The following is a 72,089-nucleotide window of genomic DNA, read 5'->3' as shown; positions in this document are numbered from 1 at the left end:
TTAAAAAAATGGTTTTAAAAATATATATAATATATTTTTTTGAAATGGTTTTGAAGCGTATAATATATGATTTTTAAAGAAAATGTATCGAAAACATATAACATAATATAGTTGTTATTATTATATATTATTATTTATTTATCCCGTTTTTAATTTATTTATAATTATTTTTATTTATTTTCAATCAAGGTCCAGGTTCAATAGTCCAATCGGTCCAACAGTCCAAGGGGCCCAGTAAGGAACCTAATTGAGTGGGCAAGCCTGACCTAGCAAGTCGACCCGACGAGCCTAACAGAGCTAGGGTTTTATAATAAAATAAGGCGTCGTGAGATCAAGCTAGGATCAATGGCTTAGATCGAGGATGGTTATGGTCATAAAACCTTAAAATAAATATATACCAAGGCATAGTCGCACGAGAGTCGTTAGAGCTGTCCATGTGATCTAACGGTCTAGATTACACCAGGAGAGCGGTGGTCACCATTCAACAGTGCGTGAAGGTCACACGCCTGTAAAATCATCTACTGGCCGAGATTCTCGACACCCGAAGCCAGAAATATCGTAAAATCGAGCTAAAATGTTATATAAACATCGAAGTAAAAATCAGAGAACACATATTCACATATTCCATAAATCGAAAGTCGTGCCACGAACGCCGAACGGGATTGACCCATCCCGGGATGTTCAACAATGACTACTGGCAGAACGGGTATAAATACCCCCACCAAGATGTCAAAGGGAACATAAGAAAAAATCGAGCAAAGTACGAGCAATAGTAAGAAAAACTGAAACAATCCAAACATTACACAAGCAAAAAACAAAGCATATTTGAACATTCATCGCAAAATCAAGGCACAAGGAGAGAAGATATTCGACTGCACGAAAGAAAGCACCTCTGCGAGGAACAAGGATGCCAGAATACAAAAGGCCACTAGGTAAAATCATATCTTTAATCCTATATCTATGTTATTTGGGGGTGTTTTAGGAGGTTTGGGGTTTAATTTTAGCTTCGGGGTGACGAGGGGAGCTTTCAGGTAGGTTTTAGAGCTCCGATCATCGTGGGACGGTGGCCGGCAGGGCGGAGCAGCAGCGGTTATGGCCATCGAAAGGTGGCCGACTAGGGGAAGTTGAGAGAGTTTCGTAGAAGGGGGAGAGTGTTTTAAGGAATGAGTGAAAATGTGAGAAAATTTTGGGTTTTAGGGGTTATATATACATAGGACTAAAGTGAAAATATTAAAATTTTAAATTATATTCGCAGTCCCTGTAAGTTGAAGTGTAATTCACTTTGGTCACCCGTGTTGAATTTACCCTGGAATTTTGAATTGTTTCGATTTAATCCCTGTTCATATTTTTATGCAATTAAGCTATCTAATTTCTCATTCTTACATTGCAGCCCCAATTAACTTTAATTTGACCTCCAATTCCTTGTATTTTTCGATTTAGCCTTTTGATTATTTTAACTTTATTTTATTTAGACCCTAATTTTAATTTTTTTTAAAGTTCATTTTTTATTTACTTTAATATACTTCTTATTATTTTATTTAATTTTATTATTTAATATTTATTTGGCTTTGTTTTTTAGGACAATTTTAAAATCGATCAACGGTAAGAATTCGAATTGAATCTTTAATTTTCAAATTAACTTTCGATTCTCGTAATTAAGATAACCGAAAAATTAAAATTGGTACCGAAAGGGCAGTGCAAGAGTGTTAATCCTTCCTTGATTGTAATCGACTCCCGAACCTGACATATTTCTGGTAAAACGTATATAAGATAAAATGATCGATTAAGGTGTCCGGTCAACCTAATTTTAAAAAATAAATGATCGATGACGGCTCTAACATGTTCAATTTAAGTTGAAGTCCAATTTCGGGTCCACCTGAAGGATGTTTACGACACAAAGCACAAAAAGTCAAAATCCCCCAACCCCAAATTAAAGAAATGGAATTGGATAGCGAAAATGATGAAAACCTAGGGAGAGTTTTAACTTATGAAATTTTAAAATGTAATGGACTCTAAATGGGCTTTTAGAAAATTTTTGTAAATGGGTATTTATTATTTATTGGAATGTATCTAACATATGTAATAAAATGGGCTCCTATATTTATAATATTGGGTTTATTATCTGTAAAATAAAAATAGGCTAACATGGTAAACTTTATTATATTAATTTATTATATTCTAACATGCAAATTCTATTGTAATTAATATGAATATTACTTTATTATATTAATCTATTACATTCTAACATGCAAATTATATTGTAATTAATATAAATACTACACACATATCAAATTAATACAAAAACATATTAATTAATATGTAACACCCTTAACCCATATACGTACTAATATATGATTCAAAGATGTCACATCAGTCATACGAAACATTTACTATTTAAATGTAAAAATTAAAACCGATTTAGATAGCATTTAGACAGTTCTATACTGTAACGTATCGTAAATCAAAATTGTCAGAAAACTGCTTGATTTGAAAATCGTTTCTATAAAAAATAATTATGATTTAAATAACTAATATTCTTAAACAAAAATATCTCAAACATACTCGAATCAGAGCAGCTAGAAACTTCTTTAATATACATGCTACTACCAAATAAATTAACAGAAAAGATGTCCTTACTGATTCTGGTGGCATAAATGGTTCCTCAAAAATGATATGACGCACTCTCTATTTTCTCCTCCTAGATCGCACCTACGTGTGAAACACTCACACGCTAAGTTTTTACTTAATGAGGCATTAGGCAAATTTTAATAAAACCAAATAGTAACTAAATTGTCTTATAAAATCACAGTATATAAAATTATTAAAAATAACAATTTTATAAAATTTTAAAAATTTTATAACATAAAATTAACTTACGCATTTGGTAGATCATTTGTTATTTTTCAATTCATATAACTTGTATTTTCCACACTCTAGTCATATAAATTTGTACCTCTCTTGTATTTACTTCATAGCCCAATGTATTTTGACTGATAATATCAGGTACATGAGTCTCGTCGAGTGTGAGCGCTATATACACTTAAAAGTGCCTCGTAGATATATTTCCACTCGAAAGTGCCTTGTATAATTGCACTCAAAAGTGCCTCATAGAATTGCACTCGAAAGTGCCTCGAAGATTTGCACCATAGGTGCAATATAAACATGTATCATATAATCACTCTACCTCATGACATGCCATTTGTACCTCAGACTGTCAATCCATACACATTAGGCTTATATCAAAATAATATTTTGTTTTCCATATATAACATTCATATGATTGAATATAAATAAAATCTCATAAAACCAATATTGGGTAGTTCATACCCAAAAATAATCATTCACCATGAAATAAATAAATAAAATTATAATAAAACATTTATTCAAAATATGATTTGAAAATATTTCCATTTCAAATCAGTAGAGGTTGACTCATCGTAAGTCTTTCTCATATTATTTTAATAAAAAGTTAGTTGCACTCACATGTTACCTCACTGCACTTTAATTACTATCTTCCTTGCACCCTCAACTTAATCATTTTCTTTTGGTTCGATTTGTTTTTATTTTTTATCACGATCTTGATATCATCAATTTCCCAATATAAACAATTTCGAATACGAATTAGTACTTTAACTAATAATATAATATTCATTTATATTCAAACAACTTTCTAAAAAAATAATCAACACATATTCGAAACTAATATCTCTCCCTTAATCTTGTGAAACTTTCCACCTTAATCCAAATTCAATATTCCCATATTTTAACTAAAATTTCCAGCATCACATCCAAATTTTCCAAAGCTTGCATCTAAATCCTTAAGTTTCCTAAACTTTGTAAAATGTCCCTACCAACTTCACTAACTCACAATCAAATTTCCTTCAACTTACAATTAAGTTCCTAACTTGTAAACTCCCTCAAATCAGTTCAATTTGATATTCTAACACTAAATTTCAGCATAGGACCTCAATTTTTCCACAATTTCGCATTAACCCTTTAAATTATCAAAGCTTGCGAAAATGTTCTCAAAGCCTAGCAAAGTTCCAAATTTGGTCCCAAACATCATTTCAAGCACCTAAAATTATTCTTAAATTCAATCTAAACCATTAGGAATTTTTCCAAAATTTTCCCTTTATTTCTTCCCTTAGGCTGAAACTTTGCAATATTTCTCCTAATGGTCTCCATTTTAATTCAATCGCAATTTAGTCATTCATACACAATTTCCAATCAATTCCAATCAAATTCAACCAAGTTCCTAACATATCTATCAATGTCCAAATCACCAAACCAATCCCTTCAAAAATTTGTATTCGACTTTCATGCTTAATTATAACTCTACAACACTCCTAATATCAAAATCAAACTTAATTTCATCAAATTCTCAACTTCCCTTCATCCACCAAAATCACAACTTTCACCATTCAAGCATGAAACCAATAAATAATTACACCAAATTGTAGAGAATTTAATGGGGATTATTTTTATATTTCATACTTTAGTCCAAAATCTAATTAAAATGGATCAAATTGAAGAAAAGGAAAAATTACCCTTTGGCTATGAAGTCACGGTAGTAGCTAAAGAAGAGAAGAGGAGTTCACGAAAATTCTAAAAAAATCTCATACTTTGGCCTTTAAAAATCAATTAAAAACTATTTTTTATTCATTTTGGGTCAAAAGACTAAATTGCCTTTAATGAATTCCCAAAATTACACCCATGTCACTCCATTATTTCCATTTTATTATTATTAAATAACCATAAAAATCTCATCTCCCAAATTTTCTTTTTATACTCCAATTCTTCAAATTTAAATTTAGTCACTAAATTGCACTATTCCACTTTATAGTGCAATTCTCATCAAATTCCATCAATCCAACTTAAATTATACTAATTAAAAATATCAATATAATATTTCTATCACCACACTACCTTCCTTCAAATTTTTGCAAACTTCCAATTTGATACGATTATCCAAATATTTTACCGATCTTTTACGGAAGCTGCTCTCAACCTGGTGTTGGGGGTAGCCTACTATCTTACCTCCCCCTTACCCCATATATATGGCAAAAAGGGACAGCCATTTTTATCCCTTAATAAACTTTTATACAAACTTCAATTCAAAATTCTAAAACCCACTAAAATTTTATTCTTGGGCCGAACTACTCAATTATAGTCCCAAAATATAACTTTTGAAAATTTACATTTTTAGTCCTTAAACTTTTACAAATTTACACTTTGATCCCTATACTTTCGAAATTTACTTTTTAGTCACCAGTCCAAAATTTTGGATATTACAATTCTCCCCCTATTTAAAATTCATCCTCAAAATTTCAGTACGTGTTGGTTTCAAATAGGTGAGGAAACTGCTTTTTCATATTTTCATATCTTTCCTAAGTAGTTTCATCGACCTTATGATTGCGCCAAATAACCTTAACTAGTGGAATTGTCTAGTTTCTTATTTCTTTGACTCCATATGCCAAAATCATTACTGGTTCTTCCTCATATGACATATCTGGATGATTTTTTTTCTCTCCAGTGTACTGACATGAGAAGGGTCTGATAGATATTTTCGCAGCATCGACACATGAAAAACATTATGAATCTTGTCATTTTTTGGAGGCAATGCTACCTGATAAGATATTGGTACAACTCTTTTTAAGATCTCATAGGGTTCAATGAATCGTGGACTTAATTTTCCTTTGCGTCCAAAACAAAGAATCTTCTTCCAAGGCAATACTTAGAGAAATACTCTATCACCCACTTGGTACTCAATTTCCTTTATCTTCAAGTCTGAGTAAGAATTTTGTTGATTGGCGGCTATCTTAAGATTATCTTGAATAATCTTCACTTTCTCTTCGAGTTCTTTGATCAGATCTAGCCCTACCATGTCTCAATTTTTCAATTTAAACCAATTTAATGTTGCCCGACACTTTCTTCCATATAAAGCTTCATATGGAACTATCTTGATACTTGCTTGATAACTATTATTATAAGCAAATTATGCTAAAGGCAAATATATCTCCCATGATCCTTTAAACTCAATCACACACGCCCTTAGCATATATTCCAAAACCTGAATAATCACTCGGATTAACCATCTATCTGAGGATGAAAAGCAGTGCTAAAGTTAAGTCAAGTTCCTAAGGCCTTATTCAAAGAATTCTAAAACCTTGAAGTAAACCTCAGATATCTATCAGATACGATTGAGACATGTACTCCATGTAGTCAAACAATCTCTTTTATATACAACTCAGCGTACTTATCCATAGAATAGTCACCTCAAACTTTATGAATATTTTGAATAATCATCGAATTTCAAAAGATTTCGAATTCAGAATAACTTTTCAAAATTCTACTCAATCACGGCTCCTACATATACTATACTTTATACCGTTCCACCTTTATCTCCTTTCGAAAAGTTTAAACCATTAATCAAGATTCTACTCGTGTCATCCCTTATCTCAATTAAATCGAAATATCATTAGAAAAATACAATTATTGTTGACTTTTGCGTACGATTGGGAATTCGATTCCCTAACACATAAATATTAACGAAACCTAGTTCAACTTTAAAAATATTTCGTCAAACTAGCATTAATCGCATCGAATTATAATATTCGATCAAAAATGAAAAAGAAATGCTTCTATACTTTTAACTACGAAGCTCGTTTATCCTTATTAAGCGATCTTTATCAATACAAACCATTTTTGCATTCTAATCGTGGAAGTTAATCGTTCGCGATTGTTTCCTATAAAATCTTTCCTTTTTCTCAACTCTCTTTTTCAATCATCATAATCTTGTAATCCTTTTGAGCCTCTCTAAATCGTTAACTTTGAACAACCATCTATTAGGGCTTAACAACGGAAATATCTAATCTATAACCGAAATTATTATAAATCCTCGATAGTGACTTATATGCTATTTATCCTTGCCTTTGTGTCCCTAAAACATTTAACCATCACTCTATATTCTGAAATCAATTCTAATCCAACATTCATCTATATTGATATGCTTGTTTTCCAATTGAATGAACTATAGTCTCGTTTCAATTTACTCTTTACCCATTGGAAGAACATTCCTTTTGCAACATGAAGAAAATTTCGTACGACACTAACCTTTCTCAAATGGTAAACTAGAGTTTCCTCTAGTTTATTCAAATTCAAAACAATCCTGATCTTCCTTTCTAAGTTATCAAATAATATCACTGACACTGACATTTATCACTATATCATTACATTGTCAAATTTACTCGTATACTATCCTACATTAATAAAAAAAATCAGCATGATTCATCTAACCTCTTAATCACACCAGATCAATAATTTGGACATCTAATGGCATGTATACGTTTTTGACACTTTTTCTCTTCGATTTAGGTAGGGAATCGACTAAACATGTAGCTCTGATACAAAAAATTGTAATACCCTTAACCCATATTACGTAGACGTATACGATTCAAAGATGTCACATTAATCATACGAAACATTTACTATTTAAATGTAAAAATTAAAACCGATTTAGATAGCATTTTGGCAGTTCTATACTGTAACGTATCGTAAATCAAAACTGTCAGAAAACTGCTTGATTTGAAAATCGTTTCTATAAAAAATAATTATGATTTAAATAACTAATATTCTTAACTTAAACAAAAATATCTCAAACAGACTCGAATCAGAGCATCTAGAAACTCTTTAATATACATGCCACTACCAAATAAATTAACAGACAATATGTCCTTACTTACTAATTCTGGTGGCATAAATGATTCCTCAAAAATGATACTGGTGGACTCTCTATTTTCTCCTCCTAGATTGCACCTACATGTCAAACACTCACACGCTAAGTTTTCACTTAGTGAGTCTCGTCGAGTGTGCGCGCTATATGCACTTAAAAGTGCCTCATAGATATATTTTTGCTCGAAAGTGCCGTGGAATTGCACTCTAAAGTGCCTCGTAGATTTGCACCAGAAAGTGCCTCGTAGATTAGCACCATAGGTGCAATATAAGCATGCATCATATGATCACTCCAACTCATGGCATGCCATTTGTACCTCAGACTCTCAATCCATACACATCGAGCTTATATCAAAATAATATTTTGTTTTCCATATAAAACATTCATATGATTGAATATAAATAAAATCTCATAAAACCAGTATTGGGCAGTTCATACCCAAATATAACCATTCACCATGAAATAAATAAATAAAATTATAATAAAACATTTATTCAAAATATGATTTGAAAATATTTTCATTTCAAATCAGTAGAGGTTGACTCATCGCAAGTCTTCCTCATATTATTTTAATAAAAGGTTAGTTGCACTCACATGTTGCCTCACTGCACTTTAATTACTATCTTCCTTGCACCCTCAACTTAATCCTTTTCTTTTGGTTCGATTTGTTATTGTTTTCGATCACGATCTTGATATCATCAATTTCCCAACATAAACAATTTCAAATATGAATTAGTACTTTAACTAATAATATAATATTCATTTAAATTAATTCAATCACAATTTAATAAACTTTTATAAAAACTTTTATAATACTTAATGTGAGAATGATTAGAATGAATGGAAATGAGTTGTAGGTGAAGAAATCAACCTGGAAATGAAGTTGGAGACCATTAAGGATTTTCTTTAAAATTTTCGGCCTTAAGGAAGAAAAATACGAAAAATTATACAAAAATTTATTTAAGGCTTAGAATGGATGTAGGAATGATTTCATGTGATTGGAATTAAGTTTTGGATCAAGGTGGAGCAATGTTAAGTTTATGAACTATTTTGCAAAGTTTGGGAAATGAAAGGATTAAGATGTGAGTTTTTTAAAATTTAAGTGTTGTGCTAGAAATTCTGTTAGAATGTTGAATTGGGGTTAAATTAGAAAATGGTATAAGATTAAGGATCAATTTGAAGGCTTGGGAAAAGACTAGTGATGAAATGATAAAAATATAAAGTTGAAGTATTAAGTTGGAAGTTGTGAAGAATGGTGAATATGGTGATTAATTTCGGATTGAAAGTGTTTTTTTATAGAATTATTATTGAATATATTATTGTTGTTTTTTTAGTAAATGCATATTTACATGTCAGTTAGATACTAACATATATCTTGAAATTTTATTTGTCAGATAAATTAATTCTCGGATAGACTGTGATCGTATATCAAGTCAAATCGAGCAAAAAGAAAGAGATAAAGGACCAGAGTGAAAGCAAAACCGACACTAAGATTTACTAGTGAGACAAAGGTGAGTGCGTCTAATTTTTTTAATATATTTATATGACGAGGAAGACTTTTGATGAGTCGACCTGGATTATTTAAAAGAAACATTTTTTATGTACTTAGAAATTATATTTTTATAATTTCATCATACCTAGTTTGGATGCTTTTAAATATGAATTTCATGAGACATGTTCTTATGATATTTTATTTTAGTTATATGTTCAAATGAATTTACTTGTGAATGTTACAATTTTAATAAAAGTGTGTATATTTGAGAGTGTGAGGTACAAATGACATGTCATGAGGTGGAGTGACTACATGATATACAAGTTTATATGGCACCTATGGTGCAATCCTACGAGGCATTTTCGAGTGCAATACTACGAGGCACTTTCGAGTGCACTACGAGATCTACGAGGCATTTTTAAGTGCATATAACGCACACACTCGACGAAACTCACATACTTAATATTCTCGGTTATAAAACATTGGGCTATAATTATAAGTATAAATTAATACGAGTTTATATGATTTAAATATGGAAAGTATGAGTTACTCGAGTACTTGTTATTCATACATGTTTTACGTGAATTATTTTGAATAGTTTAGTTTTATGCATTTTGATTGTTATTTTATTTATTTCTAAATACGTGGTTTTCATGTAATATTTAATATATTCTTTAGTTTTATTTTAATTTTATTGACGTCTTACTAAGTAAATACTTAGCGTGTGATTGGTTCACACGTAGGGAAAGGAAAGGAAAAGACTGCGGAGTAGGGGACAATTCAACATTACCCAGGAAAAATCAAGTTACCATCTAAATCAATAAGGACATCTATTATAATATTTTGTATATGTAGTGGCATGTAAAATATAAATATTTTAACTGATCTAATATATGTTTTAAATAGAGTTTTGTAATATAAAAGTTGATACTTATTTAATATGGTGATATTAAATATGATAAATAGTATAAAAAATTATTATTATCGATTTTGAACAGTATATGTTTTATATGATTAATGTGACATCTCTAGCTTGTATACTGGAACGTATACGAGATAAATTTTATTCTTGGGCTGAGCTACTCAATTATATTCCCAAAATATAACTTTTAAAAATTTATATTTTTAGTCCCTACAGTTTTACAAATTTACACTTTGATTCCCAAACTTTCAAAATTTACTTTTCAATCACCAATCCAAAATTTGGGATATTACATAATATGTACATCAATGCTATATAATATGAAAACCTTATATCATATAATATTTATTTAATATGTAATACTAATGAAACAACTATAAATTTAACACAAAAACTATATAACACTATTATATTTACAAAAACTACATACTAATACTATATTTAAAAACTCAAACAATATTTATTCCACAAAAATTATATTAATATTATTTTAAACAAAAAAACTATATTTAAAAATTATATATAATATATATATTTTAACCATAAAACTCATTAAAATATGTGATAACCAACCGGATAAAATGAGTGATGACAACAAGCTTAGCCCAAACTAATTTCCATAATATATCCTCTTCTGCCCCTTCACCAACCGTACTATCACATGAACTTTTAGGCGTATACGTTCCGACACGAGAACCCTTCCAAACTAAATGGTCAACTTTTGAATTTGCATTTGCTACTCTATTAATTGTTTATAAGAATTCCTGACAGATCCTTAATTCCCATTCAAAAATGATCTTTCTAATCGCTATTTGCCAACACCAAACTCCATTTCTCCTCTGATTGAATTCATATACCTTGCCCGCCTTCTTCATGGCAACAACAAAGATACGAGGGAACGCCACTCTCAATGATGGAAATAGGGTTTTAAACAGCGGTCTGCGCCGTAACATCGTCCGCGAAATAACGGTAGCGCTGTCTTCCGATATACCCGCTATACTCGTAATAGCACCCGCTATAGCCGTAATTACAGTAAACTCGACCGCGATTTGAATCCCTGAATGGAACATCAGTCCAATAGTCTTCCTAGAAATCAACAGATCAGAAGGGGAGAGTTATACTTCTTCAAACCTACGACGTTTTTACCCGCTGACCAGAGCTTGGCAAAAGGGATGATAAATCATATTCGTATTTTGCATCAGCAACCTTACTCTACAAACGATCGAGTTCGATGTTGTATCTCCAAATCCACTTGTTTAATAAAGAGCGATTTCTTAGCCTCATATCGAAGAAACCCAGTCCGCCTAGTGACCTTAACTTACAAACGTTCTCCCACTTAACCCAATGGATTACTCTCCCAAAATCAGAACCCCACAGAAATTTAGGGATTGGTTTATTTAGCCTGGAGGCCACTGATGAAAGCATCTGAAACAATGATAAAAAGTACACTGGTAGATCAGATAACACAATCAACGTAACACGCCCACCAAAAGAGAGTAACTTCCCTTTCCAAAGCATTCATAGGCTGTAAATCCTCACTCCTCGAATTAGTTTTATTTCTTCTATCTCTACCCTCTGCTTTCGCCTTCTACTAATAAATGCACCCTGACTCTGGTATGAGTTATAACAGTTGGGCGATGAAAAGTTTCCACTACTTCGGCCAATATGGGTTCCAGATGCAATACAGTCAACACTTTCTCCTGGAATTAGCTTATCAATATTTTCCACCACTTCTCTAGACACCATTTGGATTCTGGATCCAACAGACGCATTAGGCCCCAGCGTACACTGCCTGATATCCGAAGTATTAGCCGAAGCTCCACATTGAACCCAATCCACATCATTAGACATCCCATTACCAGACCGAATAGGGACCTCGTGTAGCCCGACACCTCTTGACGATTCTTCATGCACGTGGTCTTGAATTTATTCTAATAAATGATTTGTTGGTTTCCTGCACAAATTTACAATTGGAGGTGTACATAATCATGGGAAGGAATCTTCCATATTTCCATATTTTCTCTTATTTTAAAATTGGAGCTTCACTACTGTAAACACTTAAATTGTTTTAGAAAATTAAGTTTTCTAAGGATATGTTTGTTCCGTTAAATTGGTTTTTTTTAAAAATATGTTTTCCTCATTTTTCAGTGTTTTGTTGACGAGAAACAAATAATCAATGTAATTCATTTTCATGATCAACTGAATCTTCTTTTCATTTTCTGAAAAATGACATACGATCTGATTTTTCATAAGTCATTTTACGAGTCTTTCACTTCAAAGCATAAACACTCACAATATTGTTATTTTATATATTTAATATCAATATATTAGTTTAGTATCATTTTAATAAAAATATTAATTATTAAATTATATTTATTTATAATTTTAATAATATAATATAATAATTTTATTATTTATAATTATAATATATAATATTATAATTTTATTTTAATAATATATATTAAATTATTAATAAAATTAATATTATTTATTAATTCATAAAAATAATATTATTGAATTGTTGAATATTGAAAAAAATACTCCAAATTTATTGTTATTTGTTCGGTATTGAATGTGGGTGCACTTCCTTAAATGGCACATTGACTAGCTCCGAAACTGGTTTTGGACAATTCTCGTTAACCATTCCAGCAAGGAGAATAACAAGGTGGCCGATTTGTTAGCAAAGAGTTTTCGAAGTGAAACCGTGGAAAGCTTGTTTTTGCTAGACCATCCTTTGTGGCTTCTTCCGTTGTTACAAGAAGATCGAGGTTCTAATTGAGTTTGTCCGTTTGATGTTGTTTTGCTGTTCGATATTAATATGGGTACTTGATAATTCACATGCTTTAATAAATTTTCACTACTGAATTAGGTTATTTTTGTTTATTCTTTGTACAGTGATTAACTTACTGGAATTGACAGTAAAAAGATGTATTTTACACCTTTTTTTATTTTACCAATCATGGTTGGAGACATGGATACGATGCAGAACTGACGTGACAGTATCTGAAAGTCGCTTGAAGATTTTGGAAGCAAGTTCACTGAGCACAATTTTGGAGAGAGATTTTAGGATTTTCAATTTCTTTGAATTGAATTTAAAACTTTTGAATTGAAATTATCACTTGGGATTATTTAGGATTTTTATTTTGAATTATCTTTGTTATTTTTAGGAAATCACAAGCCTATAAATACTCTTGCATGGGTAAAGTTGAAACAACGTATGAATTACTTTGTTTTTGCATTTTTATTTTTCAATCGAAGTTTCTTTTTCTTTTCTTACTTTCTTTATTTTCAAATCATTTTTATTTTGTAAAATATGCTAAGAATGATCAACCATATCATGCTTAGCTAATTTCTTTAAAGCCGAGAGCTAGTATAAATTAATTCCATGCATGAGAATTGAACATCGCTTAAATCCCTTCGCAATGCTTTTTTCGTCTTTCTAGTTAAATAGTTTGACAATCGACCTTACTACAATTTTAAACGATTTTGAAATAAAAAAGAGCTCGTTGGTATGAATATCGTTTAATTATACAGTTGGGAGGAAGGATTAGCCTGTAGCAATTCGACTTCCTGTGAATACTCTTAGCGGCGGTCCGCTAAGGAAAGACGAGATCGGATTCGATTCTCGACGAGACAAAATATCCGAGTCGGGCATTTCCAATTTAATTCTAATTGTTTTAATAACAATAGATGTGGTTAATCCACTCAAGAATCGTCTTTCAAAAGATAGATTTGGAAAGATCGAGTTACATGAGAGAAGAACAAGTTACAACAGGATAGGTCTTGTAGACTGTAACCGACATGAATCTCATAGCAAAATCTATTTCGATGATCAGAGGAATTGAATCAAGCTAGCTCGAGACGATTTATTTACTTGTGATCACTAAATTTTATTTTATTTATCTTCTGATTTACTGCTTTCCTTTTAATTAATTTCTCTTAGTTGCTTTCTTATTTTTCTTCTTCTAAATCACGCCTACCCCTTATTTTTATTTGCTTAATTTCTACTTCTGGATCTGAATTCAAATTCATTTAAGCTGAAATTTCGTATTTTCCCCTATGGATCAACCCTCTTTCTATACTACAGTATTTCTGTTTGAAGAGGATTTATTTATTTATTATTTTTGATGAGTAAATGACGCTTTTCAATACTCTTTTTCTCCATCTAAATTAGAGAGGTTTTTAATGAGACTCGTATTAATATCTTCCCGTTTATCCCGTGTATGATAATTTTCTATGAATCATACCTTTCATCAAAAAATAAATAAATAATATAATTTATTTAATAAAATATCATAATTTTAATATTTTTATTTATAAAATTATAGGTATAATATTTTTATTTATAAAATTATAGGTATAATATTTTAATAATAATATTGACATAAATAATATTAAATGTTAATGATTTTCGATATATTGTTTACATTTTATTTTTAGTTGATCGGTGTTTCTGTCAATAATCTAATATAATAATTGAATTTGATCAGAAGGTTTTAATCGTGTTACGGTTATGGATGAACACAAAATTTTTTATTGGGGAACGAATTTTAGGGATAAATTTGAACTTATAAAAATTTTAGGGAGTGAAAATAAATTTTTAATAAAAATTACATATAAAAATCTAAAATATATAATAATTTTAAATTTTCATGGATACGATCAACCCCAACATTCTCCGCCTAGATCCATCTCTTGTTAGGGTGTCATATTTTAACTAAAAACTTATAAGGATGAGGCACTATATTTCTTACACAAAGTTAGAGGTTTGAATCCTAATGATTAACAATATAACAAACTGGATTGGAATGATCATTTTATAATGGGTCTCTGTAAAACTCGATCTAAATTAATTAGTTAATATACGTGTGTGTACACGCCTGTAGCTAATTAAAAAAAGTTATAAAGATGATATATGTTATGATTGATGAGGTAGATGGTGAGCTTTGACAGAAGTTTTTCATGTAATTAGTGCTTCATATTCCACTTATGTAACTAAAGTTCCTGTTAATGAAATGCACCGGTTTTTATGTCCAAAAGAATTGTTTTATTTTTGTAAGTTTTAATTTTGTTGGTTTCAATTAGTGATATGGTAACCAGCTAGGGACTTTGGCCTCTTGAAAATGTTGATATTTAATATATAAAATAATAATATTTTAATATATTTTAAATCTTTAGTCAATTTGAAATTTCGTTTTTCTTAAATTTTAACAAACAAATTTTAATTTTGATTCCAAAATTTTATAGCTTTATTGATCACGAACACACAATCCCTAGCTTTTTCCTAATGGAAATGGATACGTGGAATAAGACAAGGGTTAACTACATGATTGATTACTTATCTTTGTATTTTATCCACTTTTCTCACTGATTTTTTAAAAAATAATATATAATCACTTTCATTTTTATTTGATTAAGAAATGATTATCAAGGCTTAATTGTCGTTAACAGTTAACAAATTAGGTATGTGGTATTTTGGTATTTTGGTATAATCACATATTTGATCCATATTATTTATATATTCTCCCAATTTAATCATACTTTTAATAAAATAAATTTAATTTTCCAATCAAGTGATGCCATGTGTCACTGGTGCCACGTGCCACCTATTAGTTCGAATACTAGGTTCGAATCCTTTTGGCCCCAAGTCACCCTCCGATTGGTAGAAAATAAATATATGGGTTAATTACCCCATTCATACATGAACTATACCCGATTCTCAGTTTCATACATGATGTTTAAAAATTCTCGATTTCATACATGATTTTTTTACCGTTAACGGATTCACCCACTTCCGTCACGGAAAGTTACGTGGAACCCTACGACAACGACAAGTGACACTTTAAAAATATGATTTTTTTTTATTTTTAGCTAAATTACACCATTTATTACTCAACTATCTTCTAACTCTTATTTTAGTCACTAAAGTTTAAATATTTTTAATTTAATTATTAAACTATAGAATTACTCTTATTTAAATAATTCAAATTTATTTTATCAATAATATTATGACATGACATCTATTTATAACTCAAGTTTATTTTATTAATATTTTATTAATAACTCAAATTTATTTTATTAATATTTTATTAAACTCTAATCCCAATTCCAAACACAACTTATCACTCCTAACCCCAAACTATCCATTGCAGACCCATAAACCCAATTCTCCTACGGTGTTGTAGGCGTTGGTTTCATCTTGAGTGCGAAACTTCTATTAATAACATTGGAGTGATTTTTCTTCTTCTTTTAATTACATCAAATCGGCTCATGAATAACTCTTTATTGAGTTACAGGAAAGAAATAATAAGCTGCAATTGAAATTTGCAACTGATTTGATTTCTCGAACAATGTGCGAAGGAAGAGAGGCCGGTGACGTGCCTTCGTTGCACAACAAAAGCACAAAATTTTGATTTTCCTCCTAAAAACTTCCCACCTTTTTATTTTTTAAACCCTAAAACCAAACCCTAATCCATAATCTCGGGGCGGGAAATCAACGGCGCCGATTTTTGAGCTATTTCCTTCTCGTTTTCTACTTATTATTCTCTTCTTTAAATTTTTTATATTTATTTCCGAAAAAGAAAAAAAAAACCAAGCAAGGGAACTTCTACTTTTACTATATTACCGACTTATTTATGAACTCCCACCCCAGGCCAAAGAAACTAGGCTTTTTCTTGTTAGACTACTTAGTTTAGATAGTAGAGGGAGTACTTGTAGTCTTCTGAGTGTTGGCAAAGCGACGATGAAGATATGGCAAGTGAAGAAAACTACAGGTCTGCGGAGGCGCAAGTTGAAGGGAGAGAGGAGGGACTGGGGGTGGAAAATAGAGATGTCCGTGGAGAGGAAACAGGGGAAGTCGTGATGGAAGAGAAGGGGATTGAAGGAGACGGGAAGATGGATATAAAAGGGGATGCTTTGAATAAGCCTAAGAAGAGAGCCTGGAAGAAGGGGGTGACAGGTGCTTCAAGGAAGGGCGGTGAGGATTTTCACCATTTTTCTTTGAAATCAGAGGCAAACTTATAAGGAATTAAATTAAAAAAAAATTAAACTTTAGTGATTAAAATAAAAGTGAGAAGATAGTTGAGTGATGAATAATATAATTTACCTAAAAAATAAAAACATGTTTTTTTAAGTGACACATGTCATTTTATTACTGGTATTAAGTCTCCACGTCACTTTTCGTAAAGAAAGTGGGTGAATCTGTTAACGACAAAAAACATCATGTATGAAATCGAGAATTTTTAAACATCATACATGAAACTGAGAATCGGGTATAATTCATGTATGAAAGAGATAATCAACCCTAAATATATTAAAATAAAGTTAGTTCTCCAGTCGAATGGTGGCATGTGACATGACACATGATATTAGTGACACGTGTCATAATTTGATTTGAGGATTAAATTTATTTTAATTTAATAAAAGTAGGATTAAATTGAGGGAATATATAAATAATAGAGACTAAATTTGTGAAACTACCAAAATATTTAATTGTGGTTAACAACAGTTAGCTAATGTTAATCACATTTTAATTAAATAAAAAAAATTGATCATATTTATGTTTTTCTGAAATTAGTGAATAAAAGAAGATTAAACACAAATATAAGTTATTAATCATGTAGTTAAACCATAAGATAATTTAGGATTTAAATAACACTTAAATTATAATATTCAATTACGATATTCAACAAATTCATTACAAATACAAATTTAAACCTCAAATATAATTTTATCTTGATATGATTTAGTATTTGATTAATAAACAAATTCGGATTTAAAGTACAGTTTTCAAATTCAAATCTGATAGAAATTGAACATATCCAACTCACTACTAGGGTTGTAAAAAGTTGACCCGACCTACAAAATTGACTCGAGTCAAAACTGTTTTTAACTTGCGCTGTAGCAATCTGAAATCGACTCGAGTCGGAACTGGTGTTTACCTGAATCCGAGTTGGACTTGGAAATTGTGGATCAAAACTCGACCTGCACCCGACCTGAGAACGACCTGAACTCGAATTGAACCGAAAAAATGATACCCAAACTCGACTTGCATCCGACTGATATGAACCCGAACCCGAGATTGACCTGATAAATAACTGATATTACCCGACCTGTTTTCAACCTTACCTGTGATGAACCCGACCTGTTTTTAACCTAACCTGTAAATGATCTAACTTGTTATTGACCTGATTTGATATTTACCTGACATGACATTTATCTGATTTATATATTACCATGGAAGAAATTATATGATTTTAATAAAATTATGAGTTTTTGATATAATTAAAAAATTAATATGATTAATTTTTAAATGTTATAATAAAATATTTATTATGATAATTAAATTAATAAATATACCTATTATATAAAATTATTTAATAAAATTAATAAAATTATTTAAATGTAAATTATATAAAACATGATTAATAAAAATATTGACATTGAACCATGATTAAATGTAAATTAATATAGTTTAATTTATATAAATTATATAGTTTAATTTTTGTAAAGAAAAGATAATATTAATAATGAAAGTATTTATTAAGTAATTTATATTAACATTTTACATTATTAATACAAATAATTTTAGCAATGAAATAATAATTAATTTGATAATAAATGAATATCAGTATTGATCATTATTAATTCTCTAAAATATAAATATAAACTATACAATTTAATTTTGTAAAGAAAAATTATGTAACAATTATAACATAAATAAAACATAATATAAAAGATAAATTTAATTGATAATGATATTTTAAATAACATTTGATATAAAATTTGAATAACATTTGAGTTAATTCAAGTTGAATACAATAAAATGAAAAAAACAGTGTTTTTTTAAGCTCTCAGATTTTATAACAAAAATGTTATAAGGCTAAAAGCCTAAACTTTGCTACTAGAAATTTCTTCATCGAGCTTTTATCTCGAAATAGCTGCCAACATTGTTAAATTACGGGCAAATTTTAAAGCTACAAACATAACTTAACATGAGTAGCTATTTCGAAAAAAATGGAAGTTTCAACAATCTATTTAAGTCAGACCAACAAAATAAATTACAAGACAGCAACAGGCATCAACAGGCAGTATTTATGCATTAAACAAACATGCAGTCAGCGGTAAAGCCAAAGAGAATACGATGGCCAACAGTGCCAAACATTTCTGACTTTACCAAAACCTTACATAATCAAGCATTCAACATTGTTTATAATAACAGAAATAATATCAAGCAAAATCAGGATGTGTTACTTTGGACTGAAGCATCCTACAAAAAAACAAAAGCATCAATAAAAATTTGTTTCAGTTACTGTTAAACATAATAAATATAATAAGTAATTAATAAGTAGAAGTTACATGTAAACGGAAGAAACAAGACTGAATCTCAAATTCCAATGGTTTCACTTAACGTTAAACACCCTAAAAAATTAAAATTAAAATAATTAAGAAACAATTTGAAATATTGAGATTAAAATTAAAAATAAAACAATTCTATCATACCTTTACATAGCAGACTCATTAACCACAGTAAGGTAGTCTTCATCTTTATCCTCCGGCTCAAAACCATACAACCAATTACGGGTTGTAATAAAAATATCAACATTTTTTGGTAAGAGTGAAGCTCTTAATTTGTTCAAAATTCTACCCCCATACTAAAGGACGATTCAGATGCAAATGAAGTAATTGTAATAGCCAATATATCTCTCGCCATGCGAAAAAGTACAGGATATGAAACATTTTGATTTTTCCAATACTCCAAAATATCAAAGATCGATTCCCCAATACAAGGGATAAAGGGCAAATTGATGTACGAGTCAACATCAGATCGTCCACTCCTTGAAGCAGCTAAATTGGCATCAAAATTCTAAAAAAAAGACAAGAAATTAGTAAATGAAAATAGGAAATAAATAAGTTAAATTTCAACTAGAAGTTATACTAACTAACCTAAAATAAATCTGATTTTCTAATTGTTCGAGGAAATTTGGAACTTGAACCACTTCTGTCCAAGGATGTGCTACTCTTGACAGAAGAACAAGAAGAAGAACCACAAGGTGCATTTTTTTGAATAAAATACAAATAAATCAAGAAACTCATCATAAATGAGACTCACCCTCCGTTAAACCTCACCCTCAACATAAAGAACATTGTACAACTCCTTCAGAAGTTGTACTTTATATCGAGGATCAAGTAAAACAACAAAAGACATAATCATAGAGTGATCAGACCAATATTTCTCATATAGTTCAAGCATGGGTCCTTCCATTGCAAAAATACCTTCACAAGGATCATTATGAGCATCACACAATAATTTCTAAATTGCAACAACGTTAGCCAAATACAAGTTAGAAGTGGGATACTTAGAACCATAGAACAAAGTAGTAATTTAATAAAAAGGCTCAAGAAAATCATAGATTGTTTGAACTGTTTTCCATTCATGATCAGTAATGACATCTAACTCATTTTCCCTATTAACAAACAAGTTAATTGCTAATCTAGCCTCAAGTGCCCTATGAATTATCAAGTAAGTAGAAATCTAACGACCAGGAACATCCAATACTAACTTACCAAATAAAGAAGAATCACAGTCTTTAACATCTAATTCAAAGGCACAAAGTCGAGAGTCAGTAGAATCAATAAGCTTAACAATTTGACGTAATTTATTAACAGAAGAATCAATTACCTTCAAACCTTTTTGAACTATCAAGTTCAAAATGTGGGCAGCACACCTTATATGGAAGTACTTACCATTGCAGAGAAGACGAGAAATGACATTCAAATAATCTTTTAGTCTCTTAACCATTCTATTATTTGCAGAAGCATTATCAAGTGTAATGGTAAATGCTTTTTTTTCAAGACCCCATTCATATATCATCTTTTTCACAAACTTAAAGATAGACTCAGCATCATGAGGAGGAGGAAAATGACGAAAATTAAGTATTTTATACTGAAGTTTCTAGTTATTATCAACATAATGAGCAGTAAGGGCAGAATAAGAACGTGAAGTGCAGGCAGACCAGGCATCACATGTAAAACAAACACGACTTAAGACAGAATGCATTGAATCAAGTAGTAATTTTTTTATGCTTTTCATGCTCCAACATGCAATACTTAGTAACAATATACCTAGATATATCCTTAACAGAAGAATTAAGGTAATGAAGTAAATCCCTAAGTTTTTCATACTCAACAATACTATATCCATAACCATTACAAAAAATAGCCTCAGCAAACAATTCACATTATTTGTTTTGATCAAAAGAAGCTACACTACCAGGATTTTCAGCAAGAAAATTCTTATATACTTGGCATTTCTCAGTATGCCTTATAAGAATCAGCTTTATATCTTTTCACTTTGCAATACTTATACTCGGCATAAACAAAACCATCATCAGATTTGGTGAATGTGTAGTGGTCCCAAATAAGAGAGGTTATTCTCCCAAATTCGGATGAACCAGTGGACTTCCTCTTAGAGGATTTATTTATATCAACTAATTCGGAGAATATATCATTTACATCCCCTTGCAAAAAAAATTAGGGTTAGTATGGTAAAAATTAAACCTTGATTAAGCTACAAATAAAGGCAGCTAACAACCTTATACAACCAATCCGAATGACCAACCAACGACACAAACAAGGAATACAATGGAAATAAATAAACAGTAGATACAAAGTACAATATATTTACCTTTTTCAGAATGTTCTTCATCCTGATTTGTTGGGGTTTCTCCTAAAAAATAAATGAATAATATATTAATGAACAATATTAAAATAAAAAACAAAATAATAAAATAATAAACATACCTGGATAATTCAACTCGTAAGAAAGGCTGTCCATGAAACCCTTGAAAAAAATAAAGGATTCGAATATCAACAGAGAAGGAAGAAGAGGAAGAGCATGAAGAACAGACGTGGTTATAGTAGAAGAAAAGAAATAGAAAATGAAGAAGATGCTCGGTTAGGTTTTTTAGGTTCAAGTTTGAATTTGGGTTTGTGTTTGGATCGGGTTTGGGTTTGGATTCAAATTCAGATTCAAGTTTAGGTCGGGTTCGAGTTTGGGTTTGGGTTTAGGTTTGAGTTTAGGGTTTGAGTTTAGTTTTGAGTTAGGTTTAGGGTTAGAGTTGGGTTAGGATACAAAAGATGAACTGGTGTTAGGGTTTGGGTTTGATTAAAGAAAACAAATTGATTTTAAGGTTTAGGTGTTTATAAGGATCAAAGAATGGTTCGGGGAAGAACAATGATGAATTATTGCTTGGGTTTGGGGTTTGATCTAAAAAAATAGGAAATGGTATGTGTTTTGGTGTTTGTGAAGATCAAAGGACGGTGTTTGTGAAGAGCAAATATGAAATGGGATGAATACGGATGAACATGGGAGAAAATTTTGGGTGTTTGATCGAAAAAAAGAAATCGTATGGGTTTTGGTGTTTATGAAGATCAAATGAGGGTTTTGGTGTTTATTAAGATCAAGGATATAAATTTCGTGTGTTTGATCCAAAAAAATAGAAAAAACTTTGGGATTTGGTGTTTTTGAAGATCAAATGAAGGTTTTTTCAAAGAACAATGAAGAATATGGATGAACTTCTAGAGAGAAGGAAGAGAATTTTGAGAGAATCAGAGAGTTAGAGAGAGAGAGCAAAATGGGAGAATGAATAGGAAATCTAAAAATGAGAAAAAAACCAAAAAATTTACCTTATATAGTCGCTCCGTTCGGGTCGGGCTAAGGATCCACGTGTTTTTGAATTTCGTTTCGTATTGTACCATTGTCCTCTTATTTTGATTTTATTCAATTTAGTCCAACTTTAATGATTCAATTTAATCTTTATATTTTAAATTATTTCAATTTCATCCCTATATAATTTATATTAATAAACTATTTATAATTAATATTAAAATAATTATATATTATATTTAATATTAATATAATATAATTTGTAATTTGTAATTAATATTAATATAAATATAGTCTATAAAATTAATATTAATATAAACTATATGTTATAAATTATATAGTATAGTTTATAAACTATAGTTAATATAATTAATATTAATATAGTATAGTTTATAAACTATATACTATATTAATATAAATTATAGTTAAGATATTAACATTAATATAAACTATATAGTACATTAATAAAACTATAGTTTATATATTATATACTATAGGTTTAAAGTATAAACTATAAGTAAACTAATATAAACTATTGTTTATAAACTATAGGTTACATATGTAGTTTATATAACATAAATAGATTGTATATTATATAGGTTATATATATATAGTTTATATATACTATACATAGTTTATACATACATGTACTATAAGTTACATATATAATTTACATGTATACATATACTATAGGTTACATATATTTACTATTGTTTATGCACAGTGTTTAGGGTTTAGGATTTAGGGTTTAAGGTCTATAGTTTATGATTTATGATTTAGGGTTTAGAGTTTAGGATTTAGGATTTAGGCTTTCTATAAACTATATATTTTATTACTTTATATAGTTTACCATAGTATTTCTATAAACTATATAAGTAATTTACTTTATATGGTTTATATATATATATAGGTTATATATATATAGTTTATATATACTATACATAGTTTATACATACATGTACTATAAGTTACATATATAGTTTACATGTATACATATAGTATAGGTTACATATATTAACTATTGTTTATAGACTATATGTTAATGTTACATATATAATTTATATAAACTATTGTTTATATAAAGTTTTAAACTATATATGAATTATCAACTGTCTATACGTATATAATTTATAAAGTTTAGGGTTTAGGGTTTCTATAAACTATAAACTTTATTACTTTATATAGTTTATGCATAATGTTTCTATAAACTATATATATAATCTATAGATTACTTATATTAGTTATACATACTTATATATACTATATTAATATAAATTATAATTTATAAACTATATATTTTTTATAGTTTATACATATATATATATAGTTTATATACATAGTTTATATATATAGTTCATATAAACATAATTTATATATATAGCTTATAATAATTATATAGTTTATAATATAAATATAGTTTATATATACAATTTATATATAAACTTATATTATATATATATTATAATTGTTTTTCAATTTTTTAAATGAATACAATTTACTATAATTTTCATTATTTTTTCACATTCTGCATTTATTTCTATTTGATCATTTTGTGTTTTTTTTTAATTTATTTCAATTTTAAGTCTTTCACTTTTATATGTATTCAATTTAGTCCTTAAATTTATATTTGCATCTTCATTTGGCCCATTGTTAGTTGTTATTTATTTTTTTGTAGCTGGCCCATAACTTTTTAAATGGGTATAATTTAGTCCTTTTTTATATTAATTTAAACTTCACATTTTAAATTCATTTCGATTTGGTCCCTTACCTATGTGTGTTGTTTAATTTATATTTTAAAATTTTATTTGTAATTTTACATTTCTTCAATTTTGTCCTTAAATTTATATTTTTTACAAAATTGATCAATGATTTTTTTTAATTTACTCGAAATCATATATAATTACAACTTGCAATTCAACAATCACGAAAGATGACAAAATAATTAATCCAAAAATAAAAACGACCCGACCTGAACTCAATCCGTATCTGGTAAACATCCGACCTGAATTTTTTCTGTCAATGATGTGACCCGATTTGAACAAGATCCGACTGAAGTCAACCTGAACCTGAATTAACATGGTGTTTATCTGCTTCGGACCTGAACTGTTTTGACCTGAACTAATATCGATCCGAACTGAAAATGACCTGACCTAAACCCGATCTGGATCTAGTGTCAAATCAACCTGAAAATGACCCGGACTGATTTGACATATACCCGACCTGATCCGTGTCAAACCATCAAATTGACCTGACTTGATATGTACCCGATTTTACCAGACCTGTCAGGATCTGACTTAAACCTGTCCGATTACCTTATTTTATAGCCTTACTCACTACACACGTTAATTTCAAGTTGTTATGATTTTACTTTATTTTGATTATCATGTAAGGTTTAGCAAAATCTTATTACACTGGATCTAAGAAATCGTTTGTCATATTTATATAATTATGTTTAAAATATTTTATATTCATATAAATTTAATAAGTTAGTAATTTATTAAAAAAATTATAAATATTTATATTATTTTTATATAATATTATATCTTATTTATTATTTTTATAATTATATTCTGTAAAATATTTTAGCTGAGTGTCCTATATTTTATTCATTAGACTTTTGCATTTAGATAGAAAGATAACGATTCTTGCAATTACAAAGAAGTTGCATGAATTAAGGATATAGGCATCATTATGTTCCATGGAAAGGGCAGAGTTTTGGAGATTAAGGCCACTAAATTTTCTTTTGGTAAAATTAAAAAAAACCCATTATTGTTTTATTTCACCACGCTAATATAATTGTTATTATTTGTATAAATAAATTACTAGTTTTAAATTTGTTTTAAATTTATCTTCAAGCTCTTTGATTAATTTTTATTCAAAGGCAATTAAGGGGAAATAAAAAAGAAAATATTTATCCCATTTTTTTACAAATTTATGGTGATTTGAACAGTAATCCTCAAAATTATCGGCAGCTAGAATCAACTTTAACGAAATCATTCTCAATTGTCGATTTTATTCCCTTTTTGTGCATTTTCATAACTAAATGGAAACAAAAGTAAATTATAGAGACCAAAAAAATTTCAGAAATTGAGGCATTTAAACGAAATGGTGCTTAAAAGTAGGGTGTAAATGAACCGAGCTTCAACGAATAATGTTATGTTCGTATTCGTTTATTTATTTTTTTGAAGGTATTCGTGTTCGTTTAAATTTTCAATATCCTATTCATGTTCGTTTATTTATTGTTTATGAACATATTCATGAATATGTTCGCGAACGTGTTTGTTTATATGTTTATGAATGTGTTCATGAATATGTTCGTTTAGCGTTCATTTAATGTTCACGAACGTGTTCGTTTATATGTTCGTTTAGCGTTAATTTATTGTTCGTTTATATATTCGATTTTTAATTTCATTTGCAAGCTAAAGAAAAATGATAAAATTACGCAACTGGTGCTTAAACTCCTTAAAATTCATAGTTTAAAATGCAACTTTTACCATGTGTTCTATTTAATCCGTATCTTCCCCAATATTTAAAATATAAAAAAAATAAAAGGAAAAGGAGAATCGGGTAAACGAGTTTGTCCATCACCATAAATGAATGAGTTGATAAACGAGTTTATTCATGAACATAAATGAACCGAACGCAACTCTATTCGTGTTCGTTCTTTTATTAAATGAACATATATATATATATATATTGTTTATTTTCGTTTATTTATCTTAACAAACGAACAAAATGAACGTTATACGAACTTGTTCACGAACAGTTCACCGAACGTTCTGTTCATTTATATTCCTATATAAAGGTATTTAAATTATGTTATTGTTTGAATTATAAGTATATTGTATATTGTTTTTTAAAAAAAGTATCGGAAACATAAGGTAAAAATATAAAAAAAGTTGAAGTTAAACCGTGCTTTTAATTTATTTTTAAAATTTTTATTAGTAATTTTAAATCTTTAAGTTTATTATTTTTTCAACTTATCGGTAATATTGTCAGAGTTAATGATATTTAGCGTACAAATCCATATATATGATTCGATCTAAAATTTTGGATTTCTAAAATAGTGGTTCGGATCTTATAAAAAAACCAAATATCTAAAATTTAATATATCTAAATCTTTGGATTGAATATTTAAATATCGGATCTGAATATATCACTTATTTAAAATTCATATTTTTAAATAAACACATATATCTTTTTTTTTCCTTCTCCTCATTATTCAACTTTCAAATTTTATGTAAAAAAACATTAATTTCATAACCAATGTTGGTTTTCCGCTTAGAATGGCATGAAATGTCAAGGGATTTCCATCACAAAGCATAAAAAAATTGACACACTATGTCCTTCACTTGCTGATATGTAGTATCGACGTTTTGAAAACAACTCTGGAAGGAAAGCAAAATAGACGATGAATGTACATCAGGCAGAAATATCAAAGTTTGGTTAAAAAGTCAACCAGTAAGAAAATAAACAAGAAAGAGAATATTCATATCTCTCCTAAGTCTTAATATACTATTAACATTTATCACTGTGTTCTTTTATTTGAAAGGAAGAGATTAGGAGATGAGAAAAATGTCGCAATAGGTGTTGATATTTAGCAGCGTTTTTCAACAAACGCCGCAATAGGTGTTGATATTTAGTGGCTTTTTTTATAAAAACGCCGCAAAAGGTGTTGATATTTAGCGGCGTTTGTCATAAAAACGTCGCAATAGGTGTTAATATTTAGCAGCGTTTCTCAGACAAACGCCGCAATATGTTATGATGTTTAGCGGTGTTTTTTTGTTAAAACTCCGCAGTAGGTGTTGATGTTTTGCGGCATTTCTGCTAAAAACACCGGTACATGTCTGTATATAGCGGCGTTTCTAGGATAAAAACGCCACTAAATGTATGGAATATTGCGGCGGTTTTTTTACAAACGCCGCTAAATAACACATAATTTAACAATCCTAAAAATTATGCTTGATTACCCCAAAACTGTTTTTTCAACCTGTTCCATTATCCAACAAACAAAACAATAATAATTTCAAACTCTATATTCATAAGAAACAACATCAAATCCAATATAATAAATAAAAGTTTTCATTAACGTAATATAAGTTCAGTTACAGAAGGTTCAGTAGAATGCTCATAACATAAATGAGACTGCGATGATGAATTTTGAGGTTACGTTTTCTGAATCATCAGCATCATATCATTGAGTCGTTTTTCAAATTCTTCACATCTCTGCTGATATGCTGCTTCTCTCTGTGCTGCCGCTGCTTCTCTCTGTGCTTCCGCAGCTTCTTTCTCTGCTTCCGTTGCTGCTCTGGTTGCTTCTGCTGCTGCTCTCTTTGCTTCCCTTGCTTCATTTTCCGCTTTCAAGTTAGCCATTTGTTGATCCATCTCAGCCAACTTTTCTTTTAAATGAGAACTTCTTGGTGGGAAGATTGAGACTGTGATGACATGTACTGTGATGAACTGGATCCAAAATATTTGGTGGGAGTAACGAATGATCTTTGACAGCGCACCCGACCATATCTTTCAGGACCCAAAACATCATTAATAGCTTGGTTTTCAATGTCATCAGCATTAACAATACGTTGACTCGAAGCAGTAACATGATACTCCGCCTTTTTCTCCCTCAATTTTTCCTAATAAGGTGAATAATTAATTAAAATAAAAAATGTCATGGTACAAATATAAGAAAGTCAGGTAAATTTAAACATCTACCCAAAAAACGTACCATAATTTCTGCAGCGTCAGCAGTCATAGGAGTGCCATCCTTCTTCATATGTGTCATGTCGAAGAGTTGGATTCGACCAACTTTAGAACCGGATGTATTTTCCTACAATGTACCATAATATAATTACTATGAGTTAGTATGTACATGGAATACAAAAAAAACTATTTCAATAATCTATAATTCCTCCTCATGAGCTATACAAGCAAAACTCTTCGATCCAGCCGTGTGCGTAAACTTTTGTTGTTGCCTGCTAGCAACACCAATATGCTCTCGGGTCTACAATGTCAAACAACCAGTTTTAATGATGATTACATTCGTTACAATTATTTTTGAAAAATACATCATACCTGTCCTTTTTGTGAACTCCAAAATCTGACTGCATCTTCCCATTGGTACCTGAGCATTCCTGGTGGGACTGTTTGCAACTTCTCTTCAAGGCTGAGATCATTCTTGAAGTATTTCTTCTTTAAGGAGCTCTTGTGATCCCTCAATCTCTTCCCTAACGTTTGCTTCACATAATCGTCAGAGACCTCTAAAGAAAATTTCTCCTATACAACATAAGTGTGCAAGTATAAATTAGTATTGAATTTCTATAGAGTATGTATTATAATGACATTATTACCTTAACAAAATCCAACGCTTGATTTTTGTTACTATTAGGCATTTCGCGCCATGACTCGTAATTGATCGGTAATAGATTCACATTACGTCCAACTATGCCTAAGTAACTTGCTAGAAGACGTGATTCTGGGCCAATAGGTTGACCGACATCGTTTCTTGAAACTTTGACACGATGCCTATGAGGAAGTTGGTATAATTCCTTCAAAGTTGTACGTCCTCGAGTCTTGTGCGTTCCAGCATTTTCAACTATATAAAAAATTATTAAATGCTAGTTTTGAAAATGAACAAAGTAGTAAATAATGTTTCAAAGAATACTTTGAATTTCTATGTCTTCTTCAACAGTTTCCGAAACTTGTAAAACTTTGCCGCTTCTTCATTTGGCTCTTCAGCACTTCTAATTCTTCCCATCTCAATGAAATCATTAACATCATTCTGACAATAATTTTCTGTAACATACGGCTGATGAGTGTGCATATTAAATGCATCTCGTAACATCCCTTCCATGTCATCTTCTCTAAAAGTTGGATGGTGAGAAGGAGCAAGATAAGTCGAATAACTCGTGGAAGCATATCTATCTGATACAAACTCTCCATGAAAGATCCATTTTCTATACCCCGAAAAATCCAAAAATAACTAGATGCTCGTACACAACTTCACGAATGTGCCAGTTAATGTTAACACAATTCTTACAAGGGCAAATAATCATATTCTCTTGGCTTGCATTCAGAAAAGCTAAATTTAGAAATTTTTTGACCCCATTTCGATATTCGCGCTTACCCTTGAGAAATCCATCCAACCTCTTATCCATTTCGTATTTCTAGAGTTCAAATTCAAATGTTAATTGCTATTATTATAAATAACTTTAGAACCTAAACATAAGCATTAAACTATCAGATATAGTCCATAATACTTAAACATAGTATATAACTAATGACTTCTAAATTATAGAACTTTTAAATTGATAAACTTTTTTTAAGCTGATAACAATACTCTTTTGCTCCTAACATTTCATGCTCGATCATTTCATGCGGCTACATAATCTACTACTTCACATGCCAATATATACACTATACTCCCAATCCCCAGTAACTTTTATATATTGAACTTATGCAGAAAGGGTACATAAAAATTCTCAGAGATTGAAAATTAAAGAACTAATTTTAACCTTGATAACATGATGAAAAATGAATAAATAACTAAAGAACTGGTTAAATGATAAATGAATAAATAAATAAGAACTAATTTTAACCTTAAATGAAAACCAAATTTCTTAAATTTAGGTCATAACATTTAAAAAAGGAATTGGTTAAATGAAAAATGAATAATCTCTGGCGAGAAATAAACTAAATATTTTCGTAACAATAGGAAAGTTCAGTTCATAATTACATGTGGGCTTTCGAGTTCATGCCATTTGTTTTATGTTAGGTTTCACATGTTATGCTTTATCTTCAGTTATTTAATATTTCCAGGTTCGTAATTCTATTAATATAATGTCACCCAACCCAATAGTCCAAAGGTGTATATGCTTCATATTCATTACATAGCAATTACTGGAATAGATCAATTCTTTCATAACCTATTTGAATTTAGCTAGCCAATAAGTCATAGTTTGCAGAGTTTTCCGGTCAAATGAAATTTAACTAAAACATAAGTCATTGTATGACCTAAAACAGTCTTGTCGTACATGGTTTGAAAGGTCTAACAAAGGTGTGATTAACTACGGATACGGTCAGTGCTATTAGATCACACATTGTTCTAGAAGGTTTCATCAAAAAGGTAACAATGTTATCCTTACCATTTATGTTGGTGACATTATCATAACAAGAGATTACTTTGATGAAATCAGTAAGCTAAAAAGTGAACTTCATGTTAACTTTGGATGCATAACAATACCTGAACTTCAGACTTTGGATGCAATGCACTTTTATCTATGACTTTATCGACTTTGAACCACTGAATAAGTATGAGCTTGATAAGGGGAAGTCCACCCGTTATCTGCAAAAAAGCTTTTAGGTTACTCAACTTATTCGATGCAGAATATTGGGAAAAATAAGAAATACGGAGAACAAAATACATATATAAAAAAATACAGAATTCCTTGCATACTAGAATCCTTCAACACACTTAGCAACAATTTTGTTTGGTAAACAAAATGCTAAACCTTATTATTTTTCCTCATCGGAAGGTGAGTAAGAGCAATGGAAGTTTCTTATGGTAAACAAGAAATAAAATTTGAGTGTCACAATAAATAATTGTGATTCTAGTTGTTGTGGGTGCACTTATCTATTGGTATTAGATTTAAAAAATTCATCATTTTCAACCCTAGTATGAGGTATATGATCTATAAAGTACAACTATTAGAAGTGAGATTTATTAGAAAAACATGGTGGTTGCAGTTTTATGATTTTTACACAGACTATTGTAAACTAAACTGTGTTGGACTATTAAAAGGTTGCTCTCTTGTTGTATTAATGCAGTATTAATATTTTTGCCCATACCCTTGTATATGTAAACTAATGGGAAATACTATGTCAACTAAGGTGTTAGTTGAATGTAAATTAAGGTTCAAGTAAGCTCAAGTAATCGAGTAAATCACAAATAGAAATTTTAGGATTATTATTCTGTGCCATTACCATAAACACAAACATAATAAGAATATTTCAGGGACCATTTCTAGTCGTAATTCAGGCTATTGTTTGTTGTTATCTTAAATATCAAATCAAAACAGCTAAATGTTGTCTTAAGATTATATACAATCCCTACCATGAAGTATATTCAAATGCAACAGCTATAAACAAGACAATCTATATTTGTTCTTAAAATACTAAATTGAAGAAAACTATGAAGAAACATATAAATAATGTTTGAATTCTAGTGCAATAATATTCAAATCCTTGATCCAATCCTATAAATTATTTTCCTATTAATACTTTCTCAATCGAATTTACAAACCTACAAAACCGTTATTGATCTTTCCCTAACTCTTAGTTAACTCATTTAAAATTTGAACTATGTTGAAATGAAAATTAAATATCACTATTATTTATCATACTTGCTACAACAAAGCTAACATATCATATTAGAGGATAAATGATCAACTTTTACCCAACCAGAGTTTAACTTCTTCTAAAGCCTCTTCACCTACACCTATTTACAATTTGAGTCAGCTTTACGTTTCTGATGCATCACATAACAATTTAAGCAGTCCAATTCCAAATTGCTTAGCTAATATGAGTGCTCTCGAGCTTGTGTATCTTGATGGATCTAATCACAATTTTCAAACGCAACACAAAAAGTGCTTCGCACTAATCTTCAAGTTCTGAACGTGGGAAACAACATGATGAAACAACACAATTTTCTTATGTTAGCCCTGTAAATGAATACCTAAACGCTAAAGTTTGGAGGAAAACCAAGGTATACCAATATAGTACACAAAACAAATATGTGACAACGATTACATTCTCTGACTACTTCTCAAGTGAAGGACCTAACTGCAGAAGATGTGGTGACCAAACTCGAAAGGAGACCGATAATGACTGCACTGTTATACGTGGTTGGCTCGGCTTACATCGAGTTGTTTCGTGGAATCGATGAATGTTTCAAATAATAATAATATTTAAATAGTGTTATACTTAAGAAAAATAAAATTTTAAATGCAACACAGTCCAATCAATTCTAATTTCCTAGCATCGACCCTCAAACTGGACATATTTCTTTCCTGACTACCAAACGACATCATGAAACAAATTAAAATCGCTCAAACAATCGGTTGTCCATTCATTTATCTCTAGAAACAATCGGTCAAAATGTTTTTACTCAAACATACATTCAAAATAATAAATGGGGATCATAAACTCAAAATTTCATTACATAAAAGCTTGAGAAATCCTAAACATAAGATGGTAAATCAATACCCATTTTTATTTCAATGCAAAGAAGAGATTTAGAGAGTACCTGGCTTAAATGTAATGGCGTTGGTTTGGGTGGCTCTGGCTGCTTGTGGCTACGGAAGAAAGAAAATGAACCGATGATGGAGGGCAAGGCGGAGTTGCTGAAATGACACTGAAAGGGGATCCAGAACGCTTGGCTGAACGATGGTGAGAAAGAAATTAGGGCTCGGGCAAGAAATTTGATTTTGGGGTTTTTATAATACTTTGCGGCGTTTGTAAACCAAACGCCGCTAATTGACAATTCTACTGAGTCGTTACTGCCCTAGCTTATAGCGGCGTTTTTAACGCCGCAAAATATTATATCTATTGCGGTGTTTATCTTAAAAAAAGCCATAAAATATTATATCTATTGCGGCGTTTATCTAAAAGTGCCACTAAGGGTACGAGTCTATAGCAGCGTTTGTATAAAAACGCCACTAAAGTACTAGTCTATAGCGGCGTTTATATAAAAACGCTGCTAAAGTACGAGTATTTAGCGGCGTTTTCATTCAAAACGCCACTAAAGTACGAGTTTATAGCAGCGTTTAGATTCAAAACGCCACTAAAGTATGAGTATATAGCGGCGTTTGTATAGAAACGCCACTAAAGTACTAGTATATAACGACGTTTGTATAAAAAGGCCACTAACGTATGATTCTATAGCGGCGTTTGTATAAAAAAGCCACTAAAGTATGTACCTATAGCGGCATTTCTGGATACAAACGCCGCTAATTACCTTTTATTTAGATAATATTAGTTGATTTTACATATTTCATTTTTAATGTACATCAACTAAATTGACTTATATATGTATAAACATTATATGGAGAAACATTAGTTGATTTTACATATTAACAACAACCATACATTTTAATTAAGACATAAGTTATGCATAAAAATACTTAGCAACAAAATACATTACAAGTTAGAAACATTAAAGTTATGCATACACAGTCTTCACCATATTGTTCAGTAGAATTTAGTTGTGCTCATTCGTGGGGAAATGACGTAGGAAAGCTGTTTTCCTTGTTTGACGACGTATCGTTAAGTTTTTCCTCCGTGTAAACTCTATATGGAGAAACTCTTCATCCATTTCACCAAATAAATCTCCTACCTCCAGTTCACCAAGAAGAGTCCTTGCGCGCTTAGGTGCTTCACTTGAAACAGATAACGACCTTTCACCTACAGTATGAAACTTGATTGTAGGTGGCTTACGAACTAAATAAAAATTAAAATAAATTTAAATAGATGATATAAATGTTTACTTGGAGTAACAGTAGAGGCAACTTCATCTTCATTGAGGATAGATACTGCTTTTGCAATTGAAGATTCTTTCAACGCCACAGAGTTACCAAATTTCAGTTCTAAACATCGGGTATTTATCCACTCCTCTATCATCATTCTTAATAAGCTTCGAAGATCCTATATGCATAAAATCTATGAAATTTGATTGAGCGTAGAAAAAAAAATTATAGCGGCTGAAAGGTGCATAGATTATTACCTTCAAGAAGGAGATCGACCATGGAAGGGTATAGAGCAATACGAGTTCCTTTCGGGTCATCATCCAGTTTCGACGACGAGACCGGACCGATATCCTCCCAACGATAATTTGATCCATCATCAGAGCAAATACACCACTTAGACATTCCATCGACAATAATTTCTCTTACTCAAGGCAACACCTGCTCTCTTTTTCTCAAATACGTTAGCTTTTTGGGTTTTCCCCATTTTCAGAAGACCAAAAAAATGAAAAAGATCATTAATGATAGGAGGGATTAAACCGTGCAGTTATGTTATAGTTCGTCAGTGAGAGGCTCGATTTGGTCGCCGGGACATACAAACGACGACGTCGGTAGGAATCGTTTGAGAGCTATTGTTGTTCCAAAGAAGAAGCTTTGAGGGAAGAAGAGTTTAATTGATTTTAGGGTTCGAGTAGGAGAAAAAGAGGACTAATTATTTAACATTTTGCGGCGTTTATACAAAAAAATGCCACTATTGATTACACTATTGTGGCGTTTGTTAAAAAACGCCACTATTGATTAAAACTATTGCGGCGTTTTTCTAAAAACGCCACTATTGATTAACACTATTGCGGCGTTTATTTAAAAATGCCACTATTTATTATCACTATTGCGGCGTTTTAAGAATAAATGCCACTATATGTGTAATCTATTGCGGTGTTTGTGGTATAAACGCCGCTAATTTACCAATCTATTGTGGCGTTTTAGCTAAAACGCCACTATATGTTAAACTATTGCGGCGTTTGTGGTATAAACGCCGCTAATTTACCACTCTATTGCGGCATTTTTTAACAAACGCCGCAATAAACCACCCTATTACGACATTTTTTGTAAAAACGCCGCTAAATGTCAAATCTATTGCAGCGTTTTTACAACAAACGTCGCTAAAGTATCAATTTGTGGCGCTACGATTGTAAACGCTGCTATATGTTTAACTTTTGTGGCGTTTTCTCTCAAAACGCCGCTACATATCAGTTTTGCTATAGTGAAAAACATCATTCAAATCAAATTCTTCCTGCAATATTCGTTCTAATATAAAACTAAAAGGTAAAAAGGCATGTGAAATATATGTACGTTTGAAAAAAAATCAACGTGTTCCTCGAATCATTTTTTATCCAATATAACCCTCAAACTTAAAAAATAAATTCAATGTAACATTTTGACTAACGATTTTCATCGTTAACCGTTACAGTGTTGATGTAGTAATTCACGATGCTAACATGGTGGTCCACTATAACTGATGACATGACAAATAACATAACAGATGTGTTAAATTATTTTTTTATCTTGTTCGAGGGCGAAATTGTTTTTTAATAAAGATCATAGGCTTATATTTAATTTTTTAAAAGAATAAAAAGTATCTTAAAGTTAAAATTTAAAATATAAAATATTCAAATATTCAAAAAATTAAATATAAAAATACTAAAAATAAAAATTAAATTACTCAAAATTTATTATTTTAAAAATACTAAAAATTCTATTAAAAATTAAAAAATTAAATATATATCATAAACTATAAAATAATAAATAATAAATTATTAAAAATTAAAAAATATTTTAAAAACATATATTGTACATAATATACACATGTAATATATAATAATATCAACAACATTTATACAAAGTACTTTAACTTGATTAGTTTAGACTTACAAAATTTTTGAATACTTGAATAATTTTATATTTTAAATTTTGAATGTAAGATAAATTTTATTTATTTTTAATTAAATAAGTCCATAAAATTTGTAGAAAACCAATTTGGCTCTTGAACATGACCAACAAACTAATTTTGCCCATCTTCCATGTCAACCATTATGGACCGTCACATCAGCATCGTGAATCTCCATATCAACACTATAAATTGTCATATTAACAAAACGTTGGTTAAAGAGTCGCATTGAATTTATTTTATGAGTTGGAGGGTCATATTGGATGAAACAATAATTCGATGACTACATTATTTTTTTCAAAAGTATAGGGGTCTCAAATATCTTTTTATGAAATTAAAACATTTAACAATTTCAAAATAAATAATTAAATAATTAAACAATCCAATAAAACCAACGCAATAAAATATCCTAATTCTTATAAATGAATATTACAAATAAACATTAATAATTGTCCAAAGTATTAACAACACAATAAAACCAACAACACAATAAAGAGTCTTAACAAGAGGTATTCAAAATAAACATTTCAAACCTAAAAGAGCCTTAATGGCCTAATAATCAACAACACAATAAAACAAATAGTAAGTAAGTAAGTACTTTAAAGTTTCAAATTCCAAACTTTAGTAATCATTCAAACTATTAAGTATTTCATCAATTATAATTTCTGATTGTCCAAAGTTAGAATCTTCATGCATATAACATATGAAATAAAATAAAATAAAATAAAGTTAAAGCATACATTTATGTTTAAATATTAAATAAACAACAAATAAAACAATTAAAATTAAACTAACCTTCTTCTAATTCTTCCAAGGCAAACAAGTTTTTCTTTAAGGTAAACTATGCCAATAGTCCCCTTTGTTTTCGATCTAACCGACTTTGATCACCGATTTTTTAATTAAGTACACTTGGTCCCTTACGTTATCGGTCCGTGCGGTTCAAGTCCCTCAGCTGTTAACATCCGTTAACCCACAAACAAAAGTATTACGTGGCAATTTGAAAATAATAAAAAATCCACATTCATTAGTTGTAAGTGACGTGGCAATTTTAAAATAATAAAAAAGTCCTACTTCTTCTTCCTTTTATCTCACTTATTCTCCCTCGTCCATTATTTCTTCTTGTTCCTCCTATGTCAAAAACCCACAGCAGCCAACAAGACATTGCCCTCATAACCCCAAAACATCTACTATAAACCCCAAAAATTTAAATACAAAAGCCAAAAATTAACTCACACTCACACATTTACCACCATCAATGCCAAAGCCCCTTAAATTGACTACCCTTTCTCCCTTAGATCCGTGAGAAGTTTGCACCCTTTCTCCCTGCATTCCCAAATCCCATGAATTTGCTATCAATACCCAGAGAGATTCTTTTCGATTTTGCCATTTTCTTGATGAATTCATGAAACACATTCTATGTTTTTCGTTCTCCAGGAAATCCCATGGTTTTGAATCAGTTCCTGAAATCAATCCACACATTTAGAAGGAAGATGCCTTTTGATTGTTTGTTTCTTTAATCACCGGCAACCTCAAATGCCTTCTCAAAATCTCAACACCAACCTGCATTTCCCATACATGTCAATCAGCCCGCATTGAACGAAACCTTTGAATTTCAACACAAGCTTGATAACAATGGCGTGAACCTATCATCCACACATCCCTTCATCATCCATCCCAGCACATGCTTTTAGTACACTTGACAGCGTAAAACTGCTTTTTGTACTTTCCCTTCCCATTTCGGTAAAATCATCGAACACCTTGCGGAATTGATTTTTCTTGCAACTATTCACCATTTTTTTTGTCCATGTCACACCATCACAGTGTTGAAATGTGGAAACGATAAACAAAAGGAAGGAGCGAGGTTTTTCTGCAATGGGTACAAAGAGACTAGCGAGAAAATGATCGAGACGTCAGAGTTTTGTTCCCCGTGAGATTTCGACGATCATGGGACTCACAAGGCTTCCATTGTTGCCGGAAAGTATATGTTTTCCATGAGCAGAAGAAGAAGACGAAGAAGGAGAATAAACAACTATGGACCAGGGTATCAAATAGCGTTCCGAAAACGCTATAGCGGCCGCGCCACCGTCCGAAACCTCTATTCATGGTTTTTGCGGTGGGTCATGGATTCACACCGATTGCGGTCGATTGCACTTGCAATTTAAAAGGAAACAGACAATTGAGCCGATAACGGGACACAATCACTGTTATTCAAACCGTTATCGCAAAAAAAAAAACTTAAGGAAAGATGATTTTTTGTGTTCATCGTCACCAAAGTTGTATTTTTTTCTTTCTTTCCTGTAATACCCCAAAAATTTAGATAATGACCAAAATGTAAATTTTGAAAGTTTGATGGTCAAAGTTAAAACTTGGGAAAAGTTTAGAAAATTAAGTGATAAATTTCCTAAAAAGATTTTTATTCCATAAATATATATGGTTTACTCTTGAGATTGGAGTTTTATGGAAATCATATTGTTGGATTTGGAATTTAGTAAAGAAAGAGTTAAAGCCGGTAAGAAATCAGTAAATTCTGATCGAATCGGAATTTTTCAAAAATTTGAAGGATGTTATAAAATGATTGGAAATATTATTGTAATATTTTGGATCAGAGAAATTTGGTTTGGAATTGTGCAATTTTTCAGATTAAAGCGAAATTGTGGAATTTAGCGACTAAAACGTAAGTTTTGAAAATTTCAGGGCATTTTCGTAGGTCAAAGTCAAATTAAATTATATTTGACTTTGTAATATCATATGGCTTGGTTTTATGGTGATTTTGGAGATTCATTAAGGGTGATTTGGTCTTATCCCAATTAAATGAATTTTATATTCATTTAAAGTGAGATATTATGTTAATTAAGATGAAATGTTTCCTAAATTTCATCTAAATTTGCTTTCTTCTTCTTCAAACCAGACGTGGGCTTCTTCAAAGGGTGAGAAATCTTCAACTAATTTTTCAAGTAATTTCTTTAGGATTATGAGTATGATGAAAATAGAAAATTGTTATTTGCGAAAAACGCTATCATTTGATATCAATATTGCATGATAATCTTGCTTGATTCAAATATCCCAAAATCTGGAAATTTGGGTTTATACTATGATTGTTAACTTGATGATGATTATTGATGATTTTGAGGTTGTAAGAATTGATGAAGAACATAAGGATGAGGTTAAAGAAAAACAGTGTAGATTTTGGGAATTACAGTAGGTTCGAAAATTCACCAGAAAATATATAAAAATAATTTGGAGGTTATTTTTATATACTGTGTTCATATATGGATCTATTTTAGTTTAAAATAAACGGGGATCAATTTCAAGTTGTATACAAATAGATATGAATTTTTAACTGAGGAAAGGTCAGAAAAATCGGACAGCAGAATTCTGTACAAAACAGATTCTGTTGGTCAACTTTGAAAATTCGCCATAAATTGTACAAAATGAATTAGAAGGATTTCTTTATATGGATAGATTCGTATTTGCGTCTAGTTTTTAAAGGAAGAAACTTAATTGAATTAAACTGTTTATATCAATATAGAATGATGATTCTTTAGGGGTAGTACGAGTTGTCTGAATGCTGGAAATTGTTGTTTGAGAATTGAAATGAGTGTTAGATGTGAAATTGATTATTTTGGGAAGATCGAAATGATTGGTGATTTAAGTACAACAATTGCATAGTTGGGGTACTTAAATGTATTTATGCTTTTGTAAAAGCATTTGAATGGAAATAATTTCAATGTTGGAATTTTTGGTTTTAAGAATCTAAGTGATAAAATGGTGAAAGACCATTTTGAGTAAATTGGAAAAGTGGGTTCCAATGTTAAAGAAATTAATAAGTACTGAATTATTTGGTGGAAATGAGTTTGAAGTATGCTATGGAATTATTTTGGGATATAGTTATGTTAGTACAAATCTAACATATGTATTATTATAAATTTGTGATTTATACAGATCATGGTTGATTTGTAATCGAAGCAAATCAAATATAAAAGGGCTTATGGTGGACAATAGTGAGGCTTATATATTTTTGAAAGACATAAAGTGTCAAGGTGAGTGCAATACATGCATGAAATTATACATGGATGTCTTATACATCATAAGGAAGACTTGCGATAAGTCGACCTTGTTTATATCGACATGATTTTATATCATTTTTATAAATTGACATTGATATGTCAGAGTATGAAATCAAAATGCATTGATTATGAAAAATGTGATATTTTACCATGAATGTTTTCGGGTATGAACTGCCCAATGTTAAATATTGATAATATACTTTGCCATGAATGAATTGAATAAAATAGACTATATGCCCAAGTAAGTCATTGAGGGATAGGGTATAGTTGGCATGCCATAGAGTATAGCAGCTGCATGTTTATATTAGCACTATAGTGTGTAAAGACACTAAGTGCAGGTTTATATCCAGATTAGCACTATAGCTTAAGCTTAGTGTAGGTGTTGGGCACGACCTTATGTGTATTGTCCGGCTTAGCACTATGGCGTAAGCTTAGTGCAGGTTTAGCACTACGGTGCATGTATTTTACTCGTATACCCAGGGTCCTCAGGGTGTTATATTGGGCTATTGTCTACGGTTTATTGGCTATGGATTATGTTTTATTGGTTAATAAATGGTAACCATGCAAATAAGCTTATGAGCTAACGGAATAATGGCAAGTATATTGAAAATAATAATAATAAGCTTATGAGCTTATGGAATTTAAATGGTAAGTATTTTGGTAAAAATAAGCTTATGAGCTTATGGATGAAAGGTAAGAAATTTTATATTATTTGATCATGGTAAAATATTGAAGATGCTATTAGCATGGTTTTATGGCATTGGATTGAAATCTAAATTCATGCATGAATTGTATTGCACTATATATTGTTTTAATTGCCTCACTAAGTTTATACTTAGCGTGTGATGATTTTCACGCGTAGGTAAAAAGCAAAGAATAAAAATAAGGAGTTTAGAATGACATCGAGCATCGAGAGGTATATTTCAATATCAGTAAGACATCATACGATGGATTTTGATTTAGACAGTGGCATGTAATTTGATAATGTTAAATTTATTTTGTTGAATAAATTTTGGAAATTGTTATAGTGATGAAAGGTTAATTTTTATGAGATTTATATATGAAATTTTTGAAAGTTACTGTAGCATGAACAATAACCCCGTTTTAAACCAAATTTTCCAGATTATAAAAGGGGTACCGATTCCCCTGCTACAGGGAATCGATTTCCCCACTGTTCACTGTTCACTATTCAGGTACTATTTACTATTCATAATTAAAAATATTTTGAATTAAATTATTATAATGAAACGTAATTTTATATGATATGATATTTTTATAATATCATTTACTATTTTAAGAAAATAAATTTTAAATCGCTTTTGAATTTTGAAATGGTTTTAGAAAATACGGGTGACATCTGTAATCTGTATAGGTATAAATATATGGGTTACGAGTGTTACATTTATTGGCATCAGAGCTACAGGTTTAGCCGATTCTAGGACTAAACCGAGGTTATTTTGAGTTAAAAAGTGTATACATGCCACTAGGATGTCAAGAGTTACTGATATTTGTATATATACTGTGATGATGTTTATAGGGAGTAAAAGTTACTCTATACTAATGTATGATGATTCTGACTATGTTCAGATGTTGAAATTAAAGACAAAGGTAATAAAGTCGAAATGTTGAAAAGAAAGTCGAGATTGAAATCGATCAAAAAGGGACCCGACATGATTTATGTAAAACACCTTAGAAGGGTGGATGTTATAAGAAATTTTTCTTCATTTTGTGGAAGAATTGTCACACTGTTTATCAAAGTTTATGAATTGGAAGAATTGATTAAAAAGTTTGAATGACTTACAAGAAAAAGTCGAATCGGATGAGGATCCAGAGGAGATATCTGAATCTAGTGAATGATTTTGAGGTTCTTCAGGTAAGCTTAAATAAGTGAGAAATATTTAAGCTAAGCATTAAATTGTTTAAATCATTGATAATTTGAGTAAGAAGAAATGAATAAGCCGTAATAAGTTGTCCGGTAAAAGTTTAAAGAAAGCTGAGTTATTAGTGAATCAAATGATTATGAGTTGGATCGAGAATATATATCAAGTCCATTAAAACTGGATAGAGTTACCTTGTGAAGGTAAATATGCGAAAACGGATTGTCTAACATTCCATGCTGCAAAGAATTATTGTATGGATCGAGATTGATTCTCAAGAAATTGAAAATGTTTCAACTGTTCGAGAATAATTTCTATGGATCTGGATAGGTTATACAAGTTTCCTTAAGAAGAAATAAGGAATTCCAAAGTAGAGATATTCAATTCTACTTGATATCGAGTGATATTATTGTGGAAGACCTATGGGTCATGGTCATGGTCACAGTCATGATACAAGGGTTAGAAGGACAAATAGTAAATGTCCGATAAAGATTCGGAAGCTTATGTTATTGATGAATCTGATGGGATTATCATTAACAACTTTTAGATCATTTTGATCATAAGTTGGTTGTCTCTGCATTATGGTTAGGTAAATGGTTGCAAGAAGCGATTAATTTAGAAAAATGTAGAGAAATAAAAAAATTTAATGATTGATGAAAAAGTAAAATCATCAATAAGTGATATCAGCAATGGTTACAATTAAGATGATGTAAAAAGGATGCATAGCTTTTCTAGCTAAGGTAATAGATACTCAAGTATCTGAAGTAAGATTAAATGATATTTCCATAACTTGGGAATTCCCATAAGTCTTTTTAGATTTATTATTATGGGTTACCTCCAGATTCAGAGGTGGAATTCAATATTGATGGTTATCAAGACATTAATCTTGTATCTATGGGTTCATATCGAATGATTTCGATTGAGCTAAGAGAATAAAGAACTAATGCAAGAATTGATAGATGAAAGATGCATTAGACTGAATATTTTATACCTTGGGGTAAACAGGTATTGGTTATAAAAAAATGGATATATGCAATTATGCATAGATTATTGAAAAGATTATTGATAGTTAAACAAAGTAACTATAAAAAACAAATATCCTATTTTGAGGATTGATGACTTGTTTTTATCAGCTTAAAAGGAGCAGCAATGTTTCTAAAATTGATATTCGAATGGGATATCATCGGTTAAATTTTAAAGAGGAAGATGTTCCAAAGATAGTTTTCAAGAAACAATATAGACACTACGAGTTCGTAGTAAAGTCGTTTGGTTTGAAAAAAATGCTCAGGTAGCATTCATAGACTTGATGAATCAAGTATTTCAATTTTACTTGGATTATTTGAGGTGGTTGTATTGATGACATTCGGGTATACTCGAATACAAAGATAGAGCATGATGCTTATCTTCGTACTGTATTCGAAATACTTAAGGATAAAAAGGTATATACTAAACTGTCAAAGAGTGAGTTTTGGCTATCAGAAGTTGATTTTCTTAGTTATGTTGTCTCGACATATGGCATAAGAGCTAAAATATATATATATATATTATAAGAAGAAGAAAAAAAACAGAAGAAGAAAAAAAATAGAAAAAGAAAATGAAAACGAAGAAAAAAATGAAATGAGAAAGAAAAGAAAAAGAGAAAAAAATGAGAGATGAAAAAAAAATTTCACTTGTGGAAAAAAAAATGCGAGACTAAAGACTTTGAAGTCAACTTTGATGGAAATTATTGAGGAAGAATTTGCATTCCTCATAATGATGAGTGGAAGAAATATATTCTTTCTATGGCACATTATAATCTATTGACTATGCATACAAGTGGGAACAAAATGTATCAGGATGTAAAGAGTTATTTTGGTGGCCAGGTATGAAAAGAAACATTACTAAGTTTGTTGTTACATGTTTGACATGTCAACAAGTAAAAACTGAGAATCAAGTGCTTTTGGAATTATTACAACTGATTTCTATTCCAGAGTGGAAGTGGTAAAGAGTCACTATGAATTTTGGTTAATGGACTACCTTTGACATCAAATAAAAAGGATTTCATTTGAGTAATAGTGATTGGTTAATTAGATCAAAACATTTCATTCCGATGTGATGGACTATCATATAAGTATACGGAGTTCAACAAGTATACTTTAGACTTTGGAAATATTTGCATAAAGTGTTGGGTATTTGATTGAATTTCAGTGCGATCTTTCATCCACAGACGGATGGTAAGTCAGAAAGTTCTATTCAGATATTAAAAGATATGCTGAGAGCATGTGTGATTGATTCTAAGGAATCATGGGAAAAGAAAAGTAATTGTTTTTAGTTGAATTTTTCTACAATGACATTATTAAATTAAGCATCAAGATAACTCCGTGTGAAGTTTTATATGGGAGAAAATACCGAACACCAATGAATGGGTTCGAGTTAAAAGATCATAATCTTGTTCGCTCAGATTTATTGAATTAAGTTGAAGATAAAGTAAAGATAATCTCAAGATGATATTGGATCGACAAAAGTCTTATGTAGACTTGAATTGAAAAAAAAAGATTGAATTTTTATGAAGGTGATAAAGTATTTCTCAATGTATCATCTTGAAAAAAAATATTTTGCGCCCAAAAAGCAAAGAAGAACTAAGCCTAAGATTCATTGGATCTTATGAGATAAAAAAAATTTAGACTGATGGATTATCAGTTAACATTAACTCTGGAGGTATTTGGGAACCAGAGTTGGACAAAGTATACAATATTTTTCATGTGTTGATGCTTAGAAAGTATCGATTGGATATTTCATATGTCATTTCATCAGAGGAAATTAAGATACAAATGGATTTGATTATAAAGAAAAACTAGTTCGGATATTAACTCGAGAAATCAAAGAACTGCGTAACAAGATGATTTCTCTAGTCAAAGTACTTTGTCAAAATCATAATGTAGAGGACGTTACTTGGGATAGAGAGGATGATATGAAAATGTGTAGATATTTTTAAATTAGATTGAAGAATTTGATTAAACAAGTTCAAAATATAATGATGTGCATGATCTTTACAAAATTCTCAAAGTAAAGAGGAAAAAAAAATTGAAATTCAAGAAGTTGACAGAAGAGGTTTTTGTATGAGACGAGATTATGTCTTACCAGTTCGTATAACCCTAAACTAGGGTTATGAATCTACAATAGAAAGTGCAATCCTCATAAAAGAGAAGTTATGGTTTTCATAGAAAGTTTAAAATTCGAGGACGAATTTTCTTAAGGAGGGGAGAATTGTAATACCCTAAAAATTTAGAAAATGACCAAAATGTAAATTTTGAAAGTTTGATGGTCAAAGTTAAAACTTGGGAAAAGTTTAGGGAATTAAGTGATAAATTTCCTAAAAAGATTTTTATTCAATAAATATATGGTTTACTCTTGAGATTGGAGTTTTATGGAAATCATATTTGTTGGATTTGGAATTTAGTAAAGAAAGAGTTAAAGCCGTTAAGAAATCGGTAAATTTTGATCGAATCGGAATTTTTCAAAAATTTGAAGGATGTTATAAAATGGTTGGAAATATTATTGTAATATTTTGGATCAGAGAAATTTGGTTTGGAATTGTGCAATTTTTCAGATTAAAGCGAAACTGTGGAATTTAGTGACTAAAACGTAAGTTTTGAAAATTTCAGGGCATTTTCGTAGGTCAAAGTCAAATTAAATTATATTTGACTTTGTAATATTAGATGGCTTGGTTTTATGGTGATTTTGGAGATTCATTAAGGGTGATTTGGTCTTATCCCAATTAAATGAATTTTATATTCATTTAAAGTGAGATATTATGTTAATTAAGATGAAATGTTTCCTAAATTTCATCTAAATTTGCTTTCTTCTTCTTCAAACCAGACGTGGGCTTCTTCAAAGGGTGAGAAATCTTCAACTAATTTTTCAAGCAATTTCTTTAGGATTATGAGTATGATGAAAATAGAAAATTGTTATTTGCGAAAAACGCTATCATTTGATATCAATATTGCATGATAATCTTGCTTGATTCAAATATCCCCAAATCTGGAAATTTGGGTTTATACTATGGTTGTTAACTTGATGATGATTATTGATGATTTTGAGGTTGTAAGAATTGATGAAGAACATAAGGATGAGGTTAAAGAAAAACAGTGTAGATTTTGGGAATTACAGTAGGTTCGAAAATTCACCAGAAAATATATAAAAATAATTTGGAGGTTATTTTTATATAATGTGTTCATATATGGATCTATTTTAGTTTAAAATAAACGGGGATCAATTTCAAGTTGTATACAAATAGATATGAATTTTTAACTGAGGAAAGGTCAGAAAAATCGGACAGCAGAATTCTGTACAAAACAGATTCTGTTGGTCAACTTTGAAAATTCGCCATAAATTGTACAAAATGAATTAGAAGGAGTTCTTTATATGGATAGATTCATATTCCAGTCTAGTTTTTTAACGGAATAAACGTAATTGAATTCCAGTGTTTATATAAATACAAAATAATGATTCTTTAGGGGTAGTACGAGTTGTCTGAATGCTGGAAATTGTTGTTTGAGAATTGAAATGAGTGTTAGATGTGAAATTGATTATTTTGGGAAGATTGAAATGATTGGTGATTTAAGTACAACAATTGCATAGTTGGGGTACTTAAATGTATTTATGATTTTGTAAAAGCATTTGAATGGAAATAATTTCAATGTTGGAATTTTTGGTTTTAAGAATCTAAGTGATAAAATGGTGAAAGACCATTTTGAGTAAATTGGAAAAGTGGGTTCCAATGTTAAAGAAATTAATAAGTACTGAATTATTTGGTGGAAATGAGTTTGAAGTATGCTATGGAATTATTTTGGGATATAGTTATGTTAGTACAAATCTAACATATGTATTATTATAAATTTGTGATTTATACAGATCATGGTTGATTTGTAATCGAAGCAAATCATATATAAAAGGGCTTATGGTGGACAATAGTGAGGCTTATATATTTTGAAAGACATAAAGTGTCAAGGTGAGTGCAATACATGCATGAAATTATACATGGATGTCTTATACATCATAAGGAAGACTTGCGATAAGTCGACCTTGTTTATATCGGCATGATTTTATATCATTTTTATAAATTGACATTGATATGTCAGAGTATGAAATCAAAATGCATTGATTATGAAAAATGTGATATTTTACCATGAATGTTTTTGGGTATGAACTGCCCAATGTTAAATATTGATAATGTACTTTGCCATGGATGAATTGAATAAAATAGACTATATGCCCAAGTAAGTCATTGAGGGATAGGGTATAGTTGGCATGCCATAGAGTATAGCAGCTGCAGGTTTATATTAGCACTATAGTGTGCAAGGACACTAGGTGCAGGTTTATATCCGAATTAGCACTATAGCGTAAGCTTAGTGTAGGTGGTGGGCACGACCTTATGTGTATTGTCCGGATTAGCACTATGGCGTAAGCTTAGTGCAGGTTTAGCACTACGGTGCAGGTATTTTACTCGTATACCCAGGGTCCTCAGGGTGTTATATTGGGCTATTGTCTACGGTTTATTGGCTATGGATTATATTTTATTGGTTAATAAATGGTAACCATGCAAATAAGCTTATGAGCTTACGGAATAATGGCAAGTATATTGAAAAAAATAATAATAAGCTTATGAGCTTATGGAATTTAAATGGTAAGTATTTTGGTAAAAATAAGCTTATGAGCTTATGAGATGAAAGGTAAGAAATTTTATATTATTTTGATCATGGTAAAATATTGAAGATGCTATTAGCATGGTTTTATGGCATTGGATTTGAAATCTAAATTCATGCATGAATTGTATTGCACTATATATTGTTTTAATTGCCTCACTAAGTTTATACTTAGCGTGTGATGATTTTCACGCGTAGGTAAAAAAGCAAAGAATAAAAATAAAGAGTTTAGAATGACATCGAGCATCAAGAGGTATATTTCAATATCAGTAAGACATCCTACGATGGATTTTGATTTAGATAGTGACATGTAATTTGATAACGTTAAATTTATTTTGTTGAATAAATTTTGGAAATTGTTATAGTGATGAAAGGTTAATTTTTATAAGATTTATATATGAAATTTTCGAAAGTTACTGTAGCATGAACAATAACCCCGTTTTAAACCAAATTTTCCATATTGTAAAAGGAGTATCGATTCCCCTGCTACAGGGAATAGATTTCCCCACTGTTCACTGTTCACTATTCGGGTACTATTCACTATTCATAATTAAAAATATTTTGAATTAAATTATTATAATGAAACGTAATTTTATATGATATGATATTTTTATAATATCATTTACTATTTTAAGAAAATAAATTTTAAATCGCTTTTGAATTTTGAAATGGTTTTAGAAAATACGGGTGACATCTGTAATCTGTATAGGTATAAATATACGGGTTACGGGTGTTATATTTCCAAATTCATGTTTTTTTATACATGCATGTTGAGATTCAAAAGGAAAAAGAAAATGGAAAAGTAAAAAGGAAGAACAAACCTGTTTTGTGGGTCTCGTCGGAGTGGTGTTCACTGTAATCGGAGAAAGGAATCTTTGTCGGAGCTTAAAATTGTTGAAGAAAAAAGAGAAAATCATTCACATTATGGATTTAGGCTAGAACATGTTATGGTTTTGGAGGTTTTTTTTGCTTGTTTTTGATATTAAGTGTTGAGAGAAGAGAGCAGGAAGAAATGAAGAAGAAAGGAGAGACTGGAGAACGTGCGGGGGTAGGGGGGAGGGATATAGTTTAGGATTAAAATATTTTAGGGTTATTAAGTTTAAAACAAAACATTTTAGGCCCATTTTTTTTAATGTAAGTTATTAAATTTATAATTTAATATATAGTTTAGAATGTAAACTTTAATTTTTGTTTAATTTAATCTTAATTTCAGTAATTTAAATAATAATGTGTTCACAATGTTATCATGAATTAATTTTCTTATCCTATTACCGGAATTTTAAAGTTTTTTTATATGGTTAAACTATATTATATATGCCATTTTAGCTTAGAAAACATTCTAAAAATCATTAAAAATGACTCATAATTATAATTATAATTATTATGTTTTATGATAAGTTGTGCGAAATTTAAAATAATTCACGACCGCGACACCCGCAGTGACCGCAATGACATCCGTTATGTCCGCAACCGTGTTAAACGCGACGCGGTCGCGGATTCTATTTAAATCCCTGCCATAGACTTCATTATTTTGAAAAAAGAAGAAGAAAAAGACACCCACATGCTTTTATTTTTAATTGCCAACTCAACCACACATGCTTTTTTTTTATTTTTTAATTACCAACTCAGACTTCCCTTAATAGGTTAACAGAAGTTAATGACCGAGGGACTTGAACCAGATGGACCGATAACATAAGGAATGAATCACACTTAATTAAAAAATTGGTGACCAAGGTCAATTAGACCAAAAACAAAGGGGACTATTGACATAGTTTACCCTTTCCTTTATTACAGGAAACAATCAAAAGCTACGTAACTAATCTTGAGTGCAAACAAGTGATTCAACCATTTTTTTGAATTAATTAAGTATGAAATGAATCAAGGACATGAACCTGTATTAAAAATCGACCTAGAAGCTACAATCTAAATGAGTATGATAAACACATCTTTAGTCATCTTATAAAGAATGAGATATCTATTTGGTTGACTTTCCACCATTGCATGATTTCAAAACTTAAAATATTAGGCTCACAAGCATCTTCTAAATATTTCTCCAACTCACTTTTGTTGGCACTAGTTAATGACAAACTCGTATCACTTTGATATTTGAGAGTTATGAGTTATTGAAGGTCAACTTTACGTCCGCTTTGAGTCCCACTTTTTTGTGAAAGTGGAGAAAGAGATAGAAGTGGAAGTGAAGAAAGAAATACCAATTATCTTTGAACAAGGCATTGAGAAAGCATATTAGTCAAATAAAGATTATAAAACCATCTTAATATTGAGGCACAAATGATTGACTTTTGTTTCATCATAAGAATCATGCACAATCCAATCAACATAATTCAACTTTTGTCTAGGGTTAAGGATCACAACCATAAACACCAAAACATTGATATTATAATAATTGTTGTAATAAGACATCATTTGGGCTGTCATCTTCCTAACCCCTCATCATCATTATTTTTGTTGTTTGAAATCATGATTCTAGTTTCATAAATCTCATGAGCATGTGCGTTGCAATTCACATAGTGAAAACTAAATAATATTAATGTTGCATCATAAAATACACTCAAGAAAGACCAGATTGACTAACAATAGAGTACGTCTTAGATATTTTTAGTAGAGATATATTATTCATTAACCTTACTTATATTTGAGTCATAACTCTATTTTGATGTGTTTATTATTATCACTATTTTGATATATATTATTTGGAGCTCCCCACTTTTGTAAACTTATGATACTGATGTCTTTAAACTATGATTTCAAATGATAAATGATTTAAAAAAATTGGTTAGCCACTTTGGTGGTTCCATGTAACACTTTGATCTCTCAGGCTTTGTATTAGATTAGGGTGTTATATTTAGTGGTATTAGAGCATCAGATTTAGTATTTCCTAAGACATACGGGTTAGAATCAATAACTGTTAATGAGTACATGCCTTTAGAGTGTCAAGAGTAATTAAATATAAAGAATTAATGATAATAACCTCAATTTGTTTTCTTTAATTTCAGAAAACTATGCTTAACAATTCTGTACCTAGCCATAAGGGTCGAGACAAGAGTCGCGTCTTATTGACTGATGACATCGATGATGATTTTTTCCTAGATTTTGAAAGAGATGCGGGGGTCTTGAAGGCAACCTTATTTAGAGATATGATCTTAAAAACTTAGGCATATTGTTCACACTATTCCTAGAGCATCAACTGCCCCACTCTTCCCGTCCGCACCGCTAGCTCTACTTGCTGTATCACCATAAGAGTCTTCGATTGAGAGGCTTCGCCAGTACAATACTATAAAATTCTTTGGTTCTGAGTCGACGACCCCATCGCCATTGACTAATGGCTTTGAGAGACTTTCTACACATTTTTTTAGTTACATCTTACCCTTGAGGGTAAGTTCAAGTGTGTTATCTCCCTATTGAAAACTTGTTGAGTTAATCGATCGACGAAATAGACCAAGAGGGGGGGGGTGAATTGACAATAAAAATTTAGGTGGAAGCTTTTGCAAAAATTTGAAAATATTTGCACAATGATTTAGAGTGGTTCAACTTTCTCAACCAAAGTCTACGTCAACTACCTTAGCTATCCACACTAAGGATTTTCCACAAATTCACTAATATGTCTTTCTTTTGAGGACAAAGAGTAACCTTACAAATCCCTCAAGAATTATACCCCAAATTCTTGAGAACACTCTCTCCCAAAGAGAACAATACAAATTTTGCAAACTTACAAGAAAATCCTCACAAGGAAAGATGTTTTCAAAATTATAGAACAAAGAAAGAACACTCAAGAATAATACAATTGAGCACAATATGTGTTCTTGAAAGCAAAAATGAATATTGAATGGAATAGGCTTGAAAAGTGCTCAAACTTGATGTTTGATTCTTTCTCTTTGATTCTCTCTTGATTATTGATGATTGTTGTTGATCAATGGCTTCTAAGCTTGTTTAAATACTCCTTGGATCATTTCTGAACGTTGGGGATCATTAGTGGAGTTAATAGAGCCGTTATTGTGTGAAAATAATTAATAAAACAACTTCGAGAGTTGGGGGGTATCGGTACCCCTGCATAGGGTATCGATACTCTGCTGTGTAAAATTCAAATATTTTGACCATTATGAGATGGGGGTATCGATACCACCTGGGGGGTATCGGTACCCTCCGAGCAATATGTTATTTCTCGGAGCGAAATCTTACATGGGGGTATCGGTACCCTATCGGTACCCTCTGGGCAATCTGGTTTTTCAGTTTAAGATTTATTAAGACACTATTTTTAGCTCGATTAAAGGCTCGAAATACTTTGTAAAATTGTTTAAAAGATTAAAACACACTTTTACACTTGAGTAAGAATTGAATTTGACATTTGAAAAACTTGGAATCCAATAACATTTAGTTTGTTATATCGAAACATCAAAATTTTTCAACAATCTCTCCCTTTTTGATATAACAAAACATTTTAGTAATTTTAAGATTTTCTAATTGAAAAACATTTTTGAAATCAAGTTTTGAAAAATTACTCCCTCTTATACTTTGAAAATAAATTACTCCCCCTTACTCTTAACACTTTTCCCCCTTTTTGTTAAATCAAAAAGATTCTAAAACTTTTTTTAAGCAAGGGTTTTGGAAGTTAAGTCAATTGATAGAATAATAAAGTGTAAGCTGCTAAGATCACAATCAAGAGAAATGTTAGCCATTAGTTTCATAATTCAATATTCATAAATGAATGTGAAATGGAAAATTTGGTCATATATCTAAAATGATGTAAATGATGCATAAACTTAAACCAAACATTCAATCCAAACATATCAAAATGTTTATTAAGTCAAAGTCCTAAATCTAAAGTAAAATCGAAACTAGGCAAGGTCTACTCAATTGGAGGATCGAGAGGAGATAGACGTGTTCATATATTGGCCGCATCTCGTGTAAGTGCATCTAGTCCATCGTCTATAGCATTGAATCGAGTATTCATTTCTTCACGATTAGATCGAATCTCTTGTTGATTCTCCAATTGTTAAGTCTACATAGCAGATAAATGGGACTCCATAGATGTAAACCGTGAATCCATTGATGCATACCGGAAGTCAAATGTCTCCATAAAAATCGAAAATATGGAGGCATTTGATCATCTTGTTATTCTTGTTCCTCGTGTTGCTCCTGCTCATCGTCGGGAACTTCGTCAATGTCCTGCATCAGATGTTGAAGTTCGGGATCATTGTCCGCTCCCGGTGATGGTAGAGCTCTTGAAGAACTAGCTCCCGGTGTATGCTCAGCAGATCGAACCCATTGCCCGGTTTGCTTATCCTTTATCCATCCCGATTTTGTTAAGGAAATGAGGTAAATTTGATTTTTGAGAGGGATTACGGCATCAAGGCTTACCCTAAGCTCGGCTTTGGCAAACAGATTACTTAGAATATAACCGTAAACTAGAGATGAACAGAGTTTCTTATTAGGAGCAAGGTTTACAATTTCAACAATTTCAACAAAGATAATCTGAGGTAGGTTTATTTTATTATTGTTTTGGATACAATGTATCCACCAAAGATCTAGGTCTCTAAGAGTGGAGTATTTCCCTCCGGATGGTCGAAACCACCAAGAGATCATCAGATAAAGGAAACAATCATGGAGATCTAATACACTCACACTCTTCTTTCTTCTATAAGGAGTACCTACCGTTTGTTTTTCATTGTCTAAGCCGACATTATCTAGTCCAAATGCACTAGCTATGTATTTCGGGTCAATATAGATGAATTTTCCTAGAAGATAGGATCTAATTCCTAAGGTTGCGGTTTTATCCCGGTTTTGGACACAAATGGCATTGGAATAGAAGATTCGAACAATTTGATGATAAACTATTGGTTCGAGTTCAAAAAGTGTATCAAATTTCTGCTCTCGTAGGATATGAAGATATCTAAAATCTATTTCTAACATAGCTTGAAGAGATGGGATTTGTTCCTCCCGGATTTTGTATGACTCGAAATATTGTTGTAGACACCCGTTTTTACTCGGGTCTACAAAAATATTTTATTATATATATATTTATATATATATATATTTTTATTATTATTAATATTTTTATTTTATTATTTTTGTAGGCCTCGCACTTAGCAACCTCGATTTAGTGAGATTCAAAAAATAAACCAACGTATTTGAGTCCTATTGAAACACTAAAACCAACGTATTTGAGTCCTATTGGAAATCTAAAACCGAAGCATTTTAAGTCAAAGTAGGACTCTAAATCTGAGCTAAAAATAGGTTTCTTTAGACTATAAATGGACTCATGCATCAAGAGGAAAGGATAGAGAAAAACGTGGAACCAAAATCAGAGGAAGGGACAACGATTTGGAAAAACTGAGGAAGAAACGGACAAAAAATAAGCGTGGAGGATCCAAAGCCAATATTTAAAAGCACGAGGAGTGGCAGAGCATTTTCATTGCAAATCCAGTTTATCTACACGTAAAACATGGGAGATGTAACAACTTTTGACTTATTCTTTTTATTTCATTTTTTATTTATTTACTTTATATATATTTTTCATTTTCTCCTAATTTTAATATTTTTATTTATTTATTTTTACATTGTTTATATATATATATATTGTTTTTAATTTTTTCATTTTTTATTAATATTATTAAATTAATATTTTTTATGATTATTTTCTCATGTTTATTTTCATTTTTACAATCCAACACTTTTGACATTTTAAGGATACTTTCAATCGATCAAAGATAATTAAGTCAAATTGAATTTTTAAATTTCAATTTAAATTTTGATTTTCGCGATTAAAACAACCGATGAATTAATTGGTACTGAAAGGACGGTTCAAGGGTGCTAATCCTTCATTGACCGTAACCGACTCTTGAACCCGACATGTTTCTGGTACAACGCAGATCAGGTAAGATGGTGTCCGGCCTACCTAAATTCGTTTTAAATGGTCGGTGGTGACTCCAATTCATTTAATCCAAGTCGAAGCCCAATTCGGGGCCCAACCGAAAGACGGTTCCGACAGCTTGGCGACTCCGCTGGGGATAAGTAAGTGAGTCAGGCCGAAATTAATTTCTGGTTGTCTTTTTTAGCGAAAACTACAAGTTTAAATTTTAATTTATTTATTCGATTCTTATTATTTATCTTGGATTATTTTTTCAAATAAGTTGTTGTACTAACGTTTTTTAATGATTTCAGATATTTTTCAAAATTGTCATCTCTAGCTCTATACCCGAGCTCCGAACCCTTTTAAGTGGGGGCGAAAGTGACGCCTTCATGGGAATTTATTCTCCGTATGGGCCTAGCAAGTAACCTTCGGGATTCATATACCTTATGTCTTCGTGTGAATTTATTCTCCGTATGGGCATAAGGGAATGTATCATCTCGAGTTTAACTTAGTCCACATAAGCTTGTGATGGGCTTAGGACTAAGGGTCTGGCAAGCCCAAGGGGGCACCAGCAAGGAGAACTCGATTACCTTTTTTAGAACCTAAACCGGGAGAGTATAGGGAATTAGAACCCACCCCAAAACCTCATTCCAAACCCTAGGCTGCTTTGTTTCCTACCTTACTTTCTGTTCAAAGCATGCGAACTAGACAAATATGCGGTTAGGATTTGTTTGAAATTAGCATGCGAGATAGAGATCATGACTGGGTAAGAATTAAAGCATGTGGGGTAAACATCATGTGGGGTAGGACTTTTATTTTTCATGATTATTTTTGATTATTTTCACCTCACTATCTCTTTTCTTTTCTTTTATTTTATTTTCATCACTTGCATCATTTAAAAGAGGTGTTGATCCACAAAAAATGTGTTATTTAAACATGAATAATCTGTATTAATGGACAAAGGGGTTGTAATGCAAGAGATGAAAATATAGAGGACAATCTACAAGGAAACTATGTGTCGCATTCAATCCAGAAGACGTGGTGCCCACAATTGAAGAGTGTATCACTCTGCTGCATTATAAAGTACTCAGAATGAACCGGGTCTACATCAAGCACAATGAAAGTCTATCTTTGAAGAACTGACTAGTAGAGGTTGCAGGGGCAAGATGAAGGGAGTCTCTTCAAATACAAAAATGGAAAAACGATAGCTGAAATTGGAGACCCTTGCTGACGAATTCAAGAAATAGAAAAATGAACTTCACATAGTTCTTATCAATTGAGGGCTCCAATGATGTATTCATTGGGAACATGTTCAAAAAAGATAAATGCCAGAGATGCAGTCATTCGAGACTTCTTAGGCTAGTACAAAAAGCAACTCAACATTTGCACGGTTCATCCAAAGAAGCCAGAGCGGTTCGACAGATTATTCAACCGGTGAGAGACGAAGGCAGAAGACTAGTCAACTTGTCAGAAGCTGTCAGGATATTTTTGTCTCTTAAAAGATAAAACAATTTTGCCTCCAATAAGGATTATTTCTAATAAAAGACATATTTTTTGATCAATGCCTCGAACATTGCTTGCATAATGCATTCCTGCATATTTCGCATTATTATTTTTTTATTACATTCACATGTCTCATAATAAATGGGAACATTTTGATTCTATTCCCAGGACCTACAAAGAGATTTACCAGCAACTTATTGACGCCCATGTAGTGTCACCATACCTGGTGGAAACAATGAAGTCCCCATACCCCAAGTGGTATGACGAGAATGCTCATTGTGAATATCACAGCGGTGTCCCATGGCACACACTTGAGAATTTTTACGCATTCAAGAGAGTCGTGCAAAAGATGCATAACCAGAACTAGATCGACTTCAACAACTTGGGGGCATCCAAGTGAGGAAGATCATTTCATCATTTGAGGCATTCTGTTTGAATTTGTTTTTCATTTTTTTCTCAAGTTTTTGTAAGGACTTTCAAATAAATTTATGTTACTTTAAAGACGTTGAGCAATGAATCACTTTTGCAAAAATTCTTTGAATATCATCTGAATTAAAAAACTCTGCAAATGATTCAGAGTTACAGATCTTTGACAAAGTAACACGATTAAAAGCCGATAAAAACAAGGACCTTGACCTTACCCAGAATATACCCTAAACACCGTACCCTGCTCTTGCAATTAACCAATATAACATTTTCTTTTCAGAAGGTGCAGACAACATGAGGCATTGTTTTGCATATGAAATTACTATGCTTTTTATTTAAGACGTTCAGTGATGATCCTGATCTTCACAGATGAAATAGTCGAGTAGATAAATCTAGTTTAGGTCAGTTGCTTGGAAATTGAACTCTAAATATGAGATTCCTTGATTTTCAAAAACACCTAGACTATAACAGGTTATTCTTGACAAACTTAAGAAATTAAATCCGTAAAGATGAGCTATTCCACTAAGGCAATTGGTTATAGAGGAAACTTGAAAGCCCTGCCCTTATGAGTAGACTACGTTTAAACCATGACATTGTTCGAACACTTAGCAATTCGGTGTTTGCTCTACTGCTATTGTCCGGCCGAAGACTTTGTGATGAGATGAACCCTTCAGTTAACTTGATAAAACTGATTATAATGTTAAGTTGTCCCTCTAAAGCAATTGGTTAAACGCCCCGGCTTTATGGATTCAGCTAGCCAGATAACGACAAATTAAATCAAATTTATCTAAGCAAGAAATTTTTGGTAATGATGGACTAAGGGAGTTAAGGAACACATATTATAGTTAACTTCACACGAGCACTCAGGAATTTCATTTTTAGACCGATATTTATGCACTACATTTGTTAGAGGAGCTTACGAGGCTTGAACAAATGGAAAATTTCAGAGGACCGAAATAAAAGGTCTAGTAATTGATCATGCTAGTTGCGTCATTTTGTCCGCACCCAATTAAAATGCCAAACAAAAAAAAAGCACGTTGCAATAACAAAAAAAATAACCTTTTCATGGCTGAAACCTTAGGTCAACCTAAAGCCAACTCATCCATTTGAACATTTGTCAAAGAGCTGTAACTTTGAAAGCATTAAAAGAGCTATTGATTCCTTTGATATACTTTGAACTCATGTTTATAATTTGATTCAATTGCGAACAATATTTTACAGAATTTTTATCCTTTTCCCTCCGAAAACAAGAAAAAGGAGAAAAACATTTTCAAACAGGACAGTCTCAAATATGAAAGGTCTGTAAAGCCAAAGCTTGAAATGGGGCATGGTCGATTCCAACGACAAGACCAGCATACAAAAATGAGGCTCCATCCAAGAGATAAAACAAAGTTAATTCATGTTGAATGCATCTTAGACACACTTAAGAGCATCACATTTATCATTTTTAGCACACTTTTTTTACAGCTTTTAGAGTCAAATTTCAACTTCAAGATGAAAGATAATCAATTCAAAAAGTGCATTCAGAAATTGATGGTGGTTGCTTAACTTCAAAGCGAAGGGGCGACTGACGGTCAATAAACAACTTTTTAGTTTCATTCAGAGTCAATTTCAACTTCACAGCGAGGGATATTGGACTCGAGACAACACAAGCTCAACTTCACATCGAAGGGGCGACTGACTGTCAACAAACAACTTTTCAGTTTCATTCAGAGTCAATTTCAACTTCACAACGAAGTATATTGGACTCGAGACAACACAAGCTCAACTTCACAGCGAAGAGGTGGCTGACTGTCAACAAACAACTTTTCAGTTTCATTCAGAGTCAATTTCAATTTCACACCGAAGGATAATGGAGTCAAGACAACAAAAGCTCAACTTCACAGTGAAGGTGCAACTGACTGTCAACAAATAACTTTTCAGTTTCATTCAGAGTAAATTTCAACTTCATAGCGAAGAATATTGGACTCGAGACAACACAAGCTCAACTTCACAGCGAAGGGGCGACTGACTGTCAACAAACAACTTTTCAGTTTCATTCAGAGTCAATTTCAACTTCACAGCGAAGGATATTGGACTCGAGACAACACAAGCTCAACTTCACAACGAAGGGCGGCTGACAGTCAACAAATAACTTTCCAGTTTCAGAGTCAATTTCAACTTCACGGCGAAGGATCTTGGCATCGAAACAGAATAAAGATTTGGATTTCAACTTCACGATGAAGGATATCCAATTCGAGGCTCAACTTCACAATGAAGGGGCCATCCATAGTTTAAACTTCATGACGAAGGGAATCGTGCCCACCAAAGGCCTTCGAGTTCGACTACGCTCAGCTCCAAGGCACATCATTTATAGCATAACTTAAGTCAAGAAGGGTTATATTCCAACTGAAGACCCTCGAGTTCGATTACACTCAGCTTCGAGGGCACATCATTTACAACATAACTCAAGGCTAAAGGGGTTATATGTGACTAAAAGACCTTCGAGTTCGACTACGCTAAGCTCCAAGGCATATATTTAGCAGCGTAACTTAAGTTGAGAAGGGTTATCTGCCAACCAAAGACCTTCGAGTTCGAATACGCTCAGCTCCAAGGCACATCATTTGCAACATAGCTTAAGTCGAGAAGGGTTATCTACCAAAGACCCTCTAGTTCGATTACACTCAGCTTCGAGGGCACATCATTTACAGCATAACTCAAGGCTAGAAGGGTTATCTGTGACTAAAAGACTTTTGAGTTCGACTACACCCAGCTCCAAGGCATATCGTTTACAGCATAACTTAAGTCGAGAAGGGTTATCTATCAACCAAAGACCTTCGAGTTCGACTACGCTCAGCTCCAAGGCACATCATTTGCAGCATAGCTTAAGTCAAGAAGGGCTATCTGCCAAAGACCCTCGAGTTCGATTACACTCAACTTTGAGGGCACATCATTTATGGCATAAATCAAGGCTAGAAGGGTTATCTGTCAACAAAGACCTTCGAGTTTGACTCCACTCAGCTCAAAGGCACCATCATTTGTAGCATAGCTCAAGGCAAGAAGGGCTATCTGTCAAAGACCTTCGAGTTTGATTACATTCAGCTTGAGGGCGTATCAACCGCGTTGCATCAACAAGGAATTACTTTCCAGTCAAATTTTTACACCCATGTCTCTAAATCGAGAAGAAGACCAATGTCGACCAAGATTGACAACAAAAAGTTACTTTTCGATTCCCACGATTTAAACTTCAAGAAGAAGGATATCGTGCCCAATGGATAGACTTAGTGTCACAACAAACACTATCAATTCTCAAATCAAAGAGAACCGGAAAAAACTGGTTGTCTTTTTCATCTTTGCCCTATTCTTGTTAACACAAAAATGTGCAAAGAGGGGTAGCTGTAGACACCCGTTTTTTGTCCGGGTCTACAAAAACATTTTATCATATTATTTATTTATTATTATTATTATTATTAATATATTATTTTTTTATTATTTTTGCAGGCCCCGCCCTCAACAACCTCGATTTAGTGAGATTCAGAAAATATATTAACGTATTTGAGTCCTATTGAAATACTAGAACCAACATATTTGAGTCCTATTGAAACACTAAAACTGAAGCATTTTGAGTCTAAGTAGGACTCTAAATCTGAGCTAAAAATAGGTTTCTTTAGACTATAAATAGACTCATGCATCAAGAGGAAATGACATAGAAAAATGTGGAACCAAAATCAGAGGAAGGGGCAACGATTTGGAAAAACTGAGGGAAGAAAAGGACAAAAAATAAGCGTGGAGGATCCAAAGCCAGTATCTAAAAGCACGAGGAGTGGCAGAGCATTTTCATTGCAAATCCAATTTCTCTACACGTAAAACATGGGAGATGTAACAACTTTTGACTTATTCTTTTTTATTTCATTTTTTATTTATTTACTTTATATATATGTTTCATTTTCTCCTAATTTTAATATTTTTTATTTATTTTTACATTGTTTTATATATATATATATATTTTTTTTCATTTTTTATTAATATTATTATATTAATATTTTTTATGATTCTTTTCTAATTTTTATTTTCATTTTTATAATCCAATATTTTTAACTTTTTAGGGATACTTTCAATCGATCAAAGATAATTAATTCGAATTGAATTTTTAAATTTCAATTTAAATTTCAATTTTCGCGATTAAGACAACCGATGAATTAATTGGTACCAAAAGGGCGGTTCAAGGGTGCTAATCCTTCCTTGATCGTAACCGACTCTCGAACCCGACACGTTTCTGGTACAACACAGATCAGGTAAGATGGTGTCCAACCTACCTAAATTCGTTTTAAATAGTCGATGTTGACTCCAATTCATTCAATCCAAGTTGAAGCCTAATTTGGGGCCCAACCGAAAGACAGTTCTGACAATTATGAATACCTGAAGAAGAGATTTTGTCTACGACCAGGTTCATTGAAACATGAATCACGAATAGTCATATTAGGATCATCAGGATTAGGAAATTGTTGGATAGGAGGTGGATTTAACGGTGGGTTTGGCGGTTGGTTTGAACGACTAGAGGATGTTCTAGGGCGTTTTTGAGACATGACTTAGGAAATCGGAATAAAAAAGATTAACCTGCAATTTTAAAACACATGTATGCAATAATATCAATCCCAAAACTCAAATGAGTCCTCATTATTTCAAGGTTCTCTAAAATAATCCTAATAGGTAATTTTTGAATACCAAGTTTGAAAACAAGGTTTGAAAATCAATATATATGTGTAATTTTTCATGAAAACAACATAATTAATTCAAAAACTAGAATTTAAAAAACAAAACCCAATATTTTTTTTAAATTTCAAAAATCTTGAAAAATCTTGTGTTTTTGATGAAATTAGTTGTAGATTATAGTTCTAAATCAAAATCTAAGCAATGCCCAATATTTATTCCAACCTATAACTAATTAAAACTAGTCCTATGTTCAAAATCAATAAAATATGGTGTTTAGAAAAATTACCTTGAAAAGTGAAGATTGAGTTGATTTTGATGTTGTTTACACGAAATTAATGACGATAGCAGGTTTAGGAGTGGAAATATGAAGTAATTCCGACTTATATTTGATGGTTTTGGCAAAGATGAAGATTAGAAGGGAGGAAGGGAGCGCACGACGTGAAGAGAGGAGAAAGGGTTTTAAGAGAGAGAGTGTTATTTGGGTGTTAATAACCAGACCCCATGGAGGGTATCGGTACCCTCCTAGGGGGTATCGGTACCTACTCAAAGGGGGAATCAGTACCCATTCAATGGGGTATCAATACCTCCTGCACCCAAAATGTTAAAAATATGATTTTAAACACTTAGAATGCTAAATTAATCAGCTCTAGTGATATTGGCAACTCATTTTACGAAAAATTAACTATGTTAAACAATCAATTATATCATTAAATTCTATTTGAACATATAATCAATTTTCACTAAGAATCATAAACTCCCCCAGCTAATAGCAAAGAATGAAATCAAAAGAGTTATTTTTATAAGCATTTTCCAAAACTAATTAAAAGTGCTAATCTTATTTTAAAGACTAAGTCAAGGTAGATTTGTCGAACCTAATTCTCTTCTAAGTGTCCAAAATCTTTCTTTATCTAAAGGTTTTGTAAAGATATCCGCTAATTGGGGCAAAGTATCAACATATTCTAAAACTATATCTTCTTTAGCGACATGATCTCTAATGAAATGATGTCTAATTTCAATGTGCTTAGTTCTAGAGTGTTGGATGGGATTTTTAGTGAGACAAATAGCACTAGTATTGTCACACTTGATAGGTATGGTACCTACTTCAATTCCATAATCAAAAAGTTATTGTTTCATCCATAAAACTTGTGCACAATAACTACCGACTGAAATATATTCCGTTTCAGTGGTAGATAATGCAACACAATTTTGTTTCTTTGAAAACCAAGAAATCAACATATTTCCTAGGAATTGGCAAGTACTGGAGGTGCTTTTCCTATCTATTTTGCATCCTCCATAATCCACATTAGAGAAAGCATGCAAGCTAAAGCTAGAGTCTCTAGGATACCAAAGTCCTAAACTAGGAGTGTCCTTAAGGTATCTAAAGATCCTCTTAACAGCTAGTAAATGTGATTCCTTAGGGTATGATTGAAATCTAGCACATAAGAAAAAACTAAACATAATATCCGGTCTACTTGTGGCTGGATAGAGAAAAGAGAGCCAATCATTGACATATATAATTTAACATCCACACATTTACCTTCTTCATCTTTGTCAAGCTTTGTAGAAGAACTCATTGGAGTAGCATGAGGTTTCCCATTTTCCAGTCCAAACTTTTTGAGCATATCATTGACGTATTTAGCTTGATTGATGAAGATGTCATCTTTTCTTTGCTTGATTTGGAGTCCCAAGAAAAATGAGAGCTCTCCCATCATGCTCATCTCTAATTCACTTTGTATTAGCTTAGAAAAATTCTTGGCAAAGAACATCATTAGTAGAACCAAATATTATATCATCAACATAAATTTGAACTACTAATAAATCTTTATCTTTATTCTTTAAAAACAATGTAGTGTCAACCTTCCCTTTTGAAAAACCTTTTTCAATTAAAAAATTTGACAATCTTTCATACCAAGCTCTAGGAGCTCGTTTTAAACCATAAAGTGCTTTTGTCAATTTAAAAAATGATTGGGAAATTTTGAATCTTCAAAACCAGGAGGTTGTTCCACATACACTTCTTATTTTATAAAACCATTTAAAAATGCACTTTTAACATCCATTTGATACAGTTTAAATTCATTGAAACATGCAAATGCTAATAAGATTCTAATTACTTCCATCCTAGCTACAAGAGCATATGTTTCATCATAATCTATGCCTTGTTCTTGAGTATACCCTTGAGCAACAAGTCTAGCCTTGTTTCTCACTATATTACCACTTTCATCAAGCTTATTCCTAAATACCCATCTAGTACCTACAATAGATTTATTACTTGGCCTTTCAACTAATGTCCATACTCTACTCCTCTGAAATTGATTTAACTCTTCTTGCATAGCCATAATACAATGTTCATCATTTAATGCTTTTTTAATATTCTTAGGCTCTATGCATGAGATAAATGCAACATAATTACAAATATTTCTAAGAGAAGATCGAGTTGTTACCCCTTTGGATGGATCACCTATTATCTCATCATCCTTGACATAATTGTACTCTCTTGGGTAAGAGACTTCCCTTTCTTCAATGGTTGGATTTTCGAGAGGATCTTGAGTTTCCTCATCTTTCGTTTATTCCTTTGATGATGGTTCTCCAACGTAATGTCTAACGTCATTTGTGTTTTATAATACACATAATCATTTACACAAGAATCCTTCATCGAAAGGGGATTATCGTCGAAAACAACATGTATAGACTCTTCTATAACTAAAGTTATTTTATTAAATACTCGGTAAGCTTTAGAATTTAAGGAATAACCCAAAATAATTCCTTCATCACTTTTAGCATCAAATTTGGCAATATTTTCTTTACCGTTGTTTAAAACAAAACACTTACATCCAAAAGGATGAAAATAGCTAATATTAGGCTTTTTATTTTTGAAAAGTTCATATGGAGTTTTCTTCAAAATAGGCCTAATCATTACTCGATTAATAACATAACAAGCGGTGTTTGTGGCTTCCGCCCAAAAGTATTTTGGCAAATTGTTTTCACAATGCAAGGTTCTAGCCATTTCTTCTAAAGTTCGATTTTCCTCTCAACAACTCCATTTTGTTGAGGGGTTATAGGTGCTGAAAAATTATGGCTAATACCATTAGAATTACAAAATTCAGTAAATCCAAGATTTTCAAATTCATTTCCATGATCACTCCTAACACTAGTTATAGAGTGACCTTTTTCGTTTTGGATTACTTTTGAAAACGTGATGAATTTTTCTAATGCTTCATCTTTAGTACTTAAAAATAGAACCCAAGTATATCTAGAATAGTCATCTACCAAGACAAATGCATATTGTTTTCCACCCAAGCTAGTAGTCCTAGATGACCCAAAAAGATCTATATGGATAAATTGTAATACTCTACTAGTGGATACGTAATTAATGGATTTAAAAGAAATTCACTTTTGTTTTCCTTTAGCACAAGTATCACAGATTTTATCATTATCAAATTTTAGTTTAGGCAACCCTCGACCTAAATATCCTTAAATTAGTCGTTTTAAAACACTCATACTAGCATGTCCTAGTCTCCTATGCCATAACCAACTATCATGCTCATCTTTAGCAACTAGACATAAATTAGTCATATCTATAGAATGTAAATGCACCATGTATATGTTTCCTATTCTATGACCAACAAGCATAATCCGATTAGATGCAATTTTAATGACTTTACAACCATAGTTTCAAACATGACATTGAATTCTTTATCGTATAATTGACTAATACTCAATAGATTATGCTTTAATCCATTCACATATAAAACATTTTTGATTTGTATGGAAGAGGTATTACCTATAGTACCTATACCTTCAATGTGACCTTTTGAATAATCTCCAAAAGTCACATCTCCTCCATTTTTAGTGTAAGCTCTATGAACTGGCTCTTGTCTCCAGTCACGTGTCTTGAGCATCCACTATCAAGGTACCATGAGTTTGAATTTGTTTCCCGTGCCTTGTAGCAATGCTCATTTTCCTACAAACATAGATTAATTTTTGATTTTTGGTACCCAAGTTCTTTTTGGTCCACATTCATTAGTCTCCAAAATTCTAGTCCCCTTAGGTATCCATTTGTGTAGGATATCCTTATCTTTAGTTGTAATGAGTTTTGGAATTTTTTAAAACATTTTAAATCAACCTTATTGAAAGAAGCTTTAAGATCATCAATTTTCTTTTGATGATCGTCATTTACTCTTGAAAGTAAGTTATGCAAATCGATATTTTTCTTTTCAAATTCATCTAATTTGATTTGCAATTCTTTGATCTTACTTTCAAGATCATTGTTGTTGGTTCTAGACATAAGACTATTTTCATTTTTCAATTTTGAAATATCGTTTTTATATTTTGAAAATAAAGTCTTATAATCCGAAGCCAACCCATTATAATCCTCTAATAACTCATATAAGATAAATCAAATGAGTTAGAGGTTACCTGAGAGTTTTCCCCAATGGCCATTAAGCACAAGTTTGTAACTTATTGTTCCTTTTCATCGGAACCTTCTTCATCACTCCATGTAGCCACATAAGCCTTGTGCTTTTTCTTTAATTGACCCTTTTTATTCAATAGAGGGCAATCATATTTGACATGCCCCGGCTTTTTGCACTCATAGCAAATGATAGGGTCTTTCTCATTCGGTTCATTTTTGAAGCCTTCATTGTGTTTGAATTTTATTCCTCGGTTGGGCCTCATCAATTTTTTGAACCATTTGGAAAATAATTCCATCTCCTCGTCATTGTCAACTTTATCCGAATTACTCTCATATTTTGTGGATTTGAGAGAAACTCCCACGTTCTTCTTCTTCTCCGTCTCTTTCTTTATCTCATTCATCTTTTCGAGGTCAACCTCATCTTGAAACATCATTTCATGAGTGAGGAGAGAACCAATTAGCTCATCGAGAGTTAAGGATTTTAAGTTCTTAGCCTCGATGATCACCGTCTTCTTTGATTGCCAAGATTTTGGAAGAGAGTAAACTAACTTCCTCACAAGCTTCTCATTTGGAATGATTTCTCCAAATGATTTGAGACCATTAACAATCGTGGAAAATCTATCCGTCATAGCTTTGATATCTTCATCTGAATTCATCCTGAAATTTTCATAGCTATGAGTTAGAAGACTAATTTTAGATTCTTTTACCTCGTTTGTGCCTTCATGAGTGGCTTGTAGTTTATCCCCATATCTCCTTGGCAGTTGTACAAGATGAAACCCTCCCGTATTCATCCGGTCCAAGAGCACAAAAAATAATATGGATAGCTTTGGAGTTGAGCTGGAACATTCTTGTCTCTCATTCACTCCACAATCTTAGATGAGTGGAAGGTTTGATATATCCGTCTTCTATGATATTCCATGCTCCCATGTCACTTGCTTGAATGAAATACATCATTCTATTCTTCCAATAAAGCATAATTAGCTCCATTGAAGAAAGGAGGCTTGTTGACGGGCAATGAATCAAGACCAAAGTCGTGGTTTGAAGTGGAGGCCATTGATGACTTGATTATCGATATAACTCTTCCCAAATCGACTCAAGAGGTGATTAAACCTTCAAATGAGTGGGGCTTTGATACCAATTATTGAGTTAATCGATCGACAAAATAGGCCAAGAGGGGGTGAATTGGCAATAAAAATTTCGGTGGAAGCTTTTGTAGAAAATTGAAAATATTTGCACAACGATTTAGAGTGGTTCGACTTTCTTAACCAAAGTCTACGTCCACTACCTTAGCTATCCACACTAAGGATTTTCCACAAATTCACTAATTTGTATTTATTTTGAGGACAAAGAGTAACCTTACAAATCCCTCAAGAATTATACCCTAAATTCTTGAGAACACTCACTCCCAAAGAGAATAATACAAATTTTGCAAACTTACAGGAAAATCCTCACAAGGAAAGATGTTTATACAATTCTAGAACAAAGAAAGAACACTCAAGAATAATACAATTGAGCACAATAAGTGTTCTTGAAAGAAAAAATGAATATTGAATGAAATAGGCTTGAAAAATGCTCAAACTTGAGGTTTGATGCTTTCTCTTCTCTTTGATTCTCTCTTGATTCTTGAGATTGTTGTTGATCAATGGCTTCTAAGCTTGTTTAAATACTCCTTGGATCATTTCTGAATGTTGCGGGATCATTAGTGTAGTTAATAGAGCCGTTATTGTGTGAAAACAATTAATAAAACAGCTTGGAGCGTTGGGGGGGTATCGGTACCCTTGCATAGGGTATCAGTACCTTGTTGTGTAAAATTCAAATATTTCGATCGTTATGAGATGGGGGTATCGATACCTCCTGGGGGTACAGGAGGTATTGATACCCCTTCGAGCAAACTATTATTTCTCTGAGGCAAATCTTATATGGGGGTGTCGGTACCCTCTTGGGGGTATCGGTACCCTCTGAGCAATCTGTTATTTCTAGGAGCCAAATCTTACATGGGGGTATCGGTACCCTCTAGGCAATCTAGTTTTTCAGTTTAAGATTTATTAAGAAAATAATTTTGGTTCGATTAAAGGCTCGAAATACTTTGTAAAATTGTTTAAAAGATTAAAACACACTTTCACACTTGAGTAAGAATTGAATTTGACATTTGAAAAACTTGGATTAATATTTTGATATTCGAATAGTTTGATCGAATATATATTTGAAATGATTAGAAAATCTTGGAATCCAATAACATTTAATTTGTTATATCGAAATATCAAAATGTTTTCAACAAAACTGATGCGATTGATTGGTGAAAGATCGTAGAGTTAGCCTTAGAGCCTAAGAGACCCACCTAGGAATACATCTTATCTGAATTTAGGCAAAAATATATTAGAGAGTCTGATACGGATGATATGAGAATATAATTCTCTCAACTAAATTAGGGTGACCAGTTAGTCTTTGAGTATGAGAGCTTAATCACAGAACTAAATAGCTTCAAAGTAAGTAATATCATTGTAGACTTAGAATAAGAGGGTTACGGGCTCTTAGGGATCGTAGAGATCTTTAAGAGCATAGTCTTGGAGGTCAGGGCAAATTTAAAGAACATGGGGTAGATTTAAGCCCCTTAGGAGACCCTTATCATCAGTATCCAGGGCGAGTATCAATGAATCAATGAGGACCACTTTCCATACATTTTTTGTGCATTATGGTAGGAAGCATCCTGGGGAGTGTCATAATATGATGAGAGTGTAACATCCCAAAATCTGAGTTAGTAGTTTAGGGTAAGTAATTGGGTAATTTCTGCGATTTCTGGTAAAATCATATTTTTGGAATTTTTTATGGAAAATATTTTGGAATTATTAAATATTAATTTTAGAATATTACATATTGTTTTATTAAGGTTTAATTTTATTTTAATTAAGCGACTAAATTGAGTTTTAGCAAAAATTGGAATTATAGTGTTTAAATTGTAAATGGATCAAAATTAGTAAACACACAAAGCAATTTAACTAAGATCAATTTTCCCTCCCTTTTTAACTTGTTTTGACGTGAGTTATTCTTAAAATAAAATTATTTTTAATTCATTTGTACTTCATTTCTAATCCATTTTTACTAAATTAAAGTTAGTTTTAACTTCCTTTTTCATTCTAATTCATTTAGCCAAACACTCTTGATTTTCTTTTTATATTTTGTCTACTTTGTTCATCTTTAGAAACTAAAAATTCTCTTTCAAATCCTCATTAAATTTCTTCCATTTTTGATCAAAATAATCCTTGATTTCATTCTTGAATTATTCCTCTCCATTACCGATTTCTACAAGCATCCTCTATTGGTTTTCGAGCTTCTTTCCTTCTTCTTGATTTCAATTTCTCCTCAATCTTTTTCATCTTCATTTTTGTAGCAAGGTAATGTTATTCTTTTCATTATCTTTCTTTTGAAGCTTTAAGGATTAAATTATCCTCTCTTTAATTGACTTGAAGATCATATGTTTTGATTTAATGATTTTGCAAGGAAATATGATTTTCGGAATAAATAAAAGAGGCATTTCTTGATCTTATTTCTATTTATTCTTGATGGATTTAGGATGTTTAAAGGTTGATTATGATGATATTAAAATAGTATTCAAGTGGATTTATTTTCATTTCGATTTGGGCAAGAAATATCGATTTTAGTGATTTTTCGAAAATCCGAGAATGCTTATGTTAGCTGCTAATTTTAGGAGGTTTATTGGTTTATAAATCAAGTTTATGATTGCTTAGTATCAGATTAAGTGTGAGGAAGCAAGTATTCTCAAGGTGGAGCGTTTAGATCCCTCTTTTGGGAAGGATTTCGATTGTTTCAGTGTTTACAACTATGTTTTTATAGCAATTTTTTTTGCTATATTTTGGATGTGTATGTGATGATTTTTTGTATTTTATAAGGTTATTATTGAGTATATATTTGGGGAAAAATAGTGCATCCTTTGATGGCAACGAGTATAGTGGCGTTTAGAAGCAAGATTTTGTCATTTCGCAATAAGGTAAGTGGTTGCCCATTCATTTGTGACGAACGTTCTCAATATTGAATGAAGGTTTAGTTTTGAGTGAACTCTAAATTTATGTTTTTAATGTAAGTATACATTTTGTTCATAATTGATGATATGAATCCGTGATGTTTGATTTAAGTAAGTTATTATAAAGAGAATGAATTTTATGACATGATTTATGGTTGAAAGAATATGATTAATGCAATCATGCTGTCGTAACCGTCTTTCAGGTGGGTCCGGAATTAGGCTTCGACTTAATTTCGATGTGATAGAGCCGCCACCGATCATTTAAAATTAGGTTGATCAGACACCATTTTACCTAATCTATGTTATTACCAGAATTGAATCAGATACGAGAGTCTATTACAGTCGTGGAAGGATTAGTACCCACGTACTGCTCTTTCGGTACTAATTTAATTTATTGGTTGTCTTAATTGTGAAAATTAAAAGTTCGATCCGAATCACATACCCCTTTGACGAATTCAAAATTTTCCTAAAAACTAAAATTAATATTAGGCAATAAAACAGAATAAATAAAGCAAAATCGAAAAGAATTAAAGTTAGAGTTAAAATAAAAATAGATTTAAAAAAAAACTAAGATAAAAAGTTGATAAAAATTTACATAAATAAAAGAAATACAATAAAATTTAAGTTAAACGATTGTATCAGAAGGAATAAAGAAAATCGAGGATTAAATTGAAGTTAATTAAATGCTATAATGAGAAAAATAAAAAGTTAGGGGCTAATTTCCAAAAATATAAAAAATATAAACAAGGATTAAATTAAATAAATTACAATTTTGAGGTTTCAAAATCCCTGATTTGCTTCAATGCGGCTCTTGTCTGTGCGGCGTTATAGCTAGACACAAAACCCTAATCGAGTTAGGAATGGGTTAGGCCCCTTAACTGATTGGGCTTCTGCTGGGCCTGGTTTTGGACTCTTTTGGGCCTAAAATAATGAAAAAAATAAAAAATAAAAACAAAGAATAAAACAAAATAAATATGATGTAACTATAATTATAAAAACTATATAATATATTTTTTAAAATGTGTTTCCAAAAATTATATGTTCAAAAAAAAATCATTTTTTTAAAAGTTATATATTATATGTTTTCAAAAGTATTTTAAAAAACTATATATTGTATACGTTTTCAAAAATGTTTTCAAAACTATATATTATATGTTTTCAAAAATGCTTTAAAAACTATATATTATATACGTTTTCAAAAAAATGTTTTCAAAACTATATATTATATATGTTTTCAAAAAATGTTTTCAAAACTATATATTATATATGTTTCAAAAAATGTTTTCAAAACTATATATTATATATGTTGTCAAAAAATGTTTTCAAAACTATATATTATATAAATCTTCGAAAATGTTTTCAAAACTACATATTATATGCGTTTCAAAAAATGTTTTCAAAACTATATATTATATATGTTTTCAAAACTATATTATATATGTAATATATACTAAATAAAACCCCGGATGAAAATGAGAGACTAGAGCTGCCCCTCTTTGCCCATTATCGCACAACGAAAATAAAGAAAAGACAAAAAGACACAAATTTTCGTTCGGTGTATATGGACTTGGAAACAAGCCTATTTCTATGAGGGTTGTCAACTTCTGAGTTTGAAATCCAGCTCAAATTTACAGACGAATCTTTTATCGACTATCCTCTGCTACAAAGTTGAGATTTGAAAAAATAGAAGACAATTCCCTACTGTTGAGCCGTATTGTGGGTGCCTCCTTCGTCGTAAAGTTGAGTCAATATTGAGATGTCTTTGAACATGATATCCTTCATTTTGAAGTTGAAATCGTAGTTTGAAATTTGAATCGGAAGGTGGATTCTTGTTGCCAAATCATAGTCAACCTCGGCATTATTCTTGGTCTAAAGGCCTCAGTTTGAAAATTCGACCAGAAGGTAGTTCCTCGCTACTACCATGTGGTTGATATGCCTTCGAGCTGAATGAAATTGAACTCAAAAGTTTTCATTGACAGACAGCCCTTCTCGCCTTGAGCTATTCTGTAAATTAGGCTAGGAGATAGCTCATTGTTGTTACAGATGACTAATTTGTTATGAATGTTAAGTCAAACTATTGGGCACGATATCCTTCATCGTGAAGTTGAAATCAAGGGTGACTCATTCGTCGTGAAGTTAAGTCGAGACTTTTGGGTACGATATCCTTTATTGTGAATTTGAAATCGTGAGTGACTCGTTCGTTGCGAGGTTGAGTTCGCATTAAATAAATTTTCCTTAAGCCAGA

At 31.3% G+C, this 72,089-nt stretch overlaps 1 long non-coding RNA gene across 1 annotated transcript; it reads right to left on the bottom strand.

Annotated features, from left to right (window-relative positions):
* Positions 1-32,273: 32,273 nt before the first annotated feature.
* On the bottom strand, positions 32,274-55,784 carry LOC120187757. The gene is made up of 4 exons (XR_005522330.1): positions 55,771-55,784; positions 37,989-37,990; positions 34,376-34,380; positions 32,274-32,404 (listed from the first exon to the last, which is right to left on the bottom strand). It is a non-coding gene; the product is annotated as an uncharacterized LOC120187757 (long non-coding RNA).
* Between the last annotated feature and the right edge of the window lie 16,305 nt (positions 55,785-72,089).

Source organism: Hibiscus syriacus, unplaced genomic scaffold, assembly GCF_006381635.1.
Source record: "Hibiscus syriacus cultivar Baekdansim isolate YM2019G1 unplaced genomic scaffold, ASM638163v2 tig00113725_pilon, whole genome shotgun sequence".
NCBI lineage: Eukaryota > Viridiplantae > Streptophyta > Magnoliopsida > Malvales > Malvaceae > Hibiscus > Hibiscus syriacus.
Note: the sequence above shows the minus strand (reverse complement) of the source record. Positions and strands in the feature narration are given on the sequence as shown.